We start from the raw sequence: 69,325 nt of genomic DNA, 5'->3' as shown, positions 1-69,325 counted from the left end.
CCTATCATACCTTGATGCTTAATCGTTAGCTTGACAATTCATCACTTGGTTCCAACGATTATGGAAACTCCCTATCAAAAGGCTCTACTAATCAATAAGACTCTCTCTGACTACTTAATATATGATTTTTTTTATTATTATAAATTGAGCCTTTATCGAATATATTGTCAACATGGTCTTATAAGACATCTTGCTAAACCACATCACTCTCAACTCTCAAACTTGTGATAATCTTGGACGTTGAACTTAGGATTACTCTATTCAAACAACCAAAATTATAAATCAAAAGATATGAAAAAGTGTAAAGCAAACAATACAAAAATATAATGGCAGATTTTAGCAAATATGAATAAGAAATCATAGCTTAGTAAACTTGAACATGAAAATTAAGATAATAGCTAGTAAATTAAAAGAAAAAGAGTAAAGAGAAGATTTCAAAGAAGATAAAGGCAGAAAGAAGCCCATGACATTAAATCTTACAAAACATAGATTACTAAAACTAATCACAAAAAAATCAGAGAATAGCAAAAAATAAAAAAAATGACAAGAGTTAAAGTGGAGAATACAAACATGATAGCAAATAATAAAAAAATAAATGAAAAAAAATTTGAAGTGAAGAATACAAACAAAGAGGGGGAAAAAAAAGGCCATGACTAGTTTAGACACAAATATATTATTGTCTTTGGTATTCTCGACACATTATGTTGTCTTTCCCTGAGATAATTATTACATGGTTGAGAGTTTCAAAATATTGCAGCATTAGAAAAGATGATAAACGGACGGCCACCGAGCAACATCCACTCTGCCGCGCGAGGACAAGAGTTCTTTTCTTCTGCTGATAACATAAGCCTTGCTTCTGGTAGCAACATCCTCGCAGAAACCAAAGCACAGAGAGAGAGAGAGAGAGAGAGATGCGTTGCATGTCGACGCGAAAGCCTCATGCAGTGTGCATCCCTTACCCGGCGCAAGGCCACGTAACACCTATGATGATGCTCGCCAAGCTCCTCCACTCCCATGGCTTCCACATAACCTTCGTCAACACCCAGTACAACCACAGACGCCTCCTCCGTTCCAAAGCCCTCTCCTCCGCCGACGTCCTCCCCGACTTCCGCTTCGAGACCATCCCCGACGGCCTCCCTCCCTCCGACGAGGACGCGACGCAGGACATCCCCTCGCTGTGTGAATCCATCCAGAACAACGCTCTCCCCCCCTTCCTCGACCTCCTCAGGCAGCTCAACGAAGGTTCTCCACCGGTGTCGTGCGTCGTGTCCGACGGAGTCATGAGCTTCACCGTCGACGCCGCCACGGAGCTCAGCATCCCCGAGGTGATGTTTTGGACCCCCAGCGCCTGTGGCTTCATGGGCTATCTCCAGTACAAACATCTCCTCGAAAGAGGTCTCACGCCTCTCAAAGGTGCCTAAAACGACCTCCCTTCTTCTTCCACTCCAAAGCAGTCCATATCGCTTACTTCATGTGTACTGCATCGACAGATGAGAGGGACATCACGAATGGATACCTCGACATGGCGGTGGAGTGGATTCCAGGATTGAAGAACATGAGGCTGAAGGATCTGCCCACCTTCATTCGCACGACGGACCCCGACGACATCATGCTCAACTACTGCAACCGTGAGGCCCAAAGAGCCTCTATGGCCAAGGCGGTCATCATGAACACCTTCGACGAACTGGAGCAGCCGGTCCTGGAAGCCATGGCGGCGATGCTCCCGCCGATCTACACCATCGGTCCTCTCACTTTGCTTTCTCGCCGAGCTCCCGACAACCCGCTGACCTCGGTCCGCTCGAATCTGTGGAAGGAAGAAAGCGGGTGCTTGGAGTGGCTCCACGGCAGGTCACCGGCGTCGGTCGTGTACGTCAACTTCGGCAGCATTACGGTGATGACAAACACGCAGCTGATAGAGTTCGCATGGGGTCTGGCGAACTGCAAGTACGAGTTCTTGTGGGTGATACGGCCGGATCTGGTGAAGGGGGACGCGGCCGTGCTGCCGGAGGAGTTCCTGGAGGAGACGAAGGGGAGGGGGCTGTTGGCGAGCTGGTGCCCACAGGAGGCGGTGCTGTCGCACGCCTCCGTCGGCGGCTTCCTCACCCACAGCGGGTGGAACTCGACGATCGAGAGCATAAGCAACGGGGTGGCGATGCTGTCGTGGCCATTCTTCGCGGAGCAGCAGACCAACTGCCGGTACGCGTGCACCGAGTGGGGTGTGGGAATGGAGATCGACAACGACGTGAAGAGGGAAGAGGTGGAAGCGTCGATAAGGGAGTTGATGGGAGGGGAGAAGGGGAAGGAGATGAGGAAGAAGGCAGCGGAGTGGAAGGAGAGAGCCGTGAGGGCAACACAACCAGGTGGGTCCTCGTTCTTGAACTTGGACAGGTTGGTCAACGAGGTGCTGCTGCTTTGAATGCACGTTATTTACTGCTTTGTTGGATGGGTGTATCAGATCATTCGATCTATCCTTAGCTTTCAGATATGTTATCAAATCTAATGTTCCTCTTCGATACCTATGTTTTCTTCCGGATAAATAATGGACTTTCGGATACCAAATCTAATGTTCCTCTTCGACATCGTTAGCTTTAAGATAAATAATGGACTTTGATTATGACACACAAAAAAAGCTTATACTGTTGTTACGAGGAAGTATGAATTCAGTGATAAACTGATAGAATGACTAGTGAAATTGTAAAGGTAAACATAAAGCACATCTCGTATTATATAATGTCTATTTATATATTGTGAAATAGAAGATTTTTTTCAACTGAGCAACGAGATTTCATTATGTAGTTGAGGAAATCTCTACAACTGAGGAAATCTCTTTGTTATCATACCGCCACAAAATCGAGATCCTGTCAAAGATACTGATCTTGGACCGATGCAACAAATATAGTTTACGGGCTAGAGGCTTTATAAGTGAGTCTGCTAGTTGATTAACCGTATGAATATGAGAGACACGAAGTTGACATCTGACAACTTGATCTCGTACGAAGTGAAAGTCGATGGCAATGTGTTTTATGCGTGAGTGGAACACTGGATTGACGCATAGATAGGTAGCTCCAACATTATCATAATATATTATAGGAGTAAGGGTAGAGCTAACTTTGAGTTTCTTAAGGAGATTTGTAACCCAACTGAGTTCAGCAGTAGCAGTAGCGATGACATGATATTCAGCTTCAGTTGTAGATCGGGCGATTGTCTTTTGCTTATTAGAACTCCAACTGATTGGATTAAACTCAAGAAAGATGACATACCCTGAGGTGGAGGTGCGATCATCAAAGTTTCCTGCCCAATCAACATCAGCAAAGGCATGGAGATGAAGTGGAGTGTGTTTGCAGAGAAAAGACCATGATTGAGGGTCCCTTTAAGATACCACATAATTCGTTTAACCGCAGACCAATGCATAGCAGAAGGCTAGTGCATGTATTGAGATAGTTTATTGACTGTAAATAAGATATCTGGACGGGTGAGAGCCAAGTACTGTAAGGAGCCAAGTACTTGACGGTATTGAGTTGAGTCTGTAGGAGTGTTGCCATCATATATTTTGAGTGATGCACTAGTAGAAAGAGGAGTTGCAATCTCTTTTGCAACTTGCATATTTGTCTTTGATAATAAGTCTTAAATGTACTTTCTTTGTGATAGGAGGAGACCTGAGGATGTAAATATTGCTTCCATTCCCAAAAATTAGCTTAGGGGTCCTAAATCTTTGAGGGAGAATCGATCAGCCAATTACTTTAAAAATGTCTAAATCTCCAAGGTATCATTGCCTGTGACAATAATATCATCTACATATACTAGAAGATATATTGTATTCCCATTTTGTTATCGTAAGAATAAAGAGGTATCAGACTTGGAGTTGATAAAGCCAGTTGATATCAGAAACGATCCAAGTTTAGTATACCAAGCTCTTGGAGCCTAATGGAGTCTATAAATGGTTTTTTGTAGTTTGCAGACATGTCTCGGATACTGGTGATGAACGAAGACATGGGGTTATTGCATAAAGACATCTTCAGTTAGAGTCCCCTGTAAAAAGGCATTATTAACGTCCAGTTGGCGTAAGTGCCAGCCCTTGGAGATGGCCAAACTTAGAATAAGCCGAATTATTGTAGGTTTAACTATGGGACTGAAAGTCTCTGTGAAGTCAACTACAAGTCATTGATGAAACTCTTTGGCAACTAAACGGGCTTTGTATTTGGCAACGGATCAATCTGGGTTCCGCTTAATTTGAAAGACCCATTTACACTCGATGATATTTTCTGTAGGATGAAATGACACAAGAGTCCATGTAGAGTTATGGAGTAGGGCATCATATTCTTCACACATGGCTTTACGCTAGTGTGGAGATTTTTAAACTGTCATCTACCTTATTAATCGTATGCTCACTCTAGTCCTCCAATATCAATCATCATTTGAAAAATTATTTTTCAAATCTCCTAATCTTCATAAACTCAGAATATTTGGTTATTTATGTTATCCATGGCTACGTCCCTATACACCACACAAGATCACACCAAGATTTAAACCTTGTATTTTTATATGATATTCTCTTGAACATAATGTCTTTTGATGTTACGATCCTAAAACTCAAAAAGTTTTTGTCTCTCGTCATGTTATTTTTGTGGAGTCTGCCTTTCCATTTCAAAACCATGAGTCTCCTACCATACAAGCTACTCCAACAAATATACATCACTGGAGTATACCATCGATCCCCTCAAACGAACCTCTCACCACACCATCCAGTCCCTTTCCTTAAGTTCCACAAATAAAACAGTCCACCGTCTACTTCTCAGCTACAGCTCCTAGACATCCAATGACAACTCATTCAAAAAATGGTATCTTTAAACCACGTCAGATTCTCGACCTATATGCTCTGATACCATGATAAAATGATAGAACGAAGAGTAAAATTATAAAGGTAAAGAGAAAATACATTTCAATTAGTATCATATAACATACGACTCCAAAGTAGTGAAGTTGATGGGTAGCAGCCGAGCGAGATTGTAAGAGAAATCATTAGTAGTGAAGTTGATGGGTAGCAGCCGAGCGAGATTCCAAGAGAAATCATTTAGTGTACTGCCAAAGATAAAAGCATCAGCTTTGAATCCGCTACAATAATACCATCATGACACCTTTTTTTCTTGGACAAAATACGAATGGCATGTACTAAGATTCTTGTTGAGCATGGCCGCTGGATTGAACTGAACGATCGAGACGATGGGCCATCAATAAATAATATCACTGACTTAAAACTTTTAGAGATAATAATATTGATTAAAAAAAATAAATACGAGATTGAATCGAGTGAATCTTGTTTAGGCCACTCTTGTATAAAAGAAAAATCCCTCCATTTATATTGCGTGTGATGATGGGCTGAACCATCTACCTACCATCTATACGAAGAAGAGTGCTAAAGGTATAAATTAATAAATGAGAGAAAATATTAAAAATATATAGCAATAAATCATTTGTCTCATCCACTCGGTTGACACCTTTTGGATGAAAGAATTAAGAGAAATCGATCTCATCATTTTATTACATATTTATTTTATTATTATTATTACGTTTTCATGCCCAACTTTTAATTTTTCATCCCGAGAGACGAAGGTGGGCATGGGACGGGATCGTAAGCAATTGGATGATTGAAAACAAGTCGGACGGTGGACAAAGTGTGTGGACCAACAATCTTGTTGTAAGGCAGACAAATGAGGGACTTGGTAGCACTGCAAGTATACGTTGGAGCTTTCTGTTCCACCAAGAAGGATTATAATATGGGGAACGTAACCCATACGCAGATTCTGCCCCGGAAAGTCTAATGCTTGATGTTACGTCATCAAATAAAATGAAGGTACTAACCACCGACTTAGCTGAGGTAATCAATGACGCACACCGCGAGGATGGTGGAATTGATGGAGAACACAAACGAGGGAGGAACTAAACTGCTAACAATTATTGTTCTCTTTGTTTATTCCAACAAGGAGGAAGATAATATACACCATATTTGTACTGTTTATATATATTCCAAGCACATGATCATGACGAATTCTTAACAGTGACCCGATTGCTTCCCAGGTCACATTATGTCGACTACGAGTGTGGGGCTCTCATACCTTTGGTTTCTCGAAATTTGTAATATTCATCAATCTTCTCAGAAAAAGAGAGACGTGCAATCTTTGATAGCTCATTCATTTTATTGGTTCTAAATCGAATAGAAATTAGATTTAGACAATTTGATTACGTCTTGTCTTCTGACTTTTTAAAAATCAAAATGGATGATTCTTAAATTGAACCGACGAGTTTGATTTGAATAGAAGATTCAAATTTTGAAGACATATTTTTTTATTTTAAATTATAAATTTTTATCTTAAATTATTTTAATTAAAAAATAAAAAAATCAATGGTTAAAATAAAAATCAGAACCATCCATTCTAGTTCGGGTTAAGAAATTATTTCTGTTCAGAAATTATTATGTTCGTTTTCAAACCTCAAAATTAGATGACAAAGAAAACGATCTTATGAAGAAAAGTATGTGGTGATGAGACTGACATGAATGGATAGGTGCAGTGGACCAAAAGGGAGATAGCTAAGTGCAGTGGACCAAAAGGGAGAAAGCTTTGTTTATTTATAAGAAAGAATCATGAACCGATCTTCCCGGGAACCAGAAGCGGTGAGTAGTCAACCCATACATACATACATATTTATTTATATTCGTATAAAAAATTTATTTTTGAAAAGTTCTGATTAGCATCTTCTTTTCAAAAAATTTAATAGGACATTATTTTTTTCAAAACAATGATATTATCTATGCTTCTATCGACAATCATCTTTACCCCCACACTCATGCTCATTGCCCTCACATTTCTTCCTCCTTTTTTTCTATTTTTCTTGTTACCTTCTTTCTTGCCAAGGACCCTTAGTCAATAATGAGTGGAGGGGAGGCTCATATGCCTTTGCTTATAATAGCACTAATAGACAAGGGTTACGATAGTGATATAGGCAATCGACCATGGAAGCTACAAGGAAGGACGGGGTTGCAAGCAAGAGCATGCAAATCACTTTCGACAACGATTGAGGAAGGGAGGCCCATGTGTGGATGCAACCAACAAGGGGGTGTGACAACATAGGTAACAATGATAGAGGAGGGTGGAGCAAAGATAGCAAGTGAAGAATGAGGAGGCCTATGCTTGGTAACGACTAAGGATGAAGGCATAGATGATTGGTGCAATGAAAACAAAAGTAAAATCATCTATTGACAAGAAAAAGGATGTTCTCAAAAAAATTTTGAAAATGAGAGCACTCTAATCATCTCTGTTAACAATGAAATTGCCTGATACTTTGAATCTCTAAATTACATTAGTAAACTTTAGAAACACATTATGATGCTAAAGAAATAAAAAAATTTATATTCCTACCTAATTTCTTAACTCAAACAATCTAATAGTTTCAGTATTTAAAACGGTTTAACTTGATTATTTAGGACGAAAGTTAAATGTAGGTAGAGTAACAACTGATTTTTTCTTTTTACAATAAAGGTTTAAAAAGATATAAAGAAAATAATAATAATGACAAGATAATAGGATAAAAAGAACCGCCAACTTCATTCAAAGTGCAAACTTTCAAAATGAAGATATCGGAAACAATAATGACCTTTGCATCACGAAGGGAATTAATGATGCATTATAATATTCTAGCCATTATTATAGGTTCAAATACAAAATAAAAAATATATATAATTACATCAAATCAAAATTTTCTCTAAAATAATAATATTTTTGACTTAATTTTTTTAAAAAAATAATTTTTGTGATGATATTATTGATGAGATGAATATTTAAAAATACGGGACAAACTAAAATGGCATGCCCAGCAGATAATAAGACATCAGGTGATTAACCAAAAAGGGCCCATGCTTACTCAAGTTGCTGCTGTTAGATTAATTGAAGTGTACATAAAAGACATACGGTTGAGAGAACCTAAACAAACTGACATACTATAGTCACCAACAAACAACCACAATATGCCGAAGCTGACACCCGTGGCTGCTAAAGAAGAGGACATAATAACACAAATCTAATTATACCAAGTTGGGCAGGAGTAAGAAAGATACAAGATACCATTTTGACATAAATCGACATTAGAAGAACTTAACACGGTGCAGCTCTTAAAATTCATACCCCAGCAATCACTCATTGTGAAAGCCTCCTTTTCCATGATAGATACATGAAACTTCTTGGTGATTCCAAACTTCGATAAGATTAGCCATGTTTACGTTGGCAGTTTTTATTTGAAAAACACAAAAACATGTCCGATAAAAGTAATTGAAAGACTTGGTTACTTCTCCCAAGTTCGATAGCAAGATCATTGCTGACATTAACTCTTAAGTCGAGTACTTTGGCTTTGTACACCAATTTTTGTGGGGTTCAACAAATGGCATTACCCTACTGCAACTATCTAATCCTCTTTGCCTTCATCATGCAGAAACTCGTCAACAATACGTATCATATAACAATAACAATAATAAAATCATAAGTTTTAACTAATTTTTTTATGGCTATATAGATCTTTGTCGACTATATAAATCTTTTATCGCCGTTAAGATATGCAAAAAGCTAAATATTTAATAAAGCTTTGAGTAGTTAAGTCTTTATTTATAATTTCTATTAAGGTTTTTTTATATCTTTCTTTACCTCTATTAGTATCACTAATATTAATTATTTTACCTCTTCTGACTACCGCATCCGAAGGTCTCCTCAGCACATACCAATACCATCCTATATGATTTTCTCTCATCTTATCTTCTATTGAAGCGATACGTAATTGTTCACGTATTTCTTTTTCTATCTTTCTTAGTAACTCCATATATACATCTCAACATTTTCATTTCGATAACATAAATTTTTTGTATATATTCTTTTTAACAGTACGACACAGATACATAAAACATCGTTGGCCTTACAATTGTCTTATAAAATTTTTCTATTAATCTTAAAGTTATCTGATGATCATACAAGACTCCTAATGCCCCTTGTCATCTTAACCATTCTGTTTTTACCGTAAGAAAAGATCTTCATCAATCTCTCAATCTGATTGAATAATTGATTCAAGATATCTAAAACTTTTACTTAAATGAACTTCTTGTCCATCCAATTTAACTATATTCTCTTGTATATTTCTATACTCACTAAAATCATATTTTATATATTCAATTTTAGTCCTACTTAATCTAAAACCTTTAGTTTTTAAGGCTTGCATCCAGAATCAAGTTCATAATTAATTTTACTTAAACTTTCATCAACTAAGACAACATCATTAGCAAATAATATATATACACTAGGGAAGTCTATCATGTAAGTGACTAGTAAATTCATCCATTATCAGTGTGAAAATATAGGAACTTAATATAGACCCTTAGTGTAATCCTATGCTAATAGGAAACTCACTAGACACATTCTCTATGATTCTAACACTAATATGTATATTATCATACATAATTTTAATAACATCAATATAATTAGTGGATATATATTTTTTTTCTAAAACCCACTATAATAAATCTCTAAGAACCCTATGCTTTCTCTAAGTCAATTAAAACTTTATACAAATCTTTCTTTTTCTCACTATACTTTTTTATTAATTATCTTAATAAATAAATAGCTTCAATGATTGATCCTCCAAGCATAAAACCAATTTATTTTGAAAGATATTTGTTTCAAACCTTATCCTACTTTCGATAACACCGTCAATGCCGATCACAAGCTCGGATTAAATGAGTGGAGGGTTACATTATGTCACGGACAACCATAGTAAAACTATATTAAATCTCATGAACATGAACAATGTATATCATATAGTCAAAAAATAAGTTAAAAAAAGAGAAAGACTCGTACAAAGTCAGTCTTCAATTTTCTTTCATCGCCTCTAGTAAAATTCTTTACCTGATTTATTTACAGGTGGGAGAAATGCCACTGCCACTAATTTTACTTGACATTTAACTTGTATCCCAACATTAAATAATTCTCCAGAGGCACCATTATTGTTCAATTAACCTCTCAACCCTCATCCTCATGTGATATTGTCTAAAGAATAAGATAACTAATAGGATTATCAAGTAGCTCTTTATTTTTCTTCTCCCCAAAAATATTCTTAATCTGGTTTGCCCAATGGCAAGTGAAGTTTGTGACACACTAATTTGGAAAAACAAAACCTTCCCTCTTCTGGATGATGAACAAAAAAATTTCGCTATCACCATGAAGTTACACTCCACAAACAAGTATGAGGGGATAGAAGGGGGGTGGGGTGCAGGGTATCAGGCTTTAAGACCATCTGAACCTTAATAGTGATTTTATAGCCATATATTCTTCTTGGGTAATGAAGAAGAAAATGATGACATTATCTGAAACCTTTTCCCATTAAAGTCTCACTGATCCAGCCCTTCATACGAACACTTGTGCTAAAGCTGCTAGGCGCCATCCCAAACCACATAGGGTGGTCATTCTTCCATCCAACTCACTATTGGTCCAGCTTATTACTTATTCTAGCCAATTGACCTCAAACAGAAAGGAATCATGATCCATAACATGTTTGTATGGTCATTCAACATCGTTTTTACCAACCCCAGCAGCCTATCAAAATTTACCATCTTTCGAGCATGCTGCTGCATCAAATCATTATCATTTTTCAAAACAAAGAGTAGCTTCCAGACTCGATGGATCAAAGTGAATAAAATTCATACAGGAACAAATACCCAAGCAGAAAGAAATCAACACGTCTTTGATCATACCTAAACATAAAACTATTAGTACCAAATCATTTTAAAGCCAAAACTACAAAACAATGTTAGTTTGCAAAATCACCATAAAGAACAATAAGAAACAAACTGCTAACAAATATGAATATTTTGCATGGCCACCAGATCGATCGCATATAGGGTGAATTGGAATTGTATATAAGGCTTTACTGAGTCTGTATAGTAATTTGGCTTAAAATTTTCAGGCCATGTAATTTAAGGCCCACAATTTCCAACACATTGGGTCTGTGAGCCCATTGGGCCAGGATGTGCCAATAAGTATTTGAGAAGAAAACTGGAAATTGTTCTCCACATGTGGTAAGTGCCTTGAACTCAAGGGGATAGTTCATCATACCCTACAATAGAAGGCACCCTGATGCACCGGGCATGCTTTATGATAATGTCGATCAGGCATCTCATCACCTGAAACAACAAATAAGAAGCATCAGATCACCTGATCAAAGAAGACGGCATTAAATCCCTTTCGACCTTCTTATAGTTCCCTACAAGAGAGTTCGGTTTCTGCCTGATCCATCAATCCCGCTTTATGACAATGTCGATCAAACATATCATCAACTAAACCCTAGAAGTCATCTAGTAAAAGAAAAAGGGTGAAACCCTAAAAGCAAAGAGGAGATCGGATCTCGAACGGTGCCCATCTCTTTCTCGACCATGGCCTGCATCTCACGAATTGAATCGCCTTTATCTCGTTCAGTTCCCGCTAACAATCCAAATCGACAAGATTGATAAGACCCTAAAGTCTTATCATAAAAATACTCTGATACTAAATGATGAGACCCTAAAATGCTCTGATACCAATTGATAAAGACTCTAAAGTCTTATCGTAAAAGAAATGAAAGAAATGATAAGGCTATGATACCAAATGATAAGACTCTAAAGTCTTATCGTAAAAGAAAGAGGAGAAAAGGGAATGATAATGATCGCTTCGAGAGGATCGGCCTCCTTGATCGTTTCGAGGGGATCGACCTCCTTGATTGCTTCAAGGGGATCGACCTCCTAGGGTTTGTCTATAGAGTGGAATTAACATTTCATTGATTAACTGATTGATTGATTTCCAAAAAAAGGGTTACATCACTATTTATAGAGTTCCACCTAGAATTCATCAGGACTTGGACTCTTAATAATAAATAAATATTAAATAAACCTCTACCTGACTCTAACTGAACTAAACATACTCAATAAATATTATTCAAAAGCTCATAAAAAGAGTCCTAACAATTCCTCCCTCTTCAAATCAGCCTTGTCCTCAAGGCTGAGCAGCATCAAACTCGAGGAGCACTTCAGTTATAGGCTATCTGCAATGCATCACAATCCGCTGATCAAGTATTGTCTCCACTTTTTGACAATGTAAGCAACAGGTTGGTTTTTTAGTGTAGTAATTGTTGCAAGAAACTCTTGGCCTTGTATAATCAATTTTATCTTTGAGCATTTGCTATCACAAGTTAAAATTCATTCATCAGCGATCTTTACTTCGAATATGTCATAGCCTTCAATGTGGTGGGCCAATTGGTCAATAGTCTCACTGTCCATAAAATTATTAGTGCTACCAGTATCAATCAAAACTATAACACGTTGATGTTCTAGAGTTCTGCCAACTTCCATAATTTGCGGGTTAGAGTAGTCGGCTAATGCATACATTGTATATATGGTAGGTCCAACATCTTCATTAGAATTTATACCTTCATGATCGGAGTCCACGTTCTTAGTTTTTGGTTCCTCTCTGATTGGTTCAATCATCAGAAATTGCCTTTGTTTACATCGGTGCTCCATACTCCACTTTTCATCATAGTACAAACCCCTTGCTGATCTTTCCTTACTAATTTTTTTCTCATGTAGATGTGCAAATGAGATCGCAGCTATCATAGTGTGGGGTTGACGAGCCTTAACTTCACACCGGATCTCTAGAATAAGCCCTTCAATAAATGTACACAGAAGTTATCAGTATGACTAATCTCTAGCTTGATTTGATAATCTTTCAAACCTACTATGATATTCTAATACTGTAGAAGTCTAACGAATGTTGGCGAGCTGGCAATCAACATTCTCATATTTGGATGGGCCAAAGCAAACAAGAAACCCTCTTTTGAACTACTCCCATGAAGGAACTCCGTGGAAAGTTTCATACCAATCGTACCACTGGATTACATCTCCATCGAGTTGGATTGAGGCCACTTCTACTTTAGATTCTTTTGGGGTTCTGTGAAAACGAAAATTTTTTTCCGCCTTAGAGATCCAACTAGTCGGATCCCAATCTTTCCATCGTGAAAATTCTACCCTAATGCGTGGGTAGTGTGTGTCACCATCCTAGGGCCCTTTTCCTGTATCTCCCAATCTGTTCAACGTAGAACTTGAGCTCCAATCATGTTGAAATTTGTTGAGGCTCTCCAGTAGGCTCTTTTTGAAATCATTAAGTGTTTCTTGCAATCGGTTCTTAATTCCGATTTTCCATGCTTCCATTTGTGCTTTCACTGAGTTATCGGTGGCCATTGCGCAAGACAACAAATATGGGTTTTCAACTCCTATTTTTTATATCGATCAAGGGCATCAGCACTGTCAATGCAAAGCTGCCGAGGAGGTGGATGCCGAGGCCAGTGTTGCGGGTCACTGTGTTGAAGGAAGAGTTGCTGCCCTGTTTCTGTCGCTACGTGGGGTGAGAGCGCCGGGGCTGGAAGGCGACTACGTCGATGTGGTTGTAGCTACTGCGACCCAAGGGGCGATCATCGAGTAGCGGGGTTGAGGTTGCGGTGATGGTGCAGTTGATGTAACGTCGCCAAGGGCTCACCACTGTAGTGGTTGCGACGGCACGGATGGAAGGTAGCGTTGCTTTGTCTCTGTCGCACTACGGAAGGAGACACTGGTGATGCCGAGGGATCGCGTTTGGTTGAGGAAACGATGGTGGCTACAGTGGTCGTGGTTGCCTTGGTTTGATTGCCGCGAGTAGGGATGGTCGAGCGACTGCAGCTGCGACCCAAGGGAAGGTAGCGATGGTGACGCGGTTGGGGTAACGTCACCGACGGTAGAAGCGGCGATGGGTGGTCTGTTGATTAGGAAATGGCGGTCGCGGCCCTTCTGGCTCGAGCGAGATGCGGGCAGCAAGGAGGTGAGGTTGTTGGCCCGGGGGTGTGCAGCGGCGGTGGTGGTAGCTGCTAGCTGGGCAACAGCGACGACGGTGGTGGTTCGTCGGCTAAGAAACAACGGCGATGGGTGGGCTGATCGGAAGCAAGGGAAGACCCTAAATCTTATCGTAAAAGAAATGAAAGAAATGGAAGAAAAGGGAATGATCGCTTCGAGGGGATCGGCCTCCTTGATCACTTCGAGGGAATCGACCTCCTTGATCGCTTCAAGGGGATCGGCCTCCTAAGGTTTATCATAATATTGAGTGCGTCGTGATGGGTAGATAAACTATTGCTCTCAACGGGACGTGTACCGCGTAGCTTACCCCTTACAGACGGTGAGCGGACTCGGAAAAATGGCAACCTACTTATTAATTGAGACCGCTTTGAGGGATCGGGTCACTCGCCAGTGTCTGCTTCTAGCTCTACTCTTGCCGACGGAACGGAAGAGGCCCGTCGAGCGCGGTGTCGGTAGTGGTGGGAGCAGCGGCGGGAATGGCGGGCGGGAGCGACAAGATCGACTACGTGTTCAAGGTGGTGCTGATCGGGGACTCGGCAGTGGGGAAGTCTCAGATCCTGGCGCGGTTCGCGCGCAACGAGTTCAGCCTCGACTCCAAGGCTACCATCGGGGTGGAGTTCCAGACGCGGACCCTCGTCATCCAGCACAAGAGCGTCAAGGCCCAGATCTGGGACACCGCCGGCCAAGAGAGGTACCACCCTCTGTCCCCCGCACTGAGTCCTAGTACCTCCCTTGGAAAAGAAGATCTATGAGTTGCCGTGCAATTCTGATTGGTTCTGGTGCTTTGATCTTGGTGATTTTGCTTCAAATGGTTCGATTCTTGTTGGGTACTAGTGATTTAGCTTGATGTTTATGCAGCGCATTAGGACTAACTGGTTCTTTAGATTATTTCTTCTATGCCATTAGAATCGTCTGGATCTGACACTGTTGATTGGGGCCTGACGCTGTCTTTGAGTTCTTGAATTCGAGTTGATTGCCGTCTATCGATCCGAGATAAACTACGTGTTGAAGTGGCGGTGGAAATGAATGAGTTTATTGCAATTGATTGAGGTCATAGCTACACTTGTTGAGTTCTTTTGTGGCGTTAATCTTGGAACTGGTTGTTGGTGAACTAACCACATTCGGCATGGCTTGGTCCACGGGTCGATGTCCGGAGTTCTCAGTGGTTGGCTAAGGTGCTGAGGCCGACCGTATCAGGAGGTCGGGATGATGACGTCGCCTTCTGGCGAGGCGTCTCTCGGTTGGGACGGCCGCGCCTCTGGGGGTGGCAGAGCTCCTGCACAAAGGCCTTCATTGCTTTTTTCTCTTTTTTTCTCTTTTTTCTTTCGTCCCCTGGCTAGATGTCGGTCAGAGGCTTTTATACTTGCGCGGGGATCGGTCGTACGCGGATTTGGCGTGGCGGCCGATCCTTGCACGGTGAGATGGTATCGTTGTTCGGTCGCCACCCGGTATGCACGGAACGGCGCCATACGGCGCCGTCCCGAGCTTTCCGGGACGGGACTTGCCGAGGGAGTGCCTCCCTGTATGGGTCTTGGATGCAATGCTGACTTGGTAAGTGCGTGATGCGATACGGACCATGACGTGGCTGGAATCCAAAATATGCCTCATCACTGGTCATGCTTCGAACAAAGCATATGGTTGCAGTTTTAGATCTCAGTACTTCACTAATGGGCGAGTAAATGGTTAAAGATCTCATTACTTTATTCATCCTATACAATCTTATTTGACGCATTCTAATTGGAATTTGATAACTCTGTTGGTAATTTACTGTTCACAATTCTTAGCTTCTGCTTGTAATTTTTGTTCTGGCATTGCCTATAGTGGGTTAACATCTAGTGAATTTAACCACATTCTTCTGGAAACAGTGGATTTGTGGAGGAGTTTGAGAGTGACCATGAAAATGTCGGATGGAAAAGGGATTGAGCTACAGTTTGCGTACATAGAAATATCTCCTTGTAGTATATTTTTCTTGTTCCTCAAATTCTAAGAATATATAACTTACCGACATCTTGGATTTTGTCCCTTTGGGTCTAATCTGAGCTGCAACTGGTGGCTTTATATGTTGGATGTTGATGGTTGTTATCCAATGTCAAAAAGACCCTTTTCATGGTAACATGTGTTTTAAGAACTAGATCATAGTAACTTGTGTTTTAAGAACTAGATATTAAGATGCAGTCCCTGTTAAAACTTTACTAATCATATATTCGGATGTTATATTTTAACCTTTTTATGGTATTGAGCTATGGATCAAATTTGAAATAGTAATAGTTCTTTTATAATTTTAAAAATATCTGCTGTAATTGAGAATTGAACACTATGAATCATCAAAATTTTTGTATTCCAAGTGAACTCAGATCAACAAGCTGGCCTCCATCTTAATGCAGCCATAAAGTCTTGTGGTGACATAAAAATTGTCATTAGTTCATATTAGAGAAATAGACTAGTAGCTGAAGCAATCTCTTTGGCTGCAAGACACACAAGTTCATATCGGATTTATGATGTTCCAAATAAAACTTGAATTTCTTGTGGTCAAATTATGGAGAAATGTAAATAATTTTCTTGTCATTTTATGGAGTTTGAAGTATGTTCGCTTATCAGTTGGATATGTACTGCTAGTACATGGTCGTGATGCTTAAAATGTTACTGTCGAAATAGACTGGAACATTTGAAGTTCTTGAGAATATCGTAAAATCTTGTTTGATCATTGACTGCTTGCCTCATGAGATATCCACCTTATGCCGCATAGGGAGGTACATGTTTCATTCAGCATGATGGGGACTCTTTATGTTTGTTATGTCTTCTGTGTGATGATATTATTAAAGCACATTAATCTCATTACAAATTAGTATTATTCATTCTTTCTTTTCTATTTTAACCGTGCTAACGTTTGCAACCTTGCTTGCTGCATCTGCTATTTGTGCAATTCTTTAAATAGTTTCGCTTATCACCAGATGATCTCATGTTCTGTGTTTCCAATCTGATGAATTTTTTGCTGATGATATTTACGAGTACAGGTACAGAGCCGTCACCAGTGCATACTATAGAGGTGCAGTTGGGGCGTTAATGGTTTACGATATCACGAGACGTCAAAGCTTCGACCACATTTCTCGGTGGCTCGAGGAGCTGCGGAGCCATGCCGACAGGAACATTGTGATCATGTTGGTAGGCAACAAGACCGATCTCGAGGACCAGAGAGCAGTGACCACCGAAGACGCCCGCGAGTTTGCTCAAAAGGAAAACCTATTCTTCCTGGAAACATCAGCACTGGAGGCCACCAATGTGGAGAACGCGTTCCAAATGGTGCTCACCGAGATCTTCAACATTGTCAACAAGAAGAACCTGACTTCTGATCCCCAGAGCAATAACAGTGCACCAGCACTGCCTGGGAAGAAGGTCATCATCCCTGGCCCAGCTCAGGAGATACCAAAGAGTAAGACATGCTGTAAGACTTCCTAAGCCTTGCTCGCCTTCGGTCTCGAGTCATTTGAGCTGTGTCACAGTAATAACAATGTTTCTTTTAGTGGCAAAATGTTTTGTAGGGGAACAGCTTTATAAACTTTGAAGCGTCAATTCGATCTATGTCGTCTAAATTGTTTTCAAACCATGATCTTCAACGTTGTCAACAAGGCAGGTGAAAAAAAAAAATATTTCAAGGCCTTAAATTCTTAGGTCCCATATCCAAAATTGCAACAATCATCAAGGGAATTGTTCGAGAAAAGTCAAACTAAATCAAAGAAATTAAGCAATCAGTCTATTGTCTAAAACAGTAAGATGAACTTAAGATAGTTCTTTAGCGACAAAATATGATTTAAGCTGCAACAGATGGCTTTGAGGCCGCGGAAAGCTTAGACCTCCTCTTGGCCACACTCTCGCTCCTGCGCTCCCTCTGCTCCTTGAGTCTGGTAGCAAGGAGCTTCTGGTACTCAGCTGCTTCTGACTTGGCCTTTGTAATTCTCTTCTTCTTCTCTGCAATCCTTGAGCGCTTCCTCTGCAACGTTAATGGAGTCACAAGTCTCTGAATCTTGGGTGCCTTGCTGCACTTTTTGCCTGCAAACAGCATCCGAAACCTGAATTAGAAATGTGCTAACAACAAAACATAGAGACTGGGATATTAAACTGCACCTGATTTTGTTGTGAAGGTTCGGCGGTATGTGTTGACATACTTGCGGACATCATCCTCCTTGGAAAGGTTGAATAGCTTGCGGATTTTAGAGGCTCTCTTAGGCCCTCTCATCCTAGGCTTCTCAATGTCAGTCAGCCCTGGAAGATCATTTTCACCCTTCTTAACAATAACCAAGTTCAAGACCGAGAGATCAGGGCTAACAATGCAACCGCGAACAGACTTCCTCCTGCGCTCTCCATTGCGCCTGCCATACCCACGGAAGCAAGGTGTGCCTGTGACGAGATAACCAAAATCAGAAAACAAGATATAGAATAATTCAAGCGACAGCATACAGCAGTGATTTCAATAGGCGCTCGGGCGCTCGCCTAGGCGCTCGGGCGAGGCGAGGCGAGGCCCGAGCGCCTCGCTTCATGTCCAGGCGCCTCACTTCAAAGAGGCGCCGCCTAGGCGCTCGCCCGAGCCCAGGCGTCGGGCGCTTCGGGCGAGCGCCTGGGTTAAACCAGGCGACCGAACCAGATTTTTAGGTCTGGTTCGGTTGTTAGTTGGTTCAATCGAACCAACTAAACCGATATACCCCCAACCCTAACCCTTACCCAACCCTAACCTGCCGCCGCTACCGCTGCCGATCCCGATCCCGATCGCGATCTCGCTGCTCGTCGCTCCTGCTCCCGCTACCGCTGCTCGCCGCTATCGCTGCTCGCGCCTCCCGCGAGCCTTCCCGCTGCTCGCGCCTCCCGCGAGCCCTCTCGCTGCTCGCGCCTCCCGCGAGCCTTCCCGTTGCTCGCACCTCTCTCGAGCCCTCCCGCTGCTCGCGCCTCCGGCGAGCCCTCTCGCTGCTCGCGCCTCCTGCGAGCCCTCCCGCAAGCCTTCCCGCTGCTCGCGCCTCCCTCGAGCCCTCCCGCTGCTCGCGCCTCCCGCGAGCCCTCTCGCTGCTCGTGCCTTCCGCTCCCTTTCCCTTTCCCGCTGTCGCTGCCGTCGCTCGCCGTTGCTGTTGCCGCCGCTCGCCGCTGTTGCTGCCGCCGCTCGCCGCTGCTTCCTCGATGATTAATTTTTTGTTAATAGATTAATAATATATTATTTTGATTTTAATGTTGTTAATTTTTATTTATTTGAAATTATTAATTATATTATATATTTTTATATTTTAGCGCCTCGCTTCGCTCGGGCGAGCGCCTGGGCGAGCGCCTAGCGCCTCGGGCGTTTGTGGACCTTGGCGCCTTTTGGCGTCTAGCGCTTTTTAAATCACTGGCATACAGATCAAAACAACATTTTGTTACCTCTGTGCAGAAGCAGGCGGACGCGTCCAGGAGTTAGCACTCCCTGCTTCATGGGAAAACCTTGTTTGTCACATCCTCCCATAATTTTGAAAACATAGCCTTTGAATTCCTGAAAATAAAAAATGAATAAGCTCAATTTTTTTTGTATCTCATAACATTCCCTATGATGTTAAATTTGGTAGGAATAGAGTGCTTGCCAACATTCATCAAGAAATTTTGTGGCTGGAACATACCTCACCAAGTGCATCGCCACTGACTTCCTGAGAAATTCTCTTGTCAAAGAAAGCTCGGCTGGACAATAAGTTTTATAAAAACTGTGAGTACATTTTTATAATAGCATCTACAACAATATTAGGAAATAGTCTCTATCATATGCCCATCAAGTAATAACACAACTATTTGTAACCTTGATCAAAGGAAACTAGGTAACATTAGTGAATGCTAGTCTTCTATCAAAAATAAACAATGCCAAGATAGTAGAGAAATAGTGAAAGTGAAGATAAGATCATTATCATATATCAAATCAAAGAAAGGCCAAGCAAGACTTTCATAATTCCGTCCAAACCCCATGATATTTTCACTTACAAAGAACTTTAAATACTTTCAAAATTCAAATTAACAAATGGGCAGCACTAGACAATACAAAAGACTATCGAGAAAATTCAAGTTATAAGAAAAAGATTAAAAGCTACTCAGAGTTGTCAAAAGAACTATGCTGACAACAAAAGAAGAGATATTAAGTTCCAAGTAGGAGATTTTGTATTCTCGTAGGTCTCTCCTTCTAAGGGAGTGGTAAGATTTACGAAGAAAGGAAAATTAAGTCTTAGATTTGTTGGACCTTTTGAGGTCATTGAGAGAATTGGTTCCGTTACTTATAGGATTGCTTTACCACCATCCTTACATCATATTCATGATATATTTCATGTTTCAATTATTAAAAAGTATATATCGAATCCCTCTCATATTATTAAGTATAAGTCAATTGTGATCGATAAGGACTTGTCTTATGTAGAAGAGCACACTCAAATTATTGATAAGAAATAAAAGATCCTAAAAAATAGAATCGTACCTCTAGTTAAGCTAATTTAGAAGCATCATTATATTAATGAAACTACTTGGGAGATAGAGAAGGAAATGAAAAAAGTTTATCCTCATCTTTTCATCGATTACGATATAACAACTTAAAGGACTAAAATTTTCTTTTAAAGAGAGGAGTGTAATATCCCTTATTTTTTAATTGTTTATAAAGACCTATTTGTAAATACAGATAATAACAATGATTAAATTGCGAAAGGTATCAAAATTAATAATAATAAAAAGGGGTTTCTTCCCACTATCTCTTAGATACCTACCTTCTGCATGAAGGAACCAAAGGAGGCTGTGTTTGGTGGAAGAGAAGGGAGAAGGGAGAAGAAGGAAAAAAAATAGAAAGTTGATTTGGCTTGAAGTTTTTAGATCAATTCCTCTTATTCGAGATCATATTCTTCTCAGGTAAGTGTTCTAGCCCTTTCCTAAAGTAATTTTTATCTCGGATTTTATCTAGATTATGAGTATTTTGAAGGGTTTTATCCTTGCAAATGACATCGACCTCGTTGAGCTATAAAATTGTTAATTTGGAATGGTCGAGATTCTGACCTATCTATCCTGTTTTAATTATAACTTTTTGTACTGAATTCTGATTTGGGTAAAACTTGATCTTTTTGGAAACTAGGCTCGTATATCTTTCTTTCAATACCTTACTTAAAATATTTAGAGTTCAAATCCTTGTCCAAATATATACAAAACTTACTTCATCTAAAACTAGACTCGTATATATTTCTTTTTGTACCTTGAAAGATTTGGAATACAAATGTCTGCATAAACATATGTTTTAATTGACCCTTTGAATTATGTAAAACAAGGACAATACTTTTTGACCTCTCTATACTAAATTGCTTACAACTCCCTATTGAAAACTCTAATTTCTACAAAAAGTTGATTCATCTGAAAGTAAACTGATATATTTTTTAAATGATATCTTTCTTCCTCACAGAAACTAACAGAATAAAATTATTGCTAATTTTATCTATTCTTGTTTCTATTTCTTTGAAATTGAATTCATCTATAATTTTTCCCTCAATTGAGCCTTATGTGATTGCTTTGAATACTGGTATCTCTTGCCATTGATTCTTATCATATCTGAATGCATTATGCAAAAGTTTCTATTGCCTCATATTATTTCATATATGCCTCTCCTTCTCCGGGGATAGAATTCGTCAAGTTAAATCAGTAGAATAAGAAATCCCAAGTTTTTTGTTGATCAGGGGACAGCCAGATTTGAACTGGGGATAAAGGAATTGTAGTCCCCCACCTTACCACTTGGCCATGTCGCCAAACCAAATTCGATCCAAATAAGATAAAAAATAGATTTCTGGTTAACGACTGAAAAATTCAGGGCAAATTAAAACCATTAACTATTTGTTATGTTGTTTTAAATTAGTGAAAGGTTCTTCAATTTGTATCTCAAATTGTTGTGTTTCCTTAATGGCATAACAAAATTAAATTGATTTATGACTAATCAATATCAATTATTTTTAATAATCAAACTTTTTTAATTTTAACGTATGTATGTTTTTGTTGTTTCACATGTGCTTCCCATACATTGCTAAATTTCTTACTCACAATATCTTTTTGTACTCTGGTGTTTGTGGATTAATGTGAACCTTTGTCAGAAATATGAAAGATACTTATGTATAGAGCCTACAATACTATTGTCGGCCCCTTATGACTATCAGCCCCTAAATATTTTTATATCATTCTTACTCTATTATTATGAATAAAATATGTTTATAATGAAATGACATTTATGATTCTTGTATCTAATGAAATGACATTTATGAATTCTTATATTCCTGCCTTGTACCTTAACATTAAAGTCATATGAACTACCATCTCTCGTCGTAGATATGTTGATCGCTTGTTGAGTTTGTAGCTCACCTTGTTATATAAATTTTTCATGTTAGCTCTTTGCTCACTAAAATGTTAGGATTAAGGCTAAGGTAGTGAAATACTAAAAGATTTTGGTAAGTCTTTGATGATTGAAGTATAAGGGGCCGACAAGAGTATCGTAGGCTCTATACATAACTTCCTTTTCTATGTCTAGCAAATGTTCATATTATCCCACAAACATTGGAGTACAAAAGGATATTGTGAGCAAAAAATTTAGCATGTATATAAAGCACATGTGAAACAACAAGAACTTTCATGTGTATATATAAAGCAATATGATACATTCAAATATAATATGAATCAATTACAAGAGCTACAAGGGTTTAAAACAATCACATAAGGCTCAATTGAGGAAAAAATTCTAAATAAATTCAAATTCAAAGAGATAAAAATAAGAATACGTAGAATTGATAATAATTCCAAGAATTTTAATTTCAAATAATACCGCCCGCACCGAGTGGTACATATCGATCCGTCAACAGACCAGTACGGGAACCGCCCACTTTCGGGCGGTAACGTTGATTGGGGTTGTTTCCACTTCGTTATCACCCTATATCGACAGTCACCACCCGCTACCGAATGGTATTAGTAGAGGGAGAAGAAAGAAGAGTGAGAAGAAAAGAGAAAACATGAAGATCCAACGCCGCTCCCTCAACGATCTTGATCCGTCGTTGCCCTCCCTCATCGGATGCTGCAGATGATGTCGTCTCCTCGTTTGAGGCGACGAGGCCTCGACGTCATCGACAACTTCTCCTCATCAGCGAGGGGAGAGAAGAAGCCTCGATGATGTCTCGACGACGTCACGGGGAGAAGCGGTTTCTTCTCCCCACGCAGGCAAAAGAAACGAGGCTTTTTTTTTACTTTTTTGCGCGGGGAGAAGGAACCCTCGGTTTCTTCTCCCCACGCAGGCAGAAACCGAGCGATGTTGCCTTTCTCTTTTTTTTTTTTTCTGTGCGAGGAGAAGGAACCCTTGGTTTCTTCTCCACACGCAAGCAGAAACTGACCGACGTTGCTGAGATGTTGCCTTTCTTTTTTTTTCGTGTGAGAAGGAAACCTCCTCCTCACGTGAGCAAAGCGTGAGTATCAAGGCAACACAAATTTTTTTTAATTTATATATATATATATATATATATATATATATATATATACTGTGCGATATATCGAAATGTACCGTTCGGTATAGTTATACCGTACTGTACCGAGCTAAGTTCGAAACTCCGATACGATACAAAATTACGAACCTTGAATAATTATGTTCTAGCAGATTCAATGAGGGATATTACACAAATTATTAGGATAATCAATTATGCTCTAATTTACTCAAGAAAGATATTATTAGAAAGATATATAAATCTATTTTAAGATGAATTAAATTTCATACAAATCAAAGTTTCCCACATAAATTATTAATTAATTATTATTATTATTTAGTAGTTCTACATGATGATGATGTGTACATGTGATGTATGATGTGAACGAATGATCATGGACCATGTGATGTGTGTATATGTGATGTGACTATTATTATTATTATTAAGGCCTACGTGTCTCTATTTTTCTCGTTTATTGTCGGGCGTGCGTGCCTATGATTAAGTTGTAATCACACAAAAAGGCACAGCGGGAGCATGAATGCGATAGCAAGACCCACGAGACGGACGATCGCGATGTATGAAGATGCATCGAGATGCCGACAGAATCGACAAGGATGAGATAGAAGATCATAGGGTATGAAGATGCACTACTGCACACATAGATCTTGATGTGAGTGCTTAGGCCCATTGGCTCGGGCCTAATGACATTAGGCTGTGGTCCATGATCATCTAGTGTGATTGCTCATGTGATGTGTGATTGCTTGTACACCTACTAGATATATATATATATATATATTTGCATGCGATGTAGATATATATTAAATATGTATGTGTGTGACGTCATATTAGTTGATCAAATCAAAATCCTCTCTCTAAATAATATTAAGTTAGTAAATGTGAGGCAATTAGATTGACCCACGTGACCTTCCATCGTTATAGGTAGGGACCGATTCTCGACGTAGATTGAGTTGGTCGAGCCCTCCAAGCTCACCTATATCGCGATTCGCTATCTTGCATACGACATAGAGATGTCACCGGTGACCTGAGGACATGGTATGGTTGGTCGAGTCTCTCGAGACCATGGTGGTTTGGAGCCCGAATAGAACGAGAATTACAAGGAATTGTGATCGACAAAAGTTACCTACTTTTTGGGCTTAATATGATTAGTAAGTCCCTCGATATTACACTAAAACGCTGATTGGATCCCGATCCCCACTAGAGGTCTGTCGGAGACTTTCATTTCACGTGTTGAGGGTGTCGCATGACTCGCTAGAAAAAAAATGGGAGTAGATTAAGATAGAAATCCATATCTTATTTGTTTATTTTCCTACAAAATCTGTATATTATTTATTTATATTACATCTTTATTTTCAGAAAATATCATTTTCAAATCCCTTACGTGGCATACTTGATGAACCGCCTCACAGGTCCGAATTATACGAATTGGCTCCGCAACTTGAGAATTGTTCTCACGACGAAAAAAAATCGCATACGTCCTTGATACAATGATGTCTATGCCCGAGAAAGGGGCAAGCGAGGATGAGATCGCTCGCTACGTGAAGTACATAAATGACTCCACTCTTGCTCAGTGTTACATGTTAAGCTTCATGACTCTTAAGTTACAGAGACAACATAAAAAGATGGATGTCAGATCCATTCGCCTACATGTCCGCAAATTATTTGAGGAACAGGGAAGAACTCAACGACATGAGATATACAAGAACCTCTTCCGCGCTAGGACGACTGAGGGGACACCGGTTCAGAACCATGTCCTAAAGATGATTAAGTGTATAGAGAAACTCACAGGTCTAAGAATGATCATAGAGGATAACCTATGTGTGGATCTTATGCTTCAATCCCTACCAGATTTCTTTTCACAGTTCATAATGAATTTTAATATGAACATGCTTGAGGTGACTCTCCATGAGATCCTCAATATATTGAGGAAGGTAGAGAGCACTATCAAGAAAGAGAAGCCAGTTCTCTATACCGATGAGACCAGAAAAAAAAGTAAGGCAAAAAAGTCCCTTAATAAGGGCAAGGGCAAGGGTAGGCCGAATAAAGCAAAGATTGCTAAAAAGGACCCAACAAAGGACAAAGGTCAGTGCTTCAACTACGACAAAGATGTGCTGGTCATAGGTGCCCTATAAGCCAATCACATGAGTGATGACATGTATACCATGCCATGCATTCTTTCTGCTTATTATATTATTTGACATTTTATCATTTTATATTATTTATTGCATGAATATATATTGTGATATACATGGATATGTGAAATGAAAATCGAATCGTGATAAGATCATGATAATAAAATCGATTCACCTTTAAACGCAAACCCTAAATAATCCTAGTCATAAATTACTCGAGAGAGACATCGAGATAACTGAATAGACTAGTGTGCTTTATACCCGTTCTTGTGATGGATGCAGCTGGTCTCATAACTGCTCGTATGGGGACACTAGGGATACAGTATAGATACTTATTGAAGAATGAGTTCACTGATTGATCCGCTTAAGGAATACAGGATTGTTGATGATATCTCATTATCAGACAACGACTCCATTGTCCCAGTAGTGTATCTGGTCCTTAACCTTGAGACACCAACCAAGGATATCATGTATAAGTACTCCACTCTTTGATACCGAACTTATAGGTTTGGAAATTTCAGATCTAATACAATCGATCATCGAAAGTGGTAGCCAACCTTACAAGAGCTATTGAGTATCGATAGAGGATCCTCCGCTCTCGATATCATGAGAGAAATATCATATGTATTCTTGCTCAGACAAATCCCTAACCAGGATCATTTAGATTGAGAGAGAAAAAATTCTTCGAAAAAATCCGATTAGAGCGAGACTCGAGTAGAAACTGTATGGACCTAACAGTATCAATGTCCGATATACGAAGATATTAGATAGATGGGGGACTATAGGTACACGGTAATTGAGGAAAGACAAATCTAATAGATTAGATTCTCTTATATCGTTTGGGAGCTACAGCGTAGTAGCCTAGTAGATCCACAGTTAATGATTCGGGTGAATTATTATGAAGATAATAATTCACTTAGTCAGAAAAAGTTCTGATAGGTATGACTCACGGCCAGCTCGATATTGGGATTAGAGGGTCACACATATATGATAGGCATTACAACGAGTAAAGGTTCGAATATAAGATATCTGTCGGAGCCCCTATGTTATTGGATATTCAATAAGCTCCTAAATTATTAGATCCTATGGATAAGATCTAATAAAAGCCAATGAGAGATTATTGGATAGAGATCCACTGATCTAAGAGACTTGAGTAATTGGATGGAGATTCACTACTCAATAGGGAAAGATCCATTAAGGTTAAGTTGATAGGAGCAATCTTTATTCTTTTTCTTATAACTTGAATTTTTTCAATAGTCTCTTATACTTTATGTTGCTAATAACTTTCTGTTGCTAACCTCTTCGCAACATACAAACGTTCTGCACTTTCACCCATATAAAGCTTTATAATGAGTCATCAAAATGTGTCGATGATAATTATTATTATAAGTGAACTCAATAAAAGAAATATCTTTATCTCATTCACTTTTTCACTCTATAACATAGGCTCTAAGCAAATCCTCAAACGTTTGAACTATTTTTTCTGATTAACCATCGATTTTATAACATCCCATTAGTCCTACATTGGAAGTGGGCAATGCATATGATTGGCTTATATGGGTCTAATGAGTATACTATGTTAACTCCCGCTTAAGCATTTTAGTCCGTGGTTGAAGGACCAAAATGAAGTTATTGGCCAGTTGGCTCATCAGACTCGGGTCGTGACATTTGCTATCAGAGCCGACCTAGCATTTGGCAGGGTGAGAGGGCTCGAGTAGGAAAGGGCTACCCATGGATGGAGTCGAGAACACATCACGGCGTGGAGCCACCACTAAGTTAAACCTTACATGCAGTATGCTAGGGTTCGATCTGGGTTATGTTGGGCCTTAACGAGGACGTCAAGCTAATTGAGTTGGGGATATTGTAACATCCCATTAGTCCCACATCGGAAGTAGGCAATGTGTATGATTGGCTTATATGGGTCTGATGAGTGTACTACGTTAACTCCCGCTTAAGCATTTTGGTCCGTGGTTGAAGGACCAAAATGGAGTTATTGGCTCATCAGACTCGGGTCGTGACATTGTTAGATGATTTCAATGTCCAAAAGAATGAAACTGGAATAGGCACATATCGAAAGCAAATGCGGAACAATGGGATATACATGTGCCTATATGAGTCAATGTGATATAACATAAACGTTACACAATATGTTTCAAGAATGTAAATAATTTATAAACAAGAGCAAACCAGAATTCAAGCATTAATATAAGCCCCAATTGAGTAAAGGGAATTGAATGAAATCTATTTCCAAACGAATGAAAACAGATTATGCGAAATCGACCAAATCTCGATATTTGACACAATTCGAGAGGCACATTGAACAAATGATTTAAACCATCAATCGTGCTCATTTACTCAGAAAATATATCATTGGAAAGATATTTCAATCTAGTTTCTAATGAAACAAGTTTCGTACGAAAGGTTTCCAACAAGGAGTTACCATTGATTTAGTAACCAAAGATCAAAAACAAAATCACTGTTTTGTAGAACTCATAAGGTCGATTTCAACAGATAGCAGGATAGACATTTGAATTTCAAATTTTTCAATCTATATATCAAAAGAAAGGTCTACAAGTCTAGTTTCAAATGAAGTCAATTTGGTACAAATCAAAATTTCCAACAGGGACTTATACGCATTTTAGTATCGAAAGATCAAAAATTTTGATCCTTGTTTTGCAACATCCATAGGCTCATTTGAAACAGAAGTTTGGGTAAGTATTTGGTGTCCAAAATTTTCAATATCAGTGTCAAAAGAAAGGTATAAGAGTCTAGTTTCAAACGAACAAGGTCCTGCCTAAATCCACGTTTGGTGCTAAAAATTATGGCTGAAACAATCTATAAGGATCAGTTTACCGAAAAATTCCAAATCCATGGTTTTGTGTCTAACAAGAGAAAGATCAGGTTCTAAGCAGAAATCTTTTAGATTATTCAGAATCAATATGAGATCAGAGACTAATATTTCTGTAGGATGAGATTAGAACACTTGCCTTTTAGAATTATAACCCCAAATAGGAAGATTTGAGCAAGAAACCTCAAAGCCCCAAATTTGAATTTCAAATTTTTCAATCTATATATCAAAAGAAAGGTCTACAAGTCTAGTTTCAAATGAAGTCAATTTGGTACAAATCAAAATTTCCAACATGGACTTATAGGCATTTTAGTATCGAAAGGTCAAAAATTTTGATCCTTGTTTTGCAACATCCATAGGCTCATTTGAAATAGAAGTTTGGGTAAGTATTCGGTGTCCAAAATTTTCAATATCAGTGTCAAAAGAAAAGTATAAGAGTCTAGTTTCAAACGAACAAGGTCCTACCTAAATCCACGTTTGGTGCTAAAAATTATGGCTGAAACAATCTATAAGGATCAGTTTACCGAAAAATTCCAAATCCATGGTTTTGTGTCTAACAAGAGAAAGATCAGGTTCTAAGCAGAAATCTTTTAGATTATTCAGAATCAATATGAGATCAGAGACTAATATTTCTGTAGGATGGGATTAGAACACTTGCCTTTTAGAATTATAACCCCAAATAGGAAGATTTGAGCAAGAAACCTCAAAGCCCCAAATTTGAATTTCAAATTTTTCAATCTATATATCAAAAGAAAGGTCTACAAGTCTAGTTTCAAATGAAGTCAATTTGGTACAAATCAAAATTTCCAACATGGACTTATAGGCATTTTAGTATCGAAAGGTCAAAAATTTTGATCCTTGTTTTGCAACATCCATAGGCTCATTTGAAATAGAAGTTTGGGTAAGTATTCGGTGTCCAAAATTTTCAATATCAGTGTTAAAAGAAAGGTATAAGAGTCTAGTTTCAAACGAACAAGGTCCTGCCTAAATCCACGTTTGGTGCTAAAAATTATGGCTGAAACAATCTATAAGGATCAGTTTACCGAAAAATTCCAAATCCATGGTTTTGTGTCTAACAAGAGAAAGATCAGGTTCTAAGCAAAAATCTTTTAGATTATTCAGAATCAATATGAGATCAGAGACTAATATTTCTGTAGGATGGGATTAGAACACTTGTCTTTTAGAATTATAACCCCAAATAGGAAGATTTGAGCAAGAAACCTCAAAGCCCCACTTGCCTTTTAGAATTATAACCCCAAATAGGAAGATTTGAGCAAGAAACCTCAAAGCCCCAAATTTCTCTTCTTCTCCCCGCCCCCCCTCTTTCTTTTCTTCTTCTTTCTCTCTTCTTCTCTTCTTCCACGCAGCTGCCTTCTCAGGTTCCTTGAGAACGAAAGCAGAGAGGCTTAAGCGGTGGGTTTTGTAATTTTGTGTATTTTGCAGATTAGTCCTTGCATTATTATATTTACGATTAGGTCCTCAGGGTTTACATATAGGTCTTCAAGTTTTTTTTTTTTTTGAACAGATCCCTAAATCTTATGAATAAGTTCTCAGATTTATACTTTGACTCTTTTATCGAATTTAAAATAAATACTTACATTACAATTAGAAACTTATACGAAAATTTTAAAATGAGGGATATTAGAAGATCACTGAAATATTTGATATGTTAACGTACAAAATATATTGAGGTCTAGTGAACTATAGTGATTGGTGGAAATATTCTTTGATGCATTTTAGAAATCTAGGATGATGAGGACATTTGGTCCTCCTATTTCATTTGTTTCTGATTAATTAATGGGGATGGAAGGGTTGATCCAGGATAGTAAATTAAAGTAGCACAATAAAAGCATGGTGAACCTAATTTCATTGGTGGTAGAAAAATGGATGATGCAAACAGAGAAGATATTTAATGTACAAAATTGTTCTGATGATCAAAAGATTTCTTTTGCCACCTTATATTGAAAGTAAAGGCTTATTATTAATAGGAACAATGAAAAGAATTTCTGGTGATCAAGGACAAGAATAGCTAGGACAAGTTTACCAATAAAAATGTGATTGCAAATGAATCAGAAAGTGATAACAAAAGGGGTAAGACATCTGGATTTAAAAATGGAAGTCACCACAAAAGATTTAATCCTGTGTAAGATACGAGTTAAATTATGAAACAAGTTTGTGTTTGTAGGTGACTAGAGTCTATTTTACTTGTGGAAAGTTGGATCGTAAAATAAAAGACTGCCCTTTGAACAAGAAGAAACAATCACTGCCTCCTAAATCATCAACCCATGTCAGAGTGTATGCTATCACTGAATATGATTCTGAAACTTCTGAATTAGTGGTCGAAGGTATTATTCATGTTTATGAAAGAATGCAAATATTTGTTTGACCATGGGTCTCATCTATGATTTGATTCAGAATATTTTACTTATCACTTGGATATTCATCCTAGACCAATGCATTATGTGCTATATGTAAATACGATCATTGGAGATTCTTTGATAACAAACTTGAATCTGATCCTCTTGTCTGATTTTTATTGAAGAACTTAAACTTTTGCTGATTTAGTTCTCCTAGAGATTTGGAGTTTTGATATTATACTTGGTATGGATTGGCTATTTTCTTATCATACCAGTATGGATTGTTATATAACAAATGATCACTTTTTGCATATTAGATCAGCCCATCTTTTATTTGAGAGTATTGGACATGATTTATCTCCTTGCCTAATGTATCCCAGGATGACTTGCCCGAATTACCTCCAAACGTGACTTTGCTTTTGATGTGGTCTTTGGGACAATCTCAATATCTAAGCCTCTCTACATAATGACATTATTTGAGTAAGTAGAATTGGAAAAGCAACTACAAGGACTATTAAATAAGGATTTTATTTGGCTTAATATTTCATCATGAGGTGCTCCGGTGTTAGTTAAAAAGATGGATGGAACATTGAGACTTTACATTAATTTTAGACAATTAAATCAGGTGACTATAAAAAAAAATGAGTATTCTCTAAAGTGACGACTTGTTTGATCAACAGCAGGGTGCATAAGTATTTTCAAAAATTGATCGAAGGTCGGGTTACCATCTATTAAGGATCAAGGAGGAGGATATTTCGATCACTCTTAGATGACTGTGTAATTGTATTCATTGATGACATATTGGTGTATTTAAGGAGTAATCAGGAGCATGAGGAACACTTGAGAAATGTATTGTCCATACTAAGAGGAAAGAAGTTGTATGCAAAGTTCAACAAATGTGATTTTGGTTGAATGAAGTTGCTTTCTTAGGCCATGTGATTTCAGGGAAGGGCATATCTGTTGATCCAAAGAAAGTAGAAGCTGTAGTTAAATGGGAAATACCAACAAATGTAACAGAAGTTAGAAGCTTCTTGGGCATGGCAAGTTATTACAGGAGATTTGTGGAGGGATTTTCTCGAATCGCTCAACCTCTCACCAAACTCACTAAAAAGAATGTGAAATTTATATAAGATGATGATTGTGAGCAAAGTTTTCAAAAGTTAAAAAGAAGATTGACCAGTGCCCCTATTCTCACTATTCCTAGTGGTAGTGAGGGATTTGTAGTTTATACTGATGCTTCAAGAAAGGGCCTTGGATATGTTTTGATGCAAGAAAGGAGAGTGATTGCTTATGCTTCTAGACAACTAAAAGGTTATGAACCGAATTATCCAACTCATGATTTGGAATTGGCAATAATTGTTTTTGCTCTAAAGATTTGGAGACATTATTTGTATGGTCGACAATTTGAAATCTTTACCGATCACAAGAGTTTAAAATATATTTTCACTCAGAAAGAATTAAACATGAGGCAGCGAAGATGGATAGAACTTCTAAAGGATTATGATTGTGCCATCCGTTATCACCGGGGCAAAGCCAATGTTGTAGCTGATGCACTTAGTAGAAAATCTACAAGTTTTATGGCTAGTCTGGTCGTGAAGCAATGGAAGTTATTAGAAGAAAATTTGAATTTGAATGCTATGAGGAAAGAGCAAGACTCAATGATATTGATGGCCTCCATTCAAGTGCAATCTGATCTTATTCAACAAATTAAGGAAGAACAATTACGAGATCCACGTTTAATCTACTTGAGGAATGAAGTAGAAAAGGAATTGAAGCCAAAATTTCAAGTTTCAAAGGATGGCCTATTGAGATTTGGGGATAGAGTATGTGTACTAAATGAACCAGATATCAAGAACCAAATCCTAAAGGAAAGTCATACTTCAAAGTATACCATGCATCCTGGGAGCACTAAAATGTATAGAGATCTCCAAAGTCATTATTGGTGGGAAGGCATGAAGAAGAAAATTGCAATGTATGTTTCAAAATGTTTGACTTGTCGGAAAATCAAAGTAGAACACCAAAGACCTCGAGGGTTGTTACAACCTTTAGATATTCCTGAATGGAAATGGGAATGTGTTACCATGGATTTTGTTTCAGGACTACCCAGAACCTCTAGAAAGCATGATGCTATTTGGGTTATCATTGATAGATTAACAAAATCTGCACATTTCCTACTGATTAATATGACTTATTCGCTTGATAGACTTGTAGATTTATATGTCAATGAAATAGTAAGACTTCATTGTATTCCAAAGGAGATCATCTCTGATAAAGACTCCAAATTTCTCTCTAGATTCTAGAGAAGATTACAAGAATCTATGGGCACTAAAGTCAAGTTTAGTACTACATATCATCCTCAGACTGATGGTCAAAGAACAATTCAAACACTTTGAGGATTTGCTTAGAGCCTATGTTATGGACTGGAAAGGTGAATGGGATAAAGATATTTCACTTATTGAGTTCACTTATAATAATAGTTATCATTCAAGTATTCAGATAGCTCCTTATGAAGCTTTATATGGGCGAAAGTGCATAACACCTATATGTTGGGAGGAAGTTGGTGACAGAAAGTTGTTAGCATCGGACAAAGTACAAGAAACTACCGAGAAAATTCAGGTTATAAGGAAAAGGTTAAAAACTGCTCAGAGTCGTCAAAAGAGTTATGCTGACAATATAAGACGAGATATTAAGTTCGAAATCGAAGATTTTGTGTTCTTAAAGGTCTCACCTTTCAAAGGCATTATAAGGTTTGGGAAGAAAGGAAAGTTAAGCCCAAGATTTATTGGACCTTTTGAGATCCTTGAGAGGGTTGGTTTTGTCGCTTACAGGATTGCCTTGCCACCATCGTTGTGCCATATACATAATATATTTTATGTTTCGATGATTAGAAAGTATATACCTGATCCTTCTCATATCATTAAGTATGAGCTGATGAAGATCGATAAAGATTTATCTGATGTGGAAGAACTCACTCAGATTGTTGATAAAAAAGAAAAGATCCTAAGGAATCAGATCATCCCTAGTTCAAGTAATTTGGAGACATCATTTCGGAAAGGAAACAACCTGGGAGCTAGAGGAGGAAATGAAAAAAGTTTATCCTCGACTTTTCATCGATAGAGGTATGATAAATTTAGAGGACTAGATTTTTCTTTTAAGGGGGGGGAGAGTATAACATCCCTCATTTCAAAATTTTCGTATAAGTTTGTAGTTGTAATGTAAGTATCTATTTTAAATTCGATAAAAGAGCTAAAGTATAAATCTAAGAACTTATTCATAAGATTTAAGGATCTGTTCAAAAAAAAAAACCTGAGGACCTATATGTAAACCCTGAGGACCTAATCGTAAATATAATAATACAAGAACTAATTTATAAAATGCACAAAATTACAAAACCCACAGCTTAAGCCTCTCTACCTTCGTTCTCAAGAAACCTGAGAAGGCGTAGAAGAAAAGAAGAAGAGAGAAAGAAGAAGGCAAAAAAAAAAGGAGGGAGGAAGAAGAAGAGAAATTTGGGGTTTTGAGGTTTCTTGCTCAAATCTTCCCATTTGGGGTCATAATTCTCAAAGGCAAGTGTTCTAATCCCATCCTATAGAAATATTAGTCTCTGTTCTCATATTGATTCTGAATAATCTGAAAGATTTCTGCTTAGAACCTGATCTTTCTCTTGTAAGACACAAAACCATGGATCTAGAATTTTTCGATAAACTGACAGTTGTAGATTGTTTCAGCCATAATTTTTAGCACCAAACGTGGATTTAGGCAAGACCTTGTTCGTTTGAAACTAGACTCTTATACCTTTCTTTTGACACTGATATTGAAAATTTTGGACACCGAATACTTACCCAAACTTCTGTTTCAAATGAGCCTATGGATGCTGCAAAACAGGGATCAAAATTTCTGACCTTTCGATACTAAAATGCCTATAAGTCCCTGTTAGAAATTCTGATTTGTACCAAACTGACTTCATTTGAAACTAGACTTGTAGACCTTTCTTTTGATATATAGATTGAAAAATTTGGAATTCAAATGTCTATCCTGCTATCTGTTGAAACAAACCCTATGAGTTCTGCAAAACAGTGATTTTGTTTTTGACCTTTGGTTACTAAATCAATGGTAACTCCTTGTTGGAAACCTTGATTCGTACGAAACTTGTTTCATCAGAAACTAGATTGAAATATCTTTCCAATGATATATTTTCCAAGTAAATTGGAGCATGATTGATGGTTTAAATCATTTGTTCAATGTGCCTCTCGAATTCTGTCAAAAGTCGAGATTTTGTCGATTTCGCATAATCTGTTTTCATTCGTTTGGAAATAGATTTCATTCAGTTCCCTTCACTCAATTGAGACTTATATTAATGCTTGAATTCTGATTTGCTATTGTCTATAAATTATTTACATTCTTGAAACATATTGTGTAACGTTTATGCTATATCACATTAACTCATATAGGCACATGTATATCCCATTGTTCCGCATTTGCTTTCGATATGTGCCTATTCCAGTTTCATTCCTTTGGATATCGAATTCATCTAACCTTCTTATTTGAATTGAGTTATATGTGATTGCTTGGAATCCGTGTGTGCTCTTGCTTTCAGTTCCTTTCAAATCTGAATACAATTATGAAAGATTATTGCTTACTTTGTATTGACTCGTAAAGACACATGTACGTTTTGTTGTTCCGCGTGTGCTTCTGATATGTGTTATTTATTGTTCATACTGCCCTTTGTACTCTGGTGTTATGGGATAATGTGAACCTTTGCCAGAAATGATAAAGGGAGTTATGCATAGAGCCTGCGATGCTCTGTCGGTCCCCTCTGACTTCACCTAGACGTGGGTGGATGGAGCTCCCAGACGTGGGAGACTTTTGTCTGGTGGTCATTCAGAAATGGATGAATCACATTCTGTTTGTGGTCCCACTACACCTTCTGTATGTTTGATATGATATCCAGAGCTTTGGTTATGTATTTCTATACATGGTTTGGATAAGAATGATAATCAAATTCGACGTTTGAGCTTATGTTTCATATTTGTTCCTTGATATGCTCCGAAATGGTTCATATACGATTGATATGCTTTGAAATGTTTCAAATACCATTGATATGCTCTGAAATGTTTCATTTGCTATTGTTATGCTCCAAAATGTTCCATATGTTATTAATATGCTCCGAAATATTTCATCTGTTATTGTTACGCTTCGAAATGTTCCATATGTCATTGATGTGCTCCGGAACATTTCATACGCTATTGATATACTTCAATTACTCTGTGCTCCATCTGTTATGAACCAAATATGTTTGATTGAAATGAAATTTATGATTCTGCACCTAATGAGATTAGTCTATGAATTCTTTATATTCTACCTTTTGAAACCTTATTTGTTTGGAAATTATCCTCTTTTGCCATGGATATGTTAGTCACTTGCTGAGTTTTATATGCTCACTCCGTTGCTATATAAATTTTTTAGGATAGCTTGTCGCTTGCTTAAATGTTAAAATTGGGCTGAGACAGTGAAAAGCTAGAAGATTTTAGGCAGATCTTTATTAGTATATATGTTTTTGTTGTATAAACATATTTTGTATATAATGAAATGTTGTCGATGAATCAAAATGGATATACCGTGTAAAAGTGTTAGAAGATCTCTCTTATTTGGAATTTCGAAATGTTAAGTCTAGTTTACGATGATATAAAATTGTGGTAAATGGTTGGAGTTCTGATTGTATAAATTACTTAGCTTATGAATTTATAAATGTTGTTCATGTTTGTTAAATTGGCTTGGGTTGCCATAAATGTGAATTATCGAGTGATGTGATATATGATTAAAAACTGCACAGGTTTTATATATGTGAATTTGATATAATGTCTTTCAGTGTCCTCAAATGTTAGTTAGGATCTTGGATTGGTTTATGATGAAAATTTTAATATTATCAATATTTTGAGAGGCGTGACAGATTTGAGGGTGATAAGTAGTAATAGACTTAACTTTAATGCCTATAGATTCTTGTAATCTTGTCCATAATCTAATAAAAAATCTGAAATCTCTATCGAAAATGATTTCCTTTAGAACACAATAAAATCTTATTATTTCATCAATATATATGTTTGCCCAAATAAATAATATCTCTAAATCTTTAGAGTAAAAATAATTACTGCTAAAACCAAATCATGAGTTAGATAAAGATATCTTTTTCTAAATTCACGTGGCCTAAGAAGGCAACTTCATTCAACCAAAATTCACATTTGTTGAATTTTGTAGACAACTTTTTTTCTTAACATTGAAAATTATTCTTTATACACTAATATATCATCAATGAATACAATTACACAGTCATCCAAGAATGACTAAAATATTCTATTCATTAGATCCATAAAAGCTACAGTCATCCAAGAGTAACTAAAATATTCTATTTATTAAATCATAAAACATTAGTCAAGTCAAAAGTCATTACTAAGAATTCCACGTTCATGCCAAGCTTTACACACTCAAAATTCCACATGCCTCAAGGAAATAGTTATTATATATAAATTTCTCAACTTTCATTTTGCTTCATATGGATTTTCTAACGCTACTTCAGTATTACATTTAACTAGTACTACCATGGTTTTTTAGAGAGAATTTTTAGTGTTCATGCAATCCCAATCCCAAATTGACTAAGGAAAGAATTTCTCTCTAACATTATCACTCTGGTATTTATTTATCAACAAAACATTCACAATGTTAGGAGCTTATATCGTTGTACCATTTTTAGAGGAACATTCATCACATGTAGTGATGTTATGTAAACTTTATAATGATCTTGTACACTAGTTTCTTTAAATCTACAAATTTTTTATGATGAAAATGAAGGAAAACGACAGATGAAACATAGTAAAATCAAAGGAAAAAACCTTGGGTAACAAACAGCAAAAAAAAGGCCATAATAGAGAAACAATAAAAGTTGCATAAGTCTACAACAAACAATACGAATTAACACCACTGCGTACTTCACTATCAACTTGTAATAATCAGCATCTACGACCTACACATTCATGGAGAAAAGATAACATCTAGATAATCTTAATCAGATGATCAATGACCAAGTTGAATACATCATGCTTGATTCCCTAAAATGCCTAAACACCAAGAAAGAATAGAGATATCCAAGATTTAGCAACATGAGAAGTCAAATTGATAAACGATCCTATGGACACAAATGACCGAGCTTGACGAGAACAGCATACTCTCGGCAAATAATGCATTCATTTCATACCACAAAAAAAATGAAGCATCCAAATCACTCAACAATGCTCCGAGAAACCCTAGTGGCCGTACGATTAATTCAACATCCACCCTCAAGATTGGGGTCAAAAGAAAGATCCTGCCGTAGCCATTTGCTCAGGATAAAACGGTAAGGAAGAACATAACAGAACCCGTGGAACGAAGAATGATGATGAATATGTTGATCGGAAAAAAAACGATATAGTGGAATAGAAGTACAATCTTACAAACAAAAAGCAATCGGATCCAAGAACAAAACGTCGTACATCAAACACAAGACTAAACAATCCACAAGAACTTACAGCTTCTGGTCGTCATCGATCTCCAGCTTCTTCTGGCACCCAGTGGTCGGATTCGCAATATTGAATTGCAAAAAATCACACAAAGGCCACACGGACGACCTCAAGGCAGGAATCAAAGGAATCGAGGAAGATATCTAAGAGATGCATCAGGAGTTAGGAGAGGTACCTTCATCTTGGGTCAAAGACTATCTTGCCTCGGCAAAGCAGAGAGCGAGAGGAGAGCGCGAAAGATGCTTTCTCGAGGCGATTCCGGCGCTAGGGTTTGGCGTCGCGGACTTCCAGTGGGGCTTATAGAGATGAGGTCGGGCATACGAAGCTGGAGCCGCTGGATCTTGGCCGTTCATCGACTGGGTCTGATTGGGTGATCTCCACCATTTGAGCCGTTTGATAACCGGCCAGCCCAACCATCCTCGTTTGATTTGTAGTAGCCTACTTCGATTGACAATAATAACCAAAAACAATATTAGTAACAACAAAAACAGTAACAGGTGTCAGATTCTGCACGCTAAGTATACGATACGCATCCATTGGATTGCGGATAGAGTCGGCAAGGCCCGTTTCAATGCTCGGTAGCTCCATCGATCCCTGTGACGCCCGAGAAGGAACGCTTCTATGACCTTAATCTCAATGTCGATCACACCATTCTCCGTACCTTACTGCTTTCCACCCGCGTTCGGATTCTCATAACCTTTTTCTACAAGATCGATAAAGAAGGCTTGTCGACATTAACTATCAATTCTTCTTCGATAGTTAATGTCTTTTGGGCCTCACCGGTGAGTTTTTGGGTCTTTGGGGTTTAGATGAGTGAATCTTTTATCGTGAAAAGAAGAAGGTCCAGATCAGAAAGGAAAAAAACAAAAGAAGATAGCTTCCTCTTTTGGAGTGGACATGAGCGTTTTATATGAAAGTGATTTTACTTGGAACATCAGAAAACACATGATCTGCATAGATCATGCAATGTTAGCATATATCTTCTCATAACATGTGTCGTGGAGGAGGTGACCTACGATAAAAATCTCATTCGTATGACATTAAGGGCTACGCTGCATGTGATTGTATGGTCGCATTGGTAATGAAGTCACGTGACATGAACTATAGAAATAAAGGCTCAGCCTTACTAAGATATCATGGCACATTCTAATATATAGGAAGGAGATAGTGATGCCACAACTGGAGAGTGAGGTAGACACACGTTGATATTTGACCATGCTGTACATTCTTTCCTTATTAAATGGAAGCTTCGATCGATCGACAACTATTAGTGAAGTAGTGAAGAAGAGATCGAGGATATTTGGAGCCGATGAAAGTACCATTCGTGGAGGGTGGTTGGAAAGGAGCTGTACAATTATACACGATCATCTAGGTCCAAAAAGTGTTGGGGGTAAAACCTTAGCAATAAAGATTAATATGATTTGATTAATAAAATAAATAATAATAATTAAATGTCATACAAATCGCGATCAGTTGTTATAATAAATGATTTCATCACTTAGTGCAGAATTTATTCCCAAAGAATAAAGTATAAGATCGAAATTTCTCATGTCGCAATCAATTGTCACGAGGACATTCTAAGTGCATGGAGGTTGCATCTCCTCCTTTGTGAGATACAGTATCACTAGCGCAAGAAAGAGCACAAAAATCAAAGAAGATCTTTGTGAAAAATCCTAAAACAGATTTTCTTTTTTTTGGTAGGAAAACAGATTTTCCTAGAGAAAACAATCTCAAAGGCGAAGACAAAAGATTTTTCATAGTATAAAACCAAACAACAAATCCTCTTTATATCGAGGAGTTGATAGGAGTCTTAATAATCATAACAGTTATATGTAATCATAGTCAATATAATTTAATTAAATTTGTAATTAAATCATTTAAAAGTAATAGATATAATTAAAGAAATAATAAACATAATTAAAAAAATTAATTAATTAATTAATTAAATTTTAGGATTTGTTTAGAATAAAATATTTAACAAGAAGATCATCATGCTTGATCACAACAACAATTCCATCAAATATCTCTAGGAAGACAAAAAATAAATCGTATTAGCTTGTCTTGGATCTTTGGAGTAAAAGGTAATTGCATGAGGAGGTTAGCATCGTTGAATCCCAGATTTTGATGATGAAATCAATTGATGAGTTTATAAACTAATAAGCGTTTGAGATAAGTGACACAAGAGAAACTTCGATCAAAGACTTGTGTTAGGATCAAGAGCGGCACTGAGAGGGGGGTGAATTAGTGTAGCGGTAAAAATGTCGATTTTGAAAATCTTCGTTTGTTAAAAATTGATCGGAAAGATGTTCACTTAAAAATACTTTTGTAAGTGTGTAATGAGGAAGTAGAGCAGTGAACAAGTAAAATGATTTACAGCAAAGGTAAACAGCAAAACATAAATGCAAACTGTTTTATAGTGGTTCGGTTGTCGTGGCCTACATCCACTCCGTCGATTCCCCTTCCGTCAAGGTCACCAGCATCCACTAATGATCTTCTTTCAATTGGACGAAGATCAACTATCATTTTACACCTCCTTTTCACAAGTTTAGGAGACAACCTTTACACCCCTCTTTTACAAGGTTTCTCTCACACACCTCCCTTAGAACTCTCACTGAGCTTTAGGAGGAGAGAACTCAACTTTTTAGTAAGGTTTACAATTTTAGCATTACAAAGTTTTGCTCAATTTTCTTGCTACTCTATGCAAGAATAGCTAGGTTTTTATAGACCCCAAATGGCTTCAAAACTTGAAGCCAAAATTCAAATCCCCGAGATTTCAGGGTACAGGTGGTACCACCGCCTGTAACCTGACATTGGGTGATACCACCGCCTAGAAGATTGTATCTGGGTGGTACCACCGCCTAGACTGGCGGTACCACTGCTTGACAGTCTCTCGAAGACTATGTTTGGGCAGTACCACCACCTAACACAGTCTCGGAAACTATGCCACGATGGTTCTACCTGTTTGGTCAGTGTTTGGGTCTTTTTACTTGGCCCAACACAACGCAAACTTGGGTCTAGTTGGTCCCTAATTAAGTTGGTCTAATTACATTCTAAACCAACTCAATTAGATTATAAACTAACTCGATCTAGACATAATCGATTACAAGTGAATCCTATGTTGTTCGGCATGTCATTGGTTCTTCCGGCCCTTCGTCCAATCTTCCGACGTTTCGTCCGATCTTTCGGTGCATCATCCTCTCCTTCAGCGTATTGTCCAATTAGTATATTGTCTTCTCGTAAAATCCGATCTCCTTAGTATAATGTCCGATCTTCTTGGCACGATGCCCGAATTCACGGACGGAAGTCTTCTACCGACACGTTGACCGATCCTCCGACTCGACGTCCAATCTTGTGACATGTTTGCTTCGGCCCAACATTTGATTCCTCCTACTTTAATCGATTTGTCTTTTATGATCGAAGCTAGTCCTGTATCACTTAAACTCACATTAAATCATAAACACTATCAATTGGTTTCATCATCAAAATCCGAGATTCAACAATCTCCCCCTTTTTTATGATGACAACCAATTGATGACGAAGTTAACCTTAACTCCCTCTATCAATATGTCATATTGATAGAAACTCTTGGATTCAAAAATCCAAGCAATATATCATCATAAAATCATGCATAACATCATCATACTTCTCCCCCTTTGTCATCAATAGAAAGACGTGTAACTTTCAAGATTTAGAGATATAAGCTTAGGAATTTAGCAAATTTCCCATCACTTTAGAACATGCAAGCTAGTGAGTTCTTTCTTCTCTTTTGAGAAGTGTAATTTTTGCTTCCTTAACAATATTCAAGCTAGCAATTCTAGCAAGTTTTACATCATGCATACTAGCAAATTTTTACATCATTTTAGAAAATGTACGCTAACAAATTTTTTCATCACTTTACAGCATACATAATCACTATATCATCATTAATTTTAAAGATGTGAAAGATTATAAATTTTGTAAGTTTGTATTTTTGTTTATTGAGATAGGCAAGATAGCACTTTTGCTTCTCTTGAGATTGCAAGATAGTATTTCTTGCTTATCTTTTGAGACGAGCAAACTAATAAGTTTTGCCTCTCTTTGCGATGTATACTTTTGTAATTTTTGCTTCTCTTTATATGTGCAAGCAAATAAGTTTTTCTATCTTGAAAATGTGCAAGCTAACGAATTTATCTCTCCCTTTGTCATTATCAAAAAGAAGAGAAGAATACAATTTTATAATTCTTTTTCCCTTTACAATAATTTTCAAATCATGACAAAGGCAAAGTATCAATCTTATTTCAATATATTTGTGCATCATTATAATTTCAAATTAAAACATGCACAATTTTAAAATCTTACATTTCATCCTTACTTCATGCATGATACTAAAAATAAATCATCACTATGGGCATATCATACATGATACTCAAGCATTTATGATATATCATTTTATCAAAAGAAATCATAGTATTGTATGCATCATTCCAAATCATAAATATTTCATATCATGATGGTATCAAAATGTCAAATTTCATTACATGATGATCATAAATTCTCATTTGTATGCAGCAACATAATATCATGAGTATTTCATACATAATTTCATATCATCACATGAAGAATATCAAGAAAATTTAATTGGGTGATGAGATAAACACTTCATAAACACAAGAAATTATACATAAAAATCATATCATGAAAGATAAAATATCGAAAATCATGAATGATTAAGTCGTGAATACTAAATGGCATGATTTATCTTGATAACTCTCCATTTTAGTAAATAACAAAAAGAAACATGGGAGTTCAAAAATAAGATCTTGATTCATAGAAAAATTTCAAGTATCAATATCGAGAATTCAAGATCATGATAAAGACATTCCTATAGCAAAAGAAGTCATGAGAGAACACATAAAGGATCTCGATTCATGTATAATATCTCTTAATTCATTATGAATCATAAAATTATAATTATGAAAAATCATGATTCATTTGGATAGTAGATAGCGAAAAGAAATATTGAGGATAAAAGATCTCAATTCATATAGGGTAAATATCAAGTTATAAATATCGAGAAATCAAGATAAAAATCATGGTTAGATGAAACTCATCCAAATTCAAATCAATAAATCATCAAAATCACTTTCAAGAGATTCAAAATGACATAAATAACTTTATCAATCTCTTAGTGAAAAATCGATAAGATAGAGAAAATGATATTTTCAAGAAAAATGCTTTCCTCTTTTTAGTTGTTTCAATTCATGTGATTTATTTCATTTATGCCAAATAAAAACATGCATCAAGGTTTAAAACTGAAAGTGCAATATTTATTACGACAAAGATCAATAAGGCATAAATCACAAAAATCATTATGCATCATTTCTAAATCTCATGCATAGTATAAAATCACCAAGCATGGTACCAAAACTTTTAATATTTTCATTACATAATTACATCATTATGCATCATTAAATCATCGAAATTGATTTCATCAAACATAAAGCATTTTCCATCAAAATCATTTTATTTGTTGTAGTCATGCATTTTTCTTTTTAGGTGAATATAACTTTTCATGCTTAGTTTTCCATACAAAAGCCATGCATCATCATTTATAATTGGAAGGCAATATGAAAATCATTAAAATATATATTATTGCTTCTTAAAACATACATAAAATCAATATTTTCAAAATTACTAGCATAAAAAAAGCATGATCCCCTTATATTTATTTATTTATTATTTTTTACTAACTAATTAAAAAATAACTCATGAAAAGTATTAAGTTATTTCAAAATAAACTAAGGGGGTTTTGGTTACCTCATCGTCGAAAGCCGTTAAGACGTAATTTGTCACCTCACCTTTGTTGGTTTGCTCCTCGTCTTCGGAGGTACTCGTTTCGTCCCAAAGTGCTTTCTTCTTATTGCGTTCATAGCAAATAGTTACATTCTTTTTAAGTTTACTTTTAATTTTCGATTCTTGTTTTAAAAACTTTTTAATCTTTATTATGAGAAGTTCAAGTTCACCATCACTTGAGCTTTCACTCGAGTGGTCTTCTTTTATTCTAAGTGCAAAATCCTTCATGTTTTTTGGAAGGTTGTTCTCAAGTTTGTCATATGCCACATTAGTCATTTCGTATGTCATCAAAGACCCGATAAGTTCTTCGATCGGAAAATAGTTTAAGTTCTTTTATTCTTGTATTACCGTTATTTTTAAATCCCAATTTTTAGAAAGAGATCGTAAAACTTTATTTACAAGTTCAAGATTCAAAAAACTTTCACCAAGAGCTTTTAAACTATTGACCACATCCGTAAAACGGGTGTATATGCCTCCAATAGTCTCACTTGGTTCCATCAGAAATAATTCAAAATCATACATCAAAATATTGAATTTCGAATCTTTAAATTTACTAGTGCCTTCATGTGTGATTTCAAGTGTATGCCAAATATCAAAAGTCGTTTCATATATAGAAATACGATTAAACTCATTTTTGCTCAAAGCACAAAATAGAGCGTTTATAGCTCTAGCATTCAAAGAAAAAGTTTTCTTCTCCGAATCATTCCATTCGTTCATTGGAGTAGAAGACTTTTGAAAATCGCTTTTGATAATATTCCATAAATTCAAATCCATTGAAAGCAAGAAAACTCTCATTCGAGTTTTCCAATAAGTGTAGTTCTTCTCATTGAACATGGGAGGACGAACGATATAAAAGCCCTCTTGAAAGCAGAAAAGAGCCATTTATCTTAAGTGTTAAACCAAAGGAGAAATAACGTGGCTCTGATACCAACTATTAGGATCAAGAGCGGCACTAAGAGGGGGGGGGGTTGAATTAGTACAGTGGTAAAAACGTCTATTTTAAAAATCTTCATTTGTTGAAAATCGATCGGAAAGATGTCAACTTAAAAACACTTTTGTAAGCGTATAATAAGGAAGTATAGTAGTGAGCAAGTAAAATGATTTGTAGTAAAGGTAAACAACAACATAAATGCAAACCGTTTTACAGTGGTTTGGTCGTCGTGACCTATATCTACTCCGCTGATTCCCCTTCCGTCGAGGCCACCGACATCCACTAATGATCTTCTTTCAATTAGGCGAAGATCAACTACTATTTTACACCTTTTCCTTTTCACAGGTTTAGGAGACAACCTTTACACACCTCTTTTACAAGGTTTCCCTCACACACCTCTCTTAGAACTCTCACTAAGCTTTAGGAGGAGGGAACTCAACTTTCTAGTAGGGTTTACAATTTTAGCATCATAGAGTTTTGTTTAATTTTCTTGCTACTCCATGTAGAAATAGCTAGGGTATTTATAGATCCCAAATGACTTCAAAACTTAGAGCTAAAATTCAAATCCCCGTGATTTTGGGGTACGGGCAATACCACCGTCTGCATTGGGCGGTACCATCACCCAGTTCTGGTGGTACTACTACCTAATTCTAGTGGTACCACTACCTAGAAGACTGTGTTTGGACGGTACCACTACCCAGACTAGCGGTACCACCATTTGACACAGTCTCGGAGACTGTGCCATGACGGTTCCACTAATTTGGTCATTGTTTGGGCCTTTTTACTTGGCCCAACATAGCCTAAACTTGGGCCCGGTTGGCCCCTAATTGAGTTGGCCTAATTATATTCTAAACTGACTCAATTAGACTCTAAACTAACTTGATCTAGACATAATTGATTACAAGCAAATCCTATGTTGTCCGACTTGTCATTGGTTTTTCCGGCGCTTCCTCCGATCTTCCGGCACTTCATCCAATCTTTCAGTGCATCGTCCTCTCCTTTGGCGTATTGCCCAATCAACATGTTGTCTTCTCGTAACATTTAATCTTCTTAGCGTAATATCCGATCTTCTTGGCTCGATGCCCGAATTAATGAACAGAAGCCTTCTGTCGACATGTCGATCGATCCTCCAGCCTGACATCCAATCTTTTGACATGTTTGCTCTGGCCCAACGTCTGATTCTTCCTGCTTTAATCGATTTACCTTTTCTGATTGAAGCTAGTCCTATGTCACTTAAACGTATATTATATCATAAACACTATTAATTAGTTTCATCATCAAAATATGAGATTCAACAACTTAAACCTTCGAAAGGCAAATTATTAAAGTAGGAGAATCAAACATTGGGTTAAAGAGCAAAATGTCAAAGATTGGACGTCAAGCCGAAGGATTGGTTAACGTGTCGGAGGATGGATTTTATACTATGAGTTTGGGCATTGGGCCAAAAGGATCGAGTATTGTGTCAAGAAGATCGGATGTTATGAGAGGTGCTAGTCATAGGTGCCCTACAAGCCAATCACGTGAGTGATGTCACATGTGACATGATTTACATTCTTTTTGCTTATTATATTTTGGCATTTTATTACTTTCTATTACTTGTTGCATATATGCATATATATTGTGATGTCCATTGATCTATGTAATGGGAATCGAATCGTAATGAGATCATGATAATGAGACTGATTCACTTTAAAACATATACCTTAAATAATCCTAGTCATAGGTTACTCGAAAGGGATATCGAGATAATCGGACATCCTTGTGTGCTATATATTTGTCCATATGATGGAGGCAGCTGGTCTCATAGTTGCTTGTGTGGGGACACTAGGGCTACAATGCAGGTGCTCATTAGAGAATGAGTTCACTGATTGATCTACTCACGAAATGTTGGATGGTTAATGATACCTCATTGTCAGATAGCGATTCCATTGTCATATTGGTGTACTTGGTCCTTAGACTTGAGACACCAAGGATGTCCTGTATAAATACTCTACTCTTTAATACCAGACTTATAGGTCTGGAAGTTTTAGATCTAGCATAGTCAGTTATCGGAAGTGGCAGCCAATCTTATGAGGACTATTCAGTGTCGATAGAGGATCATCCACTCTCGGTGTCATGAGAGGAGTATCTCATGTGTTCTTACTCAGACAAATCCCTAGCCAAGGTCATTCGGATTGAGAGAGAAAGAGTTCTCCGAGAGAATCCGATTAGAGCGAGACTCGAGTAGAAATCGTATGGGTTTGATAGTACCATACCTTGTATAGGATCTCTGGGATATTAGATGGATGAGAGATTATATATACACAATAACTGAGGACAGATAGGTCTAAAAGATTAGATTCTCCTATATCGTCTAGGGACTATGGTGTAGTGGCCTAGTACGTCTGCAGTCGATGAGTCAAGTAAATTATTATAGAGATAATAATTCACTAACCTAGAAGGAGTTCTGATAGGTATGACTCATGTTCAGCTCAATATTGGGCCTCGAGAGTCACACATATATGACAGGCGTTATGACGAGTAGAGATTCGGATATGAGATATCCGTCAAAGCCCCTATCTTATTTGATATCTAATAAGCATATGAATTATTAGATCTTATGGATGAGATCCAATAAGAGCCAATGAGTGATTATTGGATAGAGATTCATTAATCTAAGAGGCTTGGGTAGTTAGATGAAGATCCAATACCCAATAAGGTAGGATCCATTAGGGTTAAGTTGACAAGGGGCCTCTATAAATAGGAGGGAACCGAACACCCATAAGCAGAGGTTTTTAGTTGTCACCTCCTATTCTCCTCTCCTCTTCTCCTCCTCAAATAGTAGGTAGGTATGGAGTTTTGAGCAGTGATTTGAGAAGCGATGTCGTAGTCCTACTGTATGGATCACCACTAGAGAGGATGACGCTTGACCTCCTTCATCCTCTCCTACAGATTTATAGGGATTCACAGATATACGATCTCCCTGGGTAAAACACAATCTTTCATATACGTAGTTTTCAGTTTTGTAGATTTTGCATACCAATTTTCACACGACGATGAACACCTTTTTTAAAAAATCTAGGAATTTTATTTTTCTATTTTTCTGTTGCGCAAGTGATATCGCCCCTAGATTTCCCTATAGGAGGTCAACATGTCGATGGATTAGACAATACGCCGAAAGAAAGGATGATGCACCAAAGGTTCAGACAATATGCTATATGAACAGAAGACATGTCGGACAACATGCTGAAAGTTTCATGATTGTCATTATAGTTATTGAGTCTTGATCGAAGACGTTTAGAATCTAATTAAGTTAGTTTTTGGGCGTAACTATGCCAACTTAATTAGGAGTCTATTGGGTCTGAACTAGGGTCGAATTGGACATGTTGGAAGGCCAATTCAGTGACCTAGAGTTGGGCTGGGTGGTGGTACCGCTAGGGCCAAACGATGGTACCACTTGTGAGCTATAAAGTACTGATTGTTCTTTTTTAGGAATCCTGATGGTAGTACCACTAGTGTTAGCAGTAGGACCACCTAGCAGGTGGTGGTACTGCTAGAGCCTAGGTTCCCAGGCTTTGTATGATAGTAGTATTGCCCAACGTAGACGGTAGTACTGCTAGTACCTAAAAACTTGGGGATTTGAATTTTTGGCTTTATTTTTTAAGCCATTTGGGGTCTATAAATATCCCACTCATGCTTACTTAGTGAAAGCATGAAAACCTTGTAATTTGAAGTGTATAAACTCTCTTAAAAAGTATTAAGTCTCTTCCTCCTTAAGTTTATAGGTCACTCTAAGGGAGGTGTGAGGTTTTCTTGTAAAAGGGAAGTGTGAAGGTTTTCTCCTAAGTTAATGCAAATGAGAAAGAGTTGTAACAAGAGTAGTTGATCTTTGCCCATTGAAAAGAAGATCAGTAGTAAAAGATGGTGGTCTCAAGGGAAGAGAAATCGAGAGTAGATGTAGGTCGGTATGACCGAACCACTATAAATCTAGTTTGCATTTCTCTTTATGCTTTTCCTTACTATTACTAACTGATTTAGTTGCTTATTACCTCTACTCACATTCTAAGTTAAATGCATTTTCGATACGTGTTTTTTGATCAAAATTTTACAAATCGAAACTTTATTTCGAAAGCACTAATTCACCCCCACCCCATCTTAGTGCCTTTATGATCCTAATAATTGATATCAGAGCCTAGTTCTCTCATTTGTATTAACACCCAAGAGAGATTTAATGACTTTTTCTAGCAATCAAGAGGGTCACTCTATCACTCGTCCTCCTATGTTTAATGGGACGAACTATACGCATTGAAAAACATGAATGCAGATTTTCTTGCTTTTTATGGATTTATTTATGGAATATTGTTGAGTTTGGTTTTTAAAACTCCTTTAAACCAATGAATGAATGGAATGATCTTGAGAAGAAAACGTTTTATTTAAATGCTAAAACTATGAACACTATATTTTGTGTTTTAGACAAAAATGAGTTTAATCGTGTTTCTATATATAAAAATATATATGATATTTGGCATACACTTGAAGTTACTTATGTTGAATCTCAGATTTTGATGATGAAACCAATTGATAAGTGTTTATGATTTAATCTGTGTTTTGAGTGATGCAGAATGCTTCGATCAGGGAGAGACAATTAAAGCAGGAAGAATCATGTTAGGCCGGAGGAAAACGTGTCAGAAGATTGGACGTCGGACTGGAGGATCGGTCGACGTATCGATAGAAGGCTTCGGGCCATAGATTTGGGCATCGGGCCAAGAAGAGTGAATATTGCGCCAAGGATATCGGAGTTGAGGTCAACTGGCCGATTGGGCAATAGGCCGCAAGAGAGGACAATGCACCGAAGAATCAGACGAAGCGTCGATGGACCAATGACATGCCGGATAACATGATTCATGCTTAGTAATAATTGTCTAGATCGAAGTATATTTTTGTGTGTGCAGGATTAACTACGATAGCAAGGCATAAAGCAAAATGAAGTCCCGAAGTCAAAAACGTGATTTCGTTGGGAGTTCAAGAGTTCGTTGGAAGTCCGGACGTTCGTCGAAAGTTCTACCAGAACCAACCGAGAAGTCCAGGAGCTTGCTAAAGAAGCTCGTCGGAACTCGCCAAGAAGATCATCATGAAGTCCAAGAGCTTGCCGGAAGTCCGCTGAAACATTACCGAGAGATTGTCAGAAGTTCACCGGAAAGATCGCCAGAAGCTCACCGGAAGAAATCGGACTTATCCTGCTTAGAATATGTCTTAGGAATCGTAGTTAGCACATAATTAGAGTTAAGATTGAGAGGTAATCCCATCAACTATGTTAGGGGCCAACTGGGCCCAAAGTTGGCCTGGTTTGGGCCGGATTCAAGGCCCAACCAGGGTGCTGAAAACCTAGCCGGTGGTGGCACCACCTGGGGAATAGCACCCCAGGATTCCTGGGCAGTGGTACCTGTTAGGATCGAGAGCACTAAGAGGGGGGGTGAATTAGTGCAGCGGAAAACTTTCTGCGATTAAAATCGAAAGCTGCGTTCGACCGATAAAAACAACTTCTGTATGAAATTTGATACTAATCAATGTTAATGTCAAACTACGTAGGCAGTTTGCAGCTATGATGAAAACCAGAATATCGACGCAAACTGAAATCCGAAGTTCGTACGAAGAAACTAATTTACGTCTAAATGCTGATTCGTAAATCACTTGATTAGATAAGACGCAGTTTAAGCAGGAGTATAAAGGCAGTGTGCAGTATTGGTAAAGCTCAAAACATAAATGCAATCTACAATATGATGATCATACGAAAAGGCAGATTTACGTCTAAACGCAGATTTATGTTTAAATGCAGATTTACGTCTAAACTTTGAAACTTGTTTGTAAAATCGCAGAGGGCAGCAACTATTGAGAAGTTTGCAGTGAAGGTAAAATGCTTAAAGGAAATGTAAACCGAGATTTAGAGTGGTTCGGTCAATCTTGACCTACTCCACTTTTGGCTTCCTCCACCGATGAGGTCACCGACGTCAACTAGAGGCATTCCTTCAATAGGCGAAGGCCAACCACCTTCTTACAGATTCACTCCTTTTGACGGGCTTAGGAGACAACCCTTACAGAAGTTTTCTCTCCTCTCTTTACAACTCAAACTTTGAAGAACAGAAAGAGGAGAACTAGCAGTTTTGAGCTCTAAGAACCACAGAAAGACAGCAAGATTTCGAGTGTGTGTTCTGTGCTTTCAGTGCTGAATGGGTGGGGTATTTATAGGCCCCAACTCAGTTCAAATTTGGAGCTCAAATCTATCAATTCCCGAAATTCCGGGATCAGGCGGTTGCACCTCCTGATTGGGGCGGTTGCACCGCCTGGCAGAGATCGAAGACTGAGCCTCTGGGCGGTGCCACCTCTGTTAGGGGCGGTTGCACCTCTCTGCCTAGCTCGAAGACCGAGCTCAGGCGGTTGCACCGCCTGACTAGGGAGGTTGCACCGCCTGGCAGAGCTCGAAACTTGAGCTCTGGCGGTGCTACCTCTTGGCAGAAGAGGTTGCACCGCCCAGTCTCGCTCGGAGACTGAGCCCGGGGCGGTGCCACCTCTTGGCTGGGGCGGTTGCACCGCCCAGTCTCGCTGGGAGACATAGTCTGGGCGGTGCTACCTCTTGGCTGGGGCGGTTGCACCTCCCACAGCAATCAGGGTCCGAATGGGTTAATCCATTCGGCCCAATTTGATTCTTTCAGGGGCCCAATTGCCCCAAGATTAAGCTAATGGGATCACCTCTCATTTATAACTTAATCAATGTGCTAACTATAATTATTTCCTAAGACATATTCTGTAGCTTGCTCCGGTGCGTCAATCGCTTCTTCCGGCAAGTTTCCAGCGAACTTCCGTCGATCATCCGACGAACCCTCGGTGATCCTCCTGCGGACTTCCGGCAAACTCCTGGACTTGCGACGATCCACTTGGCAAGTTCCGACGAGCTCCTTTAGCAAGCTTCTGGACTTCTCGGATTTGTTCCCGCAGAACCTCTGACGACTGTCCGAACTTCCGTCGAGCTCTTGAACTCCCAATGTGATCATTGTCATGACTCCGGCGCAACTCCTGCTGCATGTCTTACTTTCATCGTAGTTAATCCTGCACACTTATCTCAACACACAGATTAGACAAACAATTGACAATTGATTTCATCATCAAAATCCGAGATTCAACAATCTCCCCCTTTTTGATGATGACAATCAATTGATAATGGAGTTAACCTTAACTCCCCTTGTCTATATGTCATACTTCTTGAATTTAAAAACTTTATAAATTCAAGAGACATATTCCTATCATGATTCCTATCATGATGTTTCTCTTTGAAGATGATGTCAAGGCTTGACATTCATTTTCAAATATAACAAGTTTGAATGATGGTAATTGTAGCAATTCATCATATTGTAAGATATCGACATGTAAAGCTGTGAAGCAAGATTTTGATATCATTACATGATATGAATATTTAGCAAGTGTAGCATTGCATCACATGGTAAGATATCAGTTCGTACGATGCAAATTTTTGTTTGATATCTTGATACAGGGCATATAGCAATGATAGCAATCATATATTTCTTGGTGATGCAAGTATGGCCTAATCATAGCATCAGTGATAGCAACCATATCAACATCAGTGATAGCAAACATATCAGCATCAGTGATAGCAACCATATCAATTCATATATTTCTCCCCCTTTGTCATCCACAAAAAAACATGGTAGATATGATTCTAGGAGAACAATAGAAGCAGGTTATCAAGCACATAAAGGAAGGCATGACACGTATAATGCTTTGAATACCTCTTCTCCTTGTATGTTATAATTCTTTGTGCATGAAGGAGGAAACTCATTTTTCCAAAAAAAATTTACATAAGAGTGTACAGGAAAATCCGAGTTTTAGCATTCAAATTGTTAAGCAAATCCGAAAATGAAATGAACTCTTCCATGCATTCGGACATAAGTAAGTTATTTGATCAAGTGATACCAAGGCATGTAATAGTAATCAAGTGATTTGATCATTCAATAAAGTCCGAAAAATAATTTTAACTGGTTTAAGTATTCGGACACATCAACATTCCTAATTCTCTTCTTATGAAATCAAATTGTTCTTCACTTAAAGGTTTTGTAAAGATATCAGCTAGTTGATGTTTCGTATCAATGTCATATTACTAACTTATCAACTACATTGGTAGGTCACTTTATATTTATCAAGGCACAAGGTTTTCAAAACATTTAGTTTCAATGTAAAATCCGAGATAAACAACAAAAGATGTTTGTAACTTTGCATATGCTCACAGATCAAGGTAAATAAAGAGTAACATACGGAGTTTACAACATGTCATATTAAAGACAAAGTCCATCATGAGGAGTTTATAACAACAACGGATGATTGTGTTCATACAAGATCATTCATGAGGTGGAAAGTTAAATGCCTAAATAAAGAGTCAAATTGTCGATGAATTTACTGCAGCTCAGTTAGGATTTGATCTTGTCGATGTTCAAGCCGTTCTTGTCTTTGTTCGAATCAGTCCATCCGAATCCCAATATCTTCGACAGATGATGTGTGATTTTGCTCAAATGGATGTGTTTCCTCAAAGGGACAGATCGGAGGAGATTGGGTACCCCTAAAGACTGGTGTTTCCGGTTCTGGTTCAGGTTGAGGGGGATCAGTTCTTCTTGGCATTCTAACCCAGTTATCGTTTCTATAAAAACATCTTAATCGGGGAAGTAGATTTTTATTAATTATGCTGAATCTATCTACTTTTATTACTTCTTCTTCCGGTGGTATTAGAATATCGTAGGCTTTCATTATTCTAGTTATTATACCACCATATGGGAGCATCATGTCTTTCTTAGATAGTTCTAACATGTTTTGTTGGATAAGATAACCAAGACGGATGTCATGTCCTTTCATGATCATATACATAGTTCCTAATTCTAATTGGCTTACTTCATCATGATGATATTGTTTAGGAAGAATGATGCTAGTTAGGATGTGATGAAGTACCTTAGTGTTTAGAGGCAGTAAATGTTCACAACTTTTAGGAACAAATGCTAAGTTAGGATTGGCAAAAATTGTTTGTAGGGCTTCAACGTATGTTGTTCCAACATTTTCATCATCCCATGATCCTCTAAAGTAAAGTCCTCTTCTTTTCATGGGAATGCCTAACATGTCGCAAATGAATCTATCCGTAATTGAAATCTGTTGTCCTAAGAGATAGGTGGACATCATTTCTTCTTCATCTACTAGTATGTTGTTGTAAAACAATCTTACTAGTCTTGGATAGATGGGTTCATTAATTTGTAAGATAGGGAGTAGATCTAAGTTTGCAAACCACTGGATTATCTCTAAGTCTCTTAGCTCACTTAAATCTACGTATTTTCCCTTGTTGACACTCCTAAGTTCAAAAGAGGAAAATTTTTCAGCATGGTATTTTGAATCGAAAAGGGTGGAATCAAAGTCTTCTACTAATCTCCTCTTTCCTTTGTCCCTTGAGGATCTTCTAGATCCCATAACTACTGCTGTTTGGAATAATAGTGATGAGCAAAAGTAAATGAACCAAGAAACAGAGTTTAAGGGCTTCTTAGAGAGTACCTTAATGAGATCTTCAAGAGAGGGATCTTCAAGAGAGGGAAGGAATGTTGATGCTTTGCTTCGAAATGAAGGGTATTTGGGATGCTAAGATGGGGGAAATGGGGATGGAGGAGGCTTGGGAGAGTAGAGGAGGAAAGGAAATGAGTTGGGGTCGGTTTCACCGCCGACCCTAGCTTGAGTTATAAAGGGGCAGAGTTGCGGGCGGTTGCACCTCTGGCTGGAGCGGTGCAACCGCTTGCAACACGTGACAGTTGGAGGTGCTACCTCCAGCTGGGGCGGTGCCACCGCCTGGTGAGCACTTATTCTGATCTGAGAATTTTTCTGTCTTGAGGAGAATTTTCATTCACAGCAATCAACTTTGCTTACGTAATTACGTAAGAATTTTCATTTTAAGACAGGGACTTTTGCACGATCAAGGTAGATTTTTAACGTGCACATTCTTAATGTCGTACACTTGTTTGTGATAGTTTCTTCAAGTTGATAAGTCTTGCAAGTTCATGACAGAGTTAGTCATTTCATGATATAGAGTTAAATTCGAAGGTTATGAACGGATGAAATTGATGGGTTCGAAAATCCAGGGATATGTGAATTTGGGAATCATACGTTTCTAATTCTGAAAAGTTAAATAGGATTGTATCTAGGTCGCATTTGTGATTTTACCCTTGTTGTTGTCTCCGAAGGTGACATAGCCTTCGTCTATGCTAGTGAGCTTAGAGAATTGAGATGGATCTCCGGTCATATGCCTTGAGCATCCACTATCAAGGTACCATCTCTTGCTCCTAGCTTGCGATGGTGTGGGTTTCTACAAGAAAAGATGATTTTTAGGTACCCATTTGCTTTTGGGTGCCTCAAAGATAGATCTACATTGTTTATCATGTTGCATAGATTTTATCATGGTTCCTTTAGGAACCCAAGTCAGTTTGTTTGGACTTATTTTCTTAAATGGACAATAATGCGTCTTGTGTATAAATTTGCAACAAAAGTTGCATTTGGTTTGGTGTTGAACATGTAAGATGGGGCCTTTTACGAAGGTGGTTGGATTTAGGTGAGGACTTCTCACAAATCCAATTCCACTCCTTTTTGGAACGTGACCCTTGTTTGCAAGGATCATGTTCAATGACTTGCTACCAATCTCGAATTTCTTCAAGGTGTCCTTAAGTAGCAGGTTTTCTTTTTGGAGAGTTTCTAGATCATGACATTTGATACATGAATTTAAACTATCATGATATTCAGTTTTTAACTTATCAAAATCACAAGTAAGACTATCATGCTCCTTTTTTAGCAATTTGTATTTTCTATTGATAATCTTGCATTCATCAAATAAGTCATAGAAGGCATTTAATAATTCATCGAAAGATAAATCAGCATCTAATAAATTTGTTACCTCATCTCCGATGGCCATTAAGGCGTAATGAGCAACTTGCTCGGTGTTTGACTCCTCTTCTTCGGATGCGCTCGAATCATCCCATGTTGCCTTGAGCGCCTTCTTCTTTGTTGTTCTCTTTTTGGCTTGGGGACAATCACTCTTGTAGTGTCCCGGCTTTTTGCACTCATAGCAAATAACTTGGTCCTTCTTGGGTTCAAGTTTATTTTTAGTGTCATTCTTAAACTTGTTTCTTTTAATGAATTTTTTAAATTTTCTTGTTAGAAGTGCCAAGTCATCGTCACAGTCCTCATCACTTGAGTTTTCTTTCAAGTGGTCTTCCAAAGTTCTAAGTGCCATATCCTTCCTGTTCTTTGGAAGGATGTCTTCTTGCTCTTCATGAGCTTTGCAAGTCATCTCATAGGTCATTAATGACCCAATTAGTTCTTCAAGAGGGAAGTTGTTTAGATCTTTTGCCTCTTGAATAGCAGTGACTTTAGGATCCCAACTCTTAGGAAGGGATCTTAGAATCTTATTTACAAGCTCAAAATCCAAAAAACTTTTTCTGAGTCCTTTTAGACCGTTGACGACATCCGTGAAACGGGTAAACATGTCGCCAATAGTCTCACTCGGTTTCATTCGGAAAAGTTCGAAAGAGTATAACAAAAGATTGGTTTTTGACTCTTTCACTCTACTTGTGCCTTCATGAGTCACTTCGAGTGTGTGCCAAATATCGAATGCAGTTTCACAAATAGAAACACGATTAAACTCGTTTTTATCAAGTGCGCAAAATAAGGCATTCATAGCCTTTGCATTAAGAGCGAAAGCCTTCTTCTCCAAATCATTCCAATCGATCATTGGAAGAGAAGACTTCGAAAAACCATTTTCGACAAGATTCCAAAGTTCAACATCCATAGAGATAAGAAAGATCCTCATTCGGGTCTTCCAATAGGTGTAGTTCGTCCCATTAAACATGGGTGGATGTGTAATAGAATGGCCCTCTTGGTTTCCGGCGTAAGCCATCTCACTTGGGTTTTAATCCGTTTGAGAGTTAACCGGGCTCTGATACCAATTGTTAGGATCGAGAGCACTAAGAGGGGGGGTGAATTAGTGCAGTGAAAAACTTTCTGCGATTAAAATCGAAAGCTGCGTTCGACCGATAAAAACAACTTCTGTATGAAAGTTGATACTAATCAATGTTAATGTCAAACTAAGCAGGCAGTTTGCAGCTATGATGAAAACCAGAATATCGGCGCAAACTGAAATCCAAAGTTCGTACGAAGAAACTGATTTACGTCTAAATGCTGATTCGTAAATCACTTGATTAGATAAGACGCAGTTTAAGCAGGAGTATAAAGGCAGTGTGCAGTATTGGTAAAGCTCAAAACGTAAATGCAATATGCAATATGATGATCATACGAAAAGGTAGATTTACGTCTAAACGCAGATTTACGTCTAAACGTTGAAACTTGTTTGTAAAATCACAGAGGGCAGTAACTATTGAGAAGTTTGCAGTGAAGGTAAAATGCTTAAAGGAAATGCAAACCGAGATTTAGAGTGGTTCGATCAATCTTGACCTACTCTACTTTTGGCTTCCTACACCGATGAGGTCACCGACGTCAACTAGAGGCCTTCCTTCAATAGGCGAAGGCCAACCACCTTCTTACAGATTCACTCCTTTTGACGGGCTTAGGAGACAACCCTTACAGAAGTTTTCTCTCCTCTCTTTACAACTCAAACTTTGAAGAACAGAAAGAGGAGAACTAGCAGTTTTGAGCTCTAAGAACCATAGAAAGACAGCAAGATTTCGAGTGTGTGTTCTGTGCTTTCAGTGCTGAATGGGTGGGGTATTTATAGGCCCCAACCCAGTTCAAATTTGGAGCTCAAATCTGTCAATTCCCGGAATTCCGGGATCAGGCGGTTGCACCTCCTGACTGGGGCGGTTGCACCGCCTAGCAGAGCTCGAAGACTGAGCCTCTAGGCAGTGCCACCTCTGTTAGGGGTGGTTGCACCTCTCTGACAGAGCTCGAAGACCGAGCTCAAGCGGTTGCACCGCCTGACTGGGGAGGTTGCACCGCCTGGCAGAGCTCGAAACTTGAGCTCTGGCGGTGCTACCTCTTGGCAGAAGAGGTTGCACCGCCCAGTCTCGCTCGGAGACTGAGCCCGGGGCGGTGCCACCTCTTGGCTGGGGCGGTTGCACCGCCCAGTCTCATTGGGAGACATAGTCTAGGCGGTGCTACCTCTTGGCTGGGGCGGTTGCACCTCCCACAACAATCAGGGTCCGAATGGGTTAATCCATTCGGCCCAATTTGATTCTTTCAGGGGCCCAATTGCCCCAAGATTAAGCTAATGGGATCACCTCCCATTTCTAACTTAATCAATGTGCTAACTACGATTATTTCCTAAGACATATTCTGCAGCTTGCTCCGGTGCGTCAATCGCTTCTTCCGGCAAGTTTCCGGCGAACTTCCGTCGATCATCCGATGAACCCTCGGTGATCCTCCTATGAACTTCTGGCAAACTCCTGGACTTGCGACGATCCACTTTGCAAGTTCCGACGAGCTCCTTTGGCAAGCTTCTGGACTTCTCGGATTTGTTCCCACAGAACCTCTGACGACTATCCGAACTTCCGTCGAGCTCTTGAACTCCCAACGTGATCATTGTCATGACTCCGGCGCAACTCCTGCTGCATGTCTTACTTTCATCGTAGTTAATCCTGCACACTTATCTCAACACACAGATTAGATAAACAATTGACAATTGATTTCATCATCAAAATCCGAGATTCAATAGTACCACTCCTGTTCGGCGATAGTACCACCCAAGAACGACGGTGGTACCGCTAGTACCCAAGAAACCTAGGATGAGACTTTTTTAGGCTCCAAGTTTGAATCTGTTGAATCTCGGATTTTGATGATATAATCAATTGGTGGGTTAATTGATCTAATCCATATTATTGAGTTAAGTGTGCAGGATTAACTACGATAACCAGAAAACATAAAGCAAGGATACCGGAGTCGAGCTCGATGGACGTTTAAGAGACCGAAGAATCATCGGAGATGCTGCCGGAACCATCCGAGAAGAAATCGGGAACGTGTCGGAAGTTCGCCGAAGGAATCGTCGGAGGCTCGCGGAGATCACCGAGAAGGCTCGGCTACTCGTTAAAGTCATCACAAAGATTGGGAGCTTGCAGGGAGTCCGTCGGAAGAAGTTCGTCGGAAAGCTCGCCGGAACAAGACTCGACGTTCGCGGTTGAAAATTTGCTTAGGATGTGTTTTGGTTATGTAGTCCACTTGTAATAAGGATTAGGATTAAGAGATAATCCTATATCCTGGTTAGGGGCCAACTGGGCCCAAAGTCAGAGTTGGTTTAGGCTAAAAATTAAGCTAAACCAGCGAACTAGAGAGCCAAGATTGAAGCCCAACTAGTGGCTGAAAACACTGTAGTCGGGCTGAAAACACTGTAGGCGGTGGCACCGCCCAGCACCCGAGAGCTGGGCGGTGACACCTCCTTGGCTGGGCGGTTGCACCGTCCAGCACCCGAGCGCTGGGCGGTGGCACCGCCTGGTTGGGCGGTGGCACCTCCAGCACCGGAAACCCTAAGAAAATTCAAATTTTGGAGCCCAAAATTTGAATCCTCTTGAGGCCTATAAATACCCCTCTAATCTCAGTTGAGAGAACAACTTTTGAGAAGCATTTTGATTGAGAGAAAAGTCTTAGAAAGTCTTAGCAAGTCTTGTTTTCAATTTGCTAGAGAGTTCTCCTCCTTCTTTCTTATTGAAAATTTGTAAGAGGTTGAGCTGCTTGTAAAAGGTTGTAAGAGGGGTGTTTACCCTTCCATTTCAAGAGACTTGCTAGTGGAAGGTGGGAGCCTCATCGAAGAGGGGCCTCGCAAGTGGAGTAGGTCATTTGACCGAACCACTCTAAAAATCGGCGTAATCTCTGGTTTGCTTTTTATTATTGTCATTTATATTACTGCAAATCTTCTTACTGCTTTAGTTTGTATTACTCTTGCTGCGCAACTTTAAGAATACGCCTTCAAGTTAAATTTCTCAAGTTTCGTTCTTAACGTACGAAAGATTTTGATTAAAATCGAAGTTTTAATCCGCTGCACTAATTCACCCCCCCCCTCTTAGTGCCGCTCCGATCCTAACAAGTGGTATCAGAGCAAGGTTATCTCTCATATTTGGTTTAATACCCAAGAGAGATGGCTTACTCCGGCATGCAAGAGGGCCATTTTATTGCACGACCACCTTTGTTTAATGGGTCGGATTACACATATTGGAAGACTCGCATGAGAATCTTCCTCATTTCTATGGACTTTGAGCTTTGGTCTATTGTCGAGAATGGATTTCAAAAATCTTCTCTTCCGATGAGCGAATGGGATGAATCGGAGAAGAAGGTTTTTGCTTTAAATGCAAAGGCTATGAATGCCTTGTTTTGTGCACTAGACAAAAACGAATTTAATCGTGTTTCAATGTGTGATTCGGCTTTTGATATTTGGAGAACTCTTGAGGTCACTCATGAAGGCACTAGCCGAGTGAAAGAGTCCAAAATCAACATCCTTGTGCACTCTTACGAACTTTTCCGAATGAAACCAAGTGAGTCCATCGGAGACATGAACACCCGGTTTACGGATGTCATCAATGGACTCAAAGCTCTTGGTAAAGATTTTATTAACTTTGAACTAGTAACTAAAATCTTAAGATCCCTCCCTAAAAGTTGGGATCCAAAAGTTACGGCCATTCAAGAGGCCAAAGACCTTAAAGCATTCCCTCTTGAAGAACTCATTGGGTCTCTAATGACCTACGAAATGACATGTCAAGCTCATGACGAGCTCGAGAACCCCCTTCCAAAGAACAGGAAGGATATGACACTCAAATCACAAGAAGACCACTTGAAAGGAACATCAAGTGATGAGGACAGTGACAATGACATTGCACTTTTGACTCAAAAATTTAAAAAATATTTAAGAAAGAACAGATTTAAAAATAATACAAAAAATAAATTTGAACAAAAGAAGGACCAAGTGATTTGCTATGAATGCAAAAAACCGGGACACTATAAGAACGATTGTCCTCAAGCCAAAAAGAGAACATCAAAGAAGAAGGCGTTCAAGGCAACGTGGGATGATTCAAGCGCATCCGAAGAAGAGGAGTCCAACACCGAGCAAGTTGCTCATTACGCGCTAATGGCGTTAGGAGAAGAGGTATGTGATTTATTTAATGAAGATTTATCTTTTGAAGAACTATCTATCGCTTTTCATGAATTATTTGATGAATGTAGAACTGTTAGCAAGAAGTTAAGTATCTTAAAGAAAGAGCATGCTTTGCTACAAGATAAGTTTGATAGTCTTCAAACTCCTCCATGCTCTAAGTGTGAGCACTTAGAAGCAATAAAAAATGAAAATTTGCTTCTTAAGGAAACCTTAAACAAGTTTAAGGTTGGTAGCAAAGGATTAGATATGATCCTTGCACACAAGGGTCACATCGCAAATAGAAATGGAATTGGATTTGTAAAAGGATTACATCAAAATCCTACCACTTTCATAAAAGGACCTACATTACATGTTTCCTCTTATATGAAATGCAACTTTTGTTGCAAATCCGGACATATTGCCTACAAATGCCCATTTAGGAAAATTAGTTCACAAAAATTAATATGGGTTCCTAAAGAAACTATAAAGAATTCAATCATAAATAACAAAGTTAGTGGGTCAATTTTTGAGGCACCCAAAATCAAATGGGTACCTAAAAATCATCCTCTTTTATAGACAAACCCACAAGCTAGGAGCAAGAGATGGTATCTCGATAGTGGATGCTCAAGACATATGACTGGAGATCCATCTCATTTCTCTATGCTCACTAGCAAAGAAGAAGGGTACGTTACCTTCGGAGACAACAACAAGGGCAAAATCATTGGCAAGGGAACTATTGGTAACAAATTTAATTTTTCCATTGATGATGTCTTACTAGTTGATGGATTGAAACATAATCTCTTGAGTATTAGTCAACTATGCGATAAAGTTTACATCGTTAGATTTGAATCAAATATGTGCATTATTGAAAAACCAAATCATAACATGACTATGATTGCTTTAAAACAAAATAATGTCTATACCATCAATCTTGATGAACTAAGTAATGAAATGTGCTTCTCCGTCGTAAATGATGATGCTTGGCTTTGGCATAGGAGATTAGGCCATGCAAGCATGAAAACAATATCTAAGATCTCATCTCAAGAATTAGTACGAGGGATTCCGAATATAAAGTTTATTAAGGATAAGGTATGCGATGCATGTCAACTAGGCAAACAAATAAAAACAAGCTTCAAACCAAAAAATCAAATTAGCACCACTAGACCGTTACAATTGATTCATTTGGACTTATTTGGACCAATTGATACAACAAGTCTAGGTGGAAGCAAATATGCTTTTGTGATTGTGGATGACTACTCTAGATACACTTGGACCTATTTCTTAGCTCACAAAAGTGATTGCTTCAAGTGCTTCTCTAAATTTTGTAAACTCACTCAAAATGAAAAAGGTTTTATGATTTCATCAATTCGGAGTGATCACGGTGGCGAATTTCAAAACCGTGACTTTCAAAATTTCTATGAAGTTAATGGATACAATCACAACTTCTCCACTCCGAGGAATCCCCAACAAAATGGAGTAGTTGAAAGAAAAAATAGAAACCTACAAGAAATGGCAAGAACTATGTTAAATGAACATAGTTTACCTAAATATTTTTGGGCCGAAGCCGTAAATACGGCTTGCTACATCATGAATAGAGTCCTAATAAGACCATCCTTATCAAAAACTCCCTATGAATTGTGGAATAACAAAAAACCAAATATTTCCTATTTTAAAGTTTTCGGTTGTAAATGCTTTATTTTGAATGAAAGGGATGTCTTAGGAAAATTTGATGCTAAATCCGATGAAGGCATCTTTCTTGGTTACTCTTCCGTTTCTAAAGCTTTTCGGGTTTTTAACAAACGAACGTTAGTTATAGAAGAGTCTATTCATGTAGTTTTTAATGAAATTTCTAATTTAAAGAAAAATAATTTTGATGATGATCTTGGTTTTGATAATTTGAATTTAAATGAACCTCCTCCTCAAAATAGCAACTTGGATGCACCTTCTTCCGAAATTTCCTTACCCAAGGAATGGAAGTATATAGATGCTCATCCAAAGGAGCTAATTATAGGAGATACATCAAAAGGGGTTCAAACTCGTTCCTCTTTCAAGAATTTTTGTGCTAATGCCGCCTTCCTTTCTCAAATTGAACCTAAATGCATTGACGAGGCCATAAAAGATGATTTTTGGGTTATTGCAATGCAAGAGGAATTGAATCAATTTGAGAGGAATAAGGTATGGAAGCTTGTTCCTAGACCTAGTGACCATTTAGTCATTGGAACTAAATGGGTCTTTAGAAACAAGCAAGACGAAAATGGTATCGTGGTTAGAAACAAGGCTAGATTAGTGGCCAAAGGTTTCAACCAAGAAGAAGGTATCGATTACGAAGAAACCTTCGCTCCTGTGGCTCGATTAGAAGCCATAAGGATGCTCCTTGCCTATGCTAGTAGTAATAATTTTAAACTATTTCAAATGGATGTTAAAAGTGCTTTCTTGAATGGTTTTATTTCCGAAGAAGTATATGTCGAACAACCTCCCGGATTTGAAAATTCTCTTCTTCCTAATCATGTATTCAAATTGACTAAGGCCCTCTATGGCTTGAAACAAGCTCCTAGAGCTTGGTATGAAAGGCTTAGTTCCTTTCTTATTTTAAATAATTTTACTAAAGGCAAGGTTGATACTACACTGTTTATTAAACATTTTGAAAATAATTTTCTTATTGTGCAAATTTATGTTGACGATATTATTTTTGGCTCTTCGGATGAATCACTATGTGAATCATTTGCCAAATGTATGAGTCTTGAATTTGAAATGAGCTTAATGGGTGAATTAACTTTCTTTTTGGGATTACAAATCAAACAACTTAGTGATGGTATATTTCTTAACCAATCTAAATATACACTAGAATTGTTAAAACGATTTAACATGGATAATTCAAAAGCAATAAACACCCCTATGAGTACTGCGACTAAGTTAGATATGGATGAAAATAGTGAAAATTTCGATCAAAAAATATATAGGGGAATGATAGGTAGTCTACTCTACCTCACCGCGACTAGACCGGATATTATGTTTAGTGTAGGACTTTGCGCTAGGTTTCAATCTAATCCTAAATTATCTCATCTTAAGAGTGTTAAAAGAATATTTAGGTATCTTAAAGGAACTCCAAATTTAGGATTGTGGTATCCAAAATCTGAAAATTTTGATCTAATAGCTTATGCAGATGCCGATTTTGGCGGATGTAGGATAGATAGAAAAAGTACATCCGGAACATGCCAATTTTTAGGACATGCACTTGTTTCTTGGACTTCCAAGAAACAAAATTCAGTTGCACTATCTACGGTGGAAGCCGAATACATTGCTGCAAGTGCATGTTGTGCACAAGTAATTTGGATGAAAAATACATTAGAAGACTATGGAATTCACCTTGAAAATATTCCCATAAAATGCGATAATACTAGTGCCATATGCCTTACTAAAAATCCAATTCAGCATTCTAGAACTAAGCACATCGACGTTAGGCATCATTTCATACGCGATCATGTCCTTAACAATAATGTTGTTCTAGAATTCATTGACACAAAGCATCAATTAGCAGATATATTCACAAAAGCCTTGAATGAAGACCAATTTGAATTCATTAGAAGGGAATTGGGTATGTTAAATTGTCCCTAAACAATAAACTTGTTTGATTGGATTTTCCGTAAAGTTTTTCATCTTCTTTCCATCTCTCATTCTCCTTCAAATTCCATATGACATGTTGTGAAATCTCGAAATCGACTTTGATGACTTGATTATGAATTTCAAGTTAGCGATTTGATTTAAATAAGTTTTATCTAAATCATAATCTTGATCTTGCAAAATTGGAATCACAAATAATATCTTTTGGCATTCATGAATTGATGCTTACAAATATGAAAGTATTGGCATTCATGACTTGAATTTGATTGAAACATTGTATGCTTAAATTCATCATTCTCCTATGTTTCAAAAATTCTTTAAATGTCTTATGTGATGATTAAAAAGTAATGTTGAGATTTTCATGAATTTGACGATTTGAATGAGTTTGTATTCGAATTATGATCTTGACTTCGTGAAATTGCTATTTGAATTTTTTTATCCCAATCTCTCTCTTATACATCTACAATTTCTATTATTCATAGAAAGAAGAGATTAGATAATATGAATGCATGCTGAATTTTCCTCTAAAATGAACTCTGCATAAATATTTTTGCATACTTAATTTTCAATGATAAAATCGTTGTATGACAAAATATGTGCTTCAAGTCTCATTTTCCTTTTTGTTGATGACAAAGGGGGAGAAAAGTGATGACTTATATCATTCTTAATAGCATGACAAAATATGAATTGCAAAATCCTTGAGAAAAGTGATCGATCGATGATTATCTTATATGCCTTGCAAAATCCTTGAAAATATCGTAAGATTGATTGATCATATTGAATGCATGTCTAAAATGTATAATCATGCAATTCAAGTTGAAAATCTTTATCTCTTGTCATAGTAAAATTTATCTCTTATCTTTCGACTTGAAAAAGATTTTCATCAAAGTTTCGTACTTACTATTGTTTAATGAGGATAACGATAGAGTTCTACGATTAGAACTTATCGGGTTATGCTTGAATCCAATGGGATGGAATTCAAGTGTTTTTTATCTTCTCATAATATGGCATATAGATAGGGGGAGTTATGTTTAACTCCGTCATCAATTGATTGTCATCATCAAAAAGGGGGAGATTGTTGAATCTCGGATTTTGATGATATAATCAATTGGTGGGTTAATTGATCTAATCCATATTATTGAGTTAAGTGTGCAGGATTAACTACGATAACCAGAAAACATAAAGCAAGGATACCGGAGTCGAGCTCGATGGACGTTTAAGAGACCGAAGAATCATCGGAGATGCTGCCGGAACCATCCGAGAAGAAATCGGGAACGTGTCGGAAGTTCGCCGAAGGAATCGTCGGAGGCTCGCGGAGATCACCGAGAAGGCTCGGCTACTCGTTAAAGTCATCACAAAGATTGGGAGCTTGCAGGGAGTCCGTCGGAAGAAGTTCGTCGAAAAGCTCGCCGGAACAAGACTCGACGTTCGCGGTTGAAAATTTGCTTAGGATGTGTTTTGGTTATGTAGTCCACTTGTAATAAGGATTAGGATTAAGAGATAATCCTATATCCTGGTTAGGGGCCAACTGGGCCCAAAGTCAGAGTTGGTTTAGGCTAAAAATTAAGCTAAACCAGCGAACTAGAGAGCCAAGATTGAAGCCCAACTAGTGGCTGAAAACACTGTAGTCGGGCTGAAAACACTGTAGGCGGTGGCACCGCCCAGCACCCGAGAGCTGGGCGGTGACACCTCCTTGGCTGGGCGGTTGCACCGTCCAGCACCCGAGCGCTGGGCGGTGGCACCGCCTGGTTGGGCGGTGGCACCTCCAGCACCGGAAACCCTAAGAAAATTCAAATTTTGGAGCCCAAAATTTGAATCCTCTTGAGGCCTATAAATACCCCTCTAATCTCAGCTGAGAGAACAACTTTTGAGAAGCATTTTGATTGAGAGAAAAGTCTTAGAAAGTCTTAGCAAGTCTTGTTTTCAATTTGCTAGAGAGTTCTCCTCCTTCTTTCTTATTGAAAATTTGTAAGAGGTTGAGCTGCTTGTAAAAGGTTGTAAGAGGGGTGTTTACCCTTCCATTTCAAGAGACTTGCTAGTGGAAGGTGGGAGCCTCATCGAAGAGGGGCCTCGCAAGTGGAGTAGGTCATTTGACCGAACCACTCTAAAAATCGGCGTAATCTCTGGTTTGCTTTTTATTATTGTCATTTACATTACTGCAAATCTTTTTACTGCTTTAGTTTGTATTACTCTTGCTGCGCAACTTTAAGAATACGCCTTCAAGTTAAATTTCTCAAGTTTCGTTCTTAACGTACGAAAGATTTTGATTAAAATCGAAGTTTTAATCCGCTACACTAATTCACCCCCCCCTCTTAGTGCCGCTCCGATCCTAACAGAATCAACTTGAAGCCTATAAATACCCCTCTCATCCCTGGTTAACAAACACTATCACAGAGAATTTAAAAAGGGAAAAACGTTGTAGAAATCTCTTGTGAGAATCCTCATATAGTCTAAGTGTTAGAATTCTGTTTAGAGAGAAGTGTGTGTGCTTGTAAGGGTTGTCTCCTAAACCCGGTAAAAGGAGAAGAGGGGTGTAAGAAGGAGGTTAATCTTCGCCCATTAAAGGAAGATCGATAGTGGATGCTGGTGACCTCGACGGAAGAGGAATCAAAGGAGTCGATGTAGGTCACGACGACCGAACCACTATAAAATTGGCGTGTTATTCTCTGGTTTGCATTTCTATATTTGAGCAATTTACATTACTGCAAACTGAATCTTTCCTTGCCTACTACATTCACTTCATATACGAACGAGATTTCAAGCTATCTTTCTGAGTTCAATTTTTATCGTACGAAAAGGTTTTTTGCCACGACGTATTTTACCATTGTACTGATTCACCCCTCCTCTTAGTTCTGACTCATTCCTAACAACTCATGGAGGCACAAATAGAGTAAAAGAATCTAAAATTAATCTTTTGATACATAGTTATTAATTATTTAGAATAAAGCCTAGCGAAACTATTGGTAACATGTACACTCGTTTTATAGATATTGTCAATTACTTGAAAGTTCTTGATAAATATTATACTAATCTTGAATTGGTAAATATTATATTAATAAAATTTTAAGTTCTCTTCCAAAAGGTTGGGATCCAAAGGTAACTGCAATTCTATCATTCATAATTACCTTGCAAGTCAAACACGTGAGTGATGTCACGTGTAACATGAAACACATTCTTTTTGCTTATTATATTTTGATATTTTTATCACTTTATATTGCTTGTTGCATATATGCATATATATTGTGATGTCAGTGGATTTGTGCAATGGGAATCGGATCGTGATGAGATCAGGATAATGAGATCGATTCACCTTTAAACACAGACCCTAAATAATCTTGGTCATAGGTTACTCGAGAGGGATATCGAGATAACTGGATAGACTAGTGTGTTGTATACTCGTCCATATGATGGAGGCAACTAGTCTTATAACTACTCGTGTGGGGACACTAAGGATTTAGTGCAGGCGCTCATTAGAGAATGAGTTCATTGATTGATCCGCTCATAGAATACTGGATGGTTGATGATGTCTTATTGTCAAACAGTGATTCTGTAGTCCCAGTAGTGTATTTGGTCCTTAGACTTGAGACACCAAGGATGTCCTATATGAGTACTTCACTCTTTAATACTAGACTTATAGGTTTGGAAGTTTTAAATATAATAGAATCAGTTATTATGAGTGGTAGCCAACCTTATGAGGGCTATTGAGTGTCGATAGAGGATCATCCACTCTCGGTATCATGAGAGGAATATCCCATACATTCTTGCTCAAACAAATCCTTGGCCAAAGTCATTCAAATTGAGAGAGAAAGAGTCCGGGAGAATTCGATTAGAGCGAGACTCGAGGAGAAACCGTATGGGCCTGACAGCACCATGCCCGCTATATGGTCTCTAGGATTTTAGATGGATGAGGGACTATAGGTACATGGTAACCGAGGACATATAGGTCCAAAGGATTGGATTCCCCTATATCGTCGAGGGATTATGACGTAGTGGCTTAGTACATCCGTAGTCGATGAGTCAAGTGAATTATTATAGAAATAATAATTCACTAAGCCAGAAGGAGTTCTGATAGGTATAACTCACGGCTAGACCAATATTGGGCCTAAAGGGTCACACACATATTTTATGTGTTACGATGAGTAGAGGTTCAGATATGAGATATCCGTTGGAGCCCCTATCTTATTAGATATCTAATAAGCCCATGAATTATTGGATCCCATGGATGAGATCCAATAAGAGCTAATAAGAGATTATTGAGTAGAGACCCACTAATTTAATAAGGTTAGGTAATTGGATGGAGATCCAATACCCAATAGGATAGGATCCATTAAGGTTAACTAGGGGCCTCTATAAATAGGAGGGAACTAAAGGCTCATAGGCTAGGACTTCTTAGTTGCTACCTCCTATTCTCCTCTCCATTTCGCCTCCTCAGATAGCAAGCGTGGAGATTTGAGGAGCGTCGTTGTAACCCTGCTGTGTG

At 38.1% G+C, this 69,325-nt stretch overlaps 3 protein-coding genes and 1 long non-coding RNA gene across 5 annotated transcripts; 2 read left to right on the top strand and 2 right to left on the bottom strand.

Moving 5' to 3' along the window:
• Positions 1–635: 635 nt before the first annotated feature.
• On the bottom strand, positions 636–1,718 carry LOC135644331 (uncharacterized). The gene is made up of 2 exons (XR_010498444.1): positions 1,579–1,718; positions 636–1,478 (listed from the first exon to the last, which is right to left on the bottom strand). It is a non-coding gene; the product is annotated as an uncharacterized LOC135644331 (long non-coding RNA).
• LOC103994916 (7-deoxyloganetin glucosyltransferase) lies at positions 912–2,559 on the top strand. The gene is made up of 2 exons (XM_009415379.3): positions 912–1,413; positions 1,491–2,559. The coding sequence occupies exons 1-2, from the start codon at positions 912–914 to the stop codon at positions 2,414–2,416; spliced, it is 1,428 nt and encodes a 475-aa protein (XP_009413654.2). The 3' UTR covers positions 2,417–2,559.
• An 11,760-nt stretch (positions 2,560–14,319) lies between these two features.
• On the top strand, positions 14,320–17,521 carry LOC135646044 (ras-related protein Rab11D-like). The gene is made up of 2 exons (XM_065165133.1): positions 14,320–14,633; positions 16,957–17,521. Exons 1-2 carry the CDS (start codon positions 14,419–14,421, stop codon positions 17,396–17,398), a joined length of 657 nt encoding a protein of 218 aa, XP_065021205.1. The 5' UTR covers positions 14,320–14,418; the 3' UTR covers positions 17,399–17,521.
• A 126-nt stretch (positions 17,522–17,647) lies between these two features.
• Positions 17,648–38,595, bottom strand: LOC135646043 (small ribosomal subunit protein eS6-like). 2 transcript variants are annotated; one of them, XM_065165130.1, is made up of 6 exons: positions 38,502–38,595; positions 38,336–38,400; positions 19,576–19,633; positions 19,343–19,451; positions 18,065–18,337; positions 17,648–17,989 (listed from the first exon to the last, which is right to left on the bottom strand). In XM_065165130.1, the coding sequence occupies exons 1-6, from the start codon at positions 38,505–38,507 to the stop codon at positions 17,751–17,753; spliced, it is 750 nt and encodes a 249-aa protein (XP_065021202.1). In that variant the 5' UTR covers positions 38,508–38,595; the 3' UTR covers positions 17,648–17,750. The 2 variants fall into 2 exon arrangements, with proteins under 2 accessions (XP_065021202.1, XP_065021203.1); XM_065165131.1 differs by lacking the exon at positions 38,336–38,400 and having other exon boundaries at positions 38,502–38,581.
• Between the last annotated feature and the right edge of the window lie 30,730 nt (positions 38,596–69,325).

Source organism: Musa acuminata, chromosome BXJ3-8 (assembly GCF_036884655.1).
Source record: "Musa acuminata AAA Group cultivar baxijiao chromosome BXJ3-8, Cavendish_Baxijiao_AAA, whole genome shotgun sequence".
NCBI classification, from domain to species: Eukaryota; Viridiplantae; Streptophyta; class Magnoliopsida; order Zingiberales; family Musaceae; genus Musa; species Musa acuminata.
Note: the sequence above shows the minus strand (reverse complement) of the source record. Positions and strands in the feature narration are given on the sequence as shown.

Excerpts from the sequence above, each read along its gene's own strand:
- LOC103994916 (XM_009415379.3), top strand. The coding sequence starts at position 912 with ATGCGTTGCATGTCGACGCGAAAGCCTCATGCAGTGTGCATCCCTTAC. Across the intron at positions 1,414-1,490 it reads AGGTCTCACGCCTCTCAAAG|ATGAGAGGGACATCACGAAT; the intron begins GTGCCTAAAACG and ends CTGCATCGACAG.
- LOC135646044 (XM_065165133.1), top strand. The coding sequence starts at position 14,419 with ATGGCGGGCGGGAGCGACAAGATCGACTACGTGTTCAAGGTGGTGCTG. Across the intron at positions 14,634-16,956 it reads GACACCGCCGGCCAAGAGAG|GTACAGAGCCGTCACCAGTG; the intron begins GTACCACCCTCT and ends TTACGAGTACAG.
- LOC135646043 (XM_065165130.1), bottom strand. Across the intron at positions 19,634-38,335 it reads ATCGATGACGACCAGAAGCT|CCGAGCTTTCTTTGACAAGA; the intron begins GTAAGTTCTTGT and ends CTTATTGTCCAG. Across the intron at positions 17,990-18,064 it reads AACCTTCACAACAAAATCAG|GCAAAAAGTGCAGCAAGGCA; the intron begins GTGCAGTTTAAT and ends TGCTGTTTGCAG.